The sequence below is a fragment of the Dendropsophus ebraccatus genome, chromosome 2 (genome assembly GCF_027789765.1).
Source record: "Dendropsophus ebraccatus isolate aDenEbr1 chromosome 2, aDenEbr1.pat, whole genome shotgun sequence".
Lineage (NCBI taxonomy): Eukaryota > Metazoa > Chordata > Amphibia > Anura > Hylidae > Dendropsophus > Dendropsophus ebraccatus.
The window spans coordinates 178,714,676-178,786,764 of record NC_091455.1 but is presented as its reverse complement, the minus strand read 5'-3'; the positions used below and the strand labels follow the sequence as shown (position 1 = coordinate 178,786,764).

General features: G+C 42.1%; 1 protein-coding gene across 1 annotated transcript; it reads left to right on the top strand.

Annotated features, from left to right (window-relative positions):
• The first annotated feature begins 37,127 nt into the window (after nucleotides 1–37,127).
• On the top strand, nucleotides 37,128–63,313 carry MACC1 (MET transcriptional regulator MACC1). The gene is made up of 5 exons (XM_069958808.1): nucleotides 37,128–37,234; nucleotides 51,902–52,011; nucleotides 56,411–58,455; nucleotides 60,400–60,588; nucleotides 62,451–63,313. Exons 2-5 carry the CDS (start codon nucleotides 51,906–51,908, stop codon nucleotides 62,658–62,660), a joined length of 2,550 nt encoding a protein of 849 aa, XP_069814909.1. The 5' UTR covers nucleotides 37,128–37,234; nucleotides 51,902–51,905; the 3' UTR covers nucleotides 62,661–63,313.
• The last annotated feature ends 8,776 nt before the right edge of the window (nucleotides 63,314–72,089 follow it).

Here is a 72,089-nt window from a genome sequence, read left to right as displayed (position 1 = left end):
CCATTACAGGAGGAGATATAATAGGACTACAACTCCCAGCATGGACAGCCTGTTATTATGGGAGATCAGAGGACATTACAGGATGAGATATAGTAGGACTACAACTCCCAGCATGGACAGCCTGTTATTATGGGAGATCAGAGGACATAACAGGAGGAGATATAAGAGAAGGACTAAAACTCACAGCATACAGAGGGAAGGTATTAGTGAGCCCCGCCTACTCATGTCACATGACAATGATCACAGGTCCTTCATCCATATGCAGCCTCTCCCGTTCTCAGCCCCACCCCCTTATGACATCACCACAGGTCCTTCCCCAGTGCAGCAAACACGGCAGGTCCTTCCCCAGCCCCTCCAGCCCTCCCCCGGACTTGGGGTCGGCAGCACCCGCTCCCCCGGGGGTTGGTGATGCGACGGGCGTCTGTCTCACTGCTTGGGCAAGTGTCGGGGGCCCCTTGGGTGGCCGTGGGCCCCGGCACTTGCCCGAGTATGCCAGGTGCTGACGCTGGCCCTGATCCCTCCTAAGGGTTTCTAGCACTGCATGCTAGCAGGTTACACAAACAGTTAACCCATCCCACCTTTATCTGTGCTTAGTACATAACATATAATAATACAGACAGCGACACCTAGTGGGAAAAATACACAGTAAACCTCCAAAAAAGACAAAAGCATATGCACAAATAGGTAGCACATCAAAACAATTCCTTTATTATAGCATAAGTATACAAGAAAATCCAAAGATACAAATAAGCAGGAGTATAGCAGCAAGGGAGACCAACCCCAAATACTACACTACATTAAAAACACTTAAAATGTCATCAGAGGTCCTGCCGGTGTGCCGGAGAGGACTAATCGACCACACTGACCCCGGACTGTAAGAGCAATATAGAGTTCTAGCAAGGCTGCCTAAGCAGAATCCCTGTAAAGTGCAACATCATCTAAATGGTATATACATGAAAGGAAAATAATGAAATAAATCACCAAATGCAGTCCGATAAGGTACAAAAAGTGGGTCAGAGGGAAAAAATATCCCCCTACGCGTTCCGCCGCCCAGCGGCTTCCTCAGGAATGTAAGTAGCAAAGTGGGGGGCATACTATATATACATATAACACATGTGGGTACAATTACAATCCTAATCAGATGTCATACCATGTGCAGGAGAATCCAGCGTTCGGTGGTGGCGGGCGCCATCTTGGGACGGCTGCCCATGCGTAGTAGGGATCGACAAGTGATCACAAGAGATCAAATTGAGAGGGCTACAACAAAATGGTGACTGTAACTGTAGATGAGACAGTCGGTGCCATTTTGGGAAGTAAACGCATGCGCACATGCTGAAATAGATCCCGTAAGGTGCGTAGGATATTCACGCATGCGCCAAAGCTAAAGTCCCACAAGATACACAGTGACATTTCCTTCATCCCCTTTGTATGATACCTGACAGAGATACTTAGTGGATCGCCTGTACTGGGACACTACACTGTTTTTGGAAGAAAGCAGCCATGTTTTTATACTCCTGGATAACCCCTTTATTAACCAAGAATTATCACTCTATACTTTAATATAGTATACTTTATATTATAGTGTTATCTTTCCAGCTCATTTGGGGGTATTTAAGTAATAAAAGAAGTAATAAGGGAAAATGTTAAAAATGGGTGGCACTCTGGGATGTAATATAATACATTTCTTTATACACATTAGGAAAAATGAATCAAGCAATATATGAAAAAGACATCATAAACCCAAACAAATTACAATAATAGGGCTAGATAGAGAAAACCACATCATTCATCTATATAAATAAAGGAATCAATCAATCAATGAGTATTTTCATCAACAATCATCGTATTGGCAGAACACACTAAGGCTGGGTTCACACTACGTATATTTCAGTCAGTATATTTCAGTCAGTATTGCAACCAAAACCAGGAGTGGATTAAAAACACAGAAAGGCTCTGCTCACACAATGTTGAAATTGAGTGGATGGCCGCCATATAACAGTAAATAACGGCCATTATCAATATAACAGCCGTTGTTCTAAAATAACAGCAAATATTTGCCATTAAATGACGGCCATCCACTCATTTTCAACATTGTGTGAACAGAGCCTTTCTGTGTTTTTAATCCACTCCTGGTTTTGGTTGCAATACTGACTGAAATATACGTAGTGTGAACGCAGCCTAAACATGAAAGCATACATATTGAAAACCCTATTAAAAGTAGAAGGAAGTGAATTGCAGAAGAGAAAATGTAGTCAAAGTATCACAGTCCACTATGTATAGACTAGTTATCAGTTTCAAGGATAAGTAAATATATATTTGAATGCTCATTCACAATTGCGATATCAGCAAAGCACCTGGTATGGTATAGATGTTTATCCACAGCCGGTTATAGTAGGGCAAAGACTAGGAAGTCAAATAACAAACCTCACAAGGATAATGATAAGGTGCAGAAACAAAATCTACCTCTTTAGGATACAGCCATTTGCTATAGTCACATGGTAGCCCTCACTGTCATTATTTTAGTGGCAGGATCACCTTAGATCAGGGGGGGGCAGACTTGCATCCCTCCAGTTGTTGCAAACTACAAATCCCATCATACCTTGACAGCCAAAGCTTTATCTGTGTATGCATGATAGGAATTGTTATTTTGTTTTTTGATACCTGTAGCTTAGACGTTCGGTGATTAACCCCCTTTCCGATTGTTTGGGACATCTGAAAAACAGCTTATTCGGAGAAGACGAGGTGAGCGCTACCGCCAGTTTTGTCTCATGCCAACTGTAAAGCATCCTGAAACCATTCATGTGTGGGGTTGCTTCTCAGCCAAGGGAATCGGCTCTCTCACAGTCTTGCCTAAAAACACAGCCATGAATAAAGAATGGTACCAGAATGTCCTCCAAGAGCAACTTCTCCCAACCGTCCAAGAGTCCCTGCCCGCTGCCTTCCTATTGTTCCTGAGTACTGTCTGCCACCTGCGATTACGCCTACAGACCTCTGCCTGCACTATCTCCTGCCTACTGCTCCTGCCACGCTTCGCGTGCCGTCACTAGCAACCAAGCCAGGGGTAGCGACCTGGGGGTCGCCTGCTGCAGCAAGTCCATCCCGCCTTGCGGTGGGCTCTAGTGAAAACCAGCGGCCCCTTAGACTCCGCTCCCTGGTGAGGTTAGTGCCATCGCTAGTGACGGTTCAGTGGATCCACGACTCCAGGCGTTACAGTAGGCTCCAACCATGGATCCCGGCGAGGTGCCTGATATCCGTGACATAGCCAGAGTGGTCGCTCAACAGGCTCAACAGATCCAGCAACAGTCGCAGCAGATCCAGCAACTGACTGCCGCCTTACAGCAGCATACTACAGCTCAGCGCTCACCACCTCCTGCAGCCTCTTTGAGACTTCGACTGGCTCTCCCGAGTAAATATGGAGGCGATCCCAAGTTGTGCAGGGGATTCCTGACTCAATGTACCATGCATATTGAACTCTTAAGTAGTCAGTTTCCCACCGAGCGCTGTAAAGTGGCTTTCATCATCAGCCTATTGGAGGGTAGAGCTCTGGCCTGGGCCATGCCACTGTGGGACCGAGATGATCCTGTTGCTGCCAATCTCCGAACCTTCCTGGCCGAGTTTCACTCCGTCTTTGAGGAACCTGCCCGTGCCTCTTCAGCTGAGACTGCTCTCCTCAACCTCTCTCAAGGGAGCTCCTCTGTTGGTGACTACGCCTTCCAGTTCTGCACCCTGGCAGCTGAATTAGACTGGAATGAGGCCGCTCTAATAGCCACCTTCCAGAAGGGCCTGTCCAGTCGGGTGAAAGACGTGCTCTCCGCCCGCGACCTCCCTACATCTCTGAACAATCTAATCCTACTAGCTACCAGAGTCGACAACCGATTTTCCGAGAGAGAGGAGGTCCGGCAAGAACGGCGACTAAGCCTGCCCCGTCGCCATCACCGCCTGGCACCGGTTTTCCAGAATCCTGTTGCTCCAGTACCCCAGTCGACTCCTGAAGTACCCATGCAAGTAGAACGAGGTCGCCTAACCCCTCATGAGAGAGCTCGCCGACTGGAGCTGAATCTCTGTCTCTATTGCGGTGGCTCTGATCACTTCCGGCAGAGATGTCCCCAACGTCCTTAGTGTCCGGGAAACGCTCACACCTAGGTCAGGTAGGAGAGGCCTCCCTAGGTGTGAATGCCACCTCTCCAAGATTGTCTATGCCAGTTTCCATCCAGACACCCTCAGGACAAACTCACCAGACTACTGCCTTCATCGACTCCGGGTCTGCAGGCAGTTTCATTGCAGCTACCTTGGTCCAAAGATGGCGGCTACCCGTGATCCAGCTAGCCCAATCCCTGTCTATCTCCTCGGTCACGGGCGAGACTCTTGCTGAAGCTGTGCACTACCAGACTGCACCTCTAGTCCTCCAGGTGGGCGCTTTACATCAGGATTAGATCTCCTTCTACATCTTGCGCCATTTCTCTTCCGACATCCTGCTGGGTCTACCTTGGCTGCAACTACATACCCCTAAGCTAGACTGGAGAACCGGGGAGATTCTCAGTTGTGGTCTGGACTGTCCTAACCGGTGTCTGAGGTCTCCTCAGCCCAAGTGCTCTATGACATCACCTGATTCCGCTAAGCCTCTATCCGGCCTACCGGCGGAGTATCAGGACTTGGCTGACGTCTTCTCTGCCAAGGAGGTGGACTCTACCCCCTCACCGGACGTACGATTGTCCTATAGACCTCCTTCCTGGAACTTCTCCTCCGCGTGGTCGGGTGTACCCTCTCTCCGTACCGGAGACTGAATCTATGTCCTCCTACATCCGGGAGAACTTACTGAAGGGTTTCATCCGAAAATCCACTTCCCCTGCTGGCGCAGGATTGTTCTTTGTGCAGAAGAAGGACGGTTCTCTTCGCCCATGCATAGACTACCGGGGCCTAAATAAGGTGACTGTCAAGAACCGATATCCTCTTCTGCTTATCCCCAAACTATTCGACCGTCTCCGTGGAGCCAGGATCTTCTCCAAGTTGGATCTCAGGGGAGCGTACAATTTAATCCGTATTCGTGAAGGAGACGAATGGAAGACCGCTTTTAACACCAGAGATGGGCACTACGAATACCTGGTCATGCCATTCGGCCTATGCAATGCCCCAGCGGTCTTCCAGGAATTCGTCAACGACATATTCCGTGACCTCCTCTATGTCTGCGTCATCGTCTATCTTGACGACATGCTGGTCTTCTCCCCTGACCAGCAGACTCACGTGACACAAGTACGTCAGGTCCTACGAAGACTACGGGACAATCATTTGTACGCCAAGCTGGAGAAGTGCGTTTTCCATCAGCGCAGCCTTCCGTTTCTGGGCTATATTGTCTCCGACCGGGGTCTACAGATGGATCCAGCCAAACTCTCAGCTGTTCTCCAGTGGCCACGTCCTGTGGGATTCAGAGCTATCCAACGCCTCCTAGGATTTGCCAACTACTATCGGCAGTTCATCCCACATTTCTCTACCCTGGTCGCACCCATCGTGGCTCTCACAAAGAAGAAGGCGGATTCCAGGCATTGGCCACCTGAGGCCGAGCAAGCCTTCACTAGCCTAAAGTCTGCCTTTGCCTCTGCTCCTGCTCTAGTCCGCCCGGATGCCACCAAGCCGTTTTTACTTGAAGTCGACGCATGTTCAGTGGGCGCTGGAGCCGTCCTCTCGCAAAAGGACGCATCAGGCAAGACCAGAACCTGTGGGTTCTTCTCAAAGACTTTCTCCCCTGTGGAGAGGAACTATACTATTGGCGACCGAGAACTCTTGGCGATTAAGTTGGCACTGGAGGAGTGGCGTCATCTCCTAGAGGGGGCTAGGCATCCGGTCAATATCTACACGGACCACAAGAATCTTCTATACCTCCAGTCGGCCCAACGTCTCAATCCCCGGGAGGCCAGGTGGTCTCTTTTCTTTTCACGTTTCAATTTCGTTATCCATTTCCGTCCGGCTGAGAAGAACGTGAAAGCCGATGCTCTCTCCCGAGCATCTGACGTCATAGGACAAGAGGACTCTCCTCGCCACATTATACCTCCCGATCGCCTAGTGCCAGTCGCCACATCTACTTTACAAAGATTGCCTCCCGGAAAGACCTATGTGCGCCCTGCTCTTCATAGACGGATTTTAAAGTGGGGTCATTCCTCTATGGTGGCCTGGCATCCGGGAGTTCAAAAGACCGGGCAACTGATCTCTCGCCACTATTGGTGGCCCAGCCTACTCCAAGATGTCAAGGACTTTGTGGCATCCTGTACCATCTGTGCCAGGAACAAGTCCTCTCGTCTAAGACCTGCCGGCCTACTTCTGCCCTTGCCAGTCCCAGACCGTCCCTGGTGCCATATAGGCATGGACTTTGTCACAGACTTGTCTCCATCTGCGGGTTACACTGTCATTTGGGTTGTTACTGACCGCTTCTCCAAAATGTCCCACTTCGTGGCTCTTTCTGGACTACCATCCGCTCCTCGCCTGGCCCAGTTGTTCTTTCAGCATATCTTCCGCCTACATGGTCTTCCTCTTCATATTGTGTCAGACAGAGGCTCACAATTCGTCTCCAGATTCTGGCGTGTTCTCTGTTCTCAACTCCAAGTGAAGCTGGACTTCTCGCAGCCTACCATCCCCAGTGATTCAATGAGGTGAAGCTGCACCCTGCATCTCAAATGCTCAATTCCAAGTGATATGCTTGGAATAAGTGACATGTGATGTGTAACCCCTTCATGACCGAAATCATCAATGCCTGGATGTCCGGGTCAAATTGAAGCAATGTTGCCTCCTCATCTTCTAAGAGCCATAGCGCTTTTATTTTTCCACCTACAGGGCTGGTTGGGGTGTCATTTTTTGTGGCACGATCTCTAGTGTTTATTAGAATCATATTGGTGTAAGAGAATTTTTTTTATAGTTTTTTATTATTTTTTTCTAATATATAATTAAAAAAAAATTGCAATCCTGGTGTTTTCCCCCCCACTTTTCATTTACGCTGTCCCCCCTGCAGAAACAATATTGTTATAGTTTAATAGATCGGAGAATTACACACACTACAATATGTAATATGATTTTTTTTTTATAATGTTTTTTTTTAAAATATTTTTATTTGTATAATGGCAAAAGGGGTAATAAAAATCTTTATTGGGGCATTTTATTAGGGGGTTTTAAAAAAAAATGTTTTAAAAAAGTTTTATTTTTATTTTTACACATTTAAATCACGCTTATAAAATGCTATGTGTGAACATATTCTAAGGTCTAACATGTCTATGTCTATGTGACATATTTAGATTTAGATACATTTTGACCTTTTAACTTTTTAACTATATATATAATTTGTTCTCTTTCCATCATTTGCCCAAACAGAAAAGTGAGTAGTTATGTAGATTTTCATTCTCACATCCTTTCTTCTGTGGTCTATTGTAACATAAAATGGTACATCCAGAGAAGTGGATGTTTTTTAGCCTATGTGTAGATCTATTGAATTGATACAAACAGGTGTGTGCCGTAGGATCATTTACACCGGGCATACATGGCGGGTTGCTTTTGTATGCACCTGTAGGCATATAGTCTTGGAATAGTATTTGTGGTGGAGATAGATTATCATAATTTAGAGTAGTTTAGTTCATCTTACAACAATTACCCATACTATGCTTTAACGCTAGGTAAAATATATTGTTTATATTGTAGGTGCATACTGTATATATCTTTCTTTTATTTGCAAAATATAATATTATTATTATTATTATTATTATTATTGTTTTCTTCATAATAAAAGAACACGAACATAGTTTATGTTTGTCAAGTCAACAAATAAGAAGAAAAGAGTTTCTAAGTGTAGTTTATATTTGTTCAGCCTTTATTATGTCTGCCGTTCATATGGATAAAGTAAGAAAGATCTTAAAATGTGAAGGAAAAAAACCCAAAACAATGGAATCCCGCATCTAATGTTTCTGGGTATAACAGCTTTTATATTGTGCCCGTGTGTTGCAGAGATGATGAGTCACAGCTGACAATACACAATAGAAAACTCACCTGCAAAGTAGCCCTTGGTTCACCGACGTCATAACTAAATAAAAGAACATTCTGGAAAACAAATGTTCAGCTCCGCAAGCTTGCCAAGAAAATACCCCGACAGAAATAAGTTTTTGTCAGACTGCATGTTCGTATTGTTAGATGTAAGGAAGCAAAGAAACAAATTGGCAAATGATTTTCTCCACTTTAGCACCCATTAGAGCAACTTTAACTTTGAAAAAAAAAAATCTTTTTGTAGTCTAAAGGCTTAGTTTAAGATGTACTAGTCTATTCTTTTTAGAATGGGTAAAATTTAAAGGGAACCTGTTGTTTCAAATTTGCATAAATCATTTGTATTATTGAATATAAAAAAAGACTCTTTAATATATCTTATTAGACAAAAGTGCTTCTTTCTCTTCTCAAAATTCTTTTCCCCCAACCTCTCTAAACTTTCATTTACTCTATTCTATTCTGTGTTTACAAGAAGGACTAGCAGCTTAGTATGAGATTAGATCACTGTACTTGATGCCAATCCAGGTCTATGGAGAGGGGAAAGGAGAGGTGTGTGATGGAGGGGTGGGCTAAAGGAGAAAAGCTAGAAGCTGCTGAAAAACTCAGAGACACTTTAAAGAGACTACAGTGAGTATTATATCTTACCCCAGTACTTGATGCACCCTATTACACACAGATAGCGGACACATTTTTTGCCAAAGCTAAAGCCAGGTTCAGACTATAAATAGAGACTAAAGGAAGGACTAAGAATTCTCCACTTCTCAAACCCATTCCTGGCTTTGACTGCAACAATCTGTCAGAAATCTGTGTGTGTAATAGGCCCATTAAACTGTTCATTACTGCTCTATAGTATCCTCCATGCTGCTGTTGTTGCTGAGTCACTGTATAGAGACATATAAGAGTGATTCTCTCTTATGTGCATGTGCAGTATATAGTTACATAGTTAATACAGTTGAAATAAGACACATGTCCATCAAGTTCAACCAAGGAGGGGATGGATACAAGGAAGGGGAGGGATCAGGGCCGGCGTCAGCACCCGGCTGACTAGGGCAAGTGCCGGGGCCCACAGGTCCTCTAGGGGCCCACTCTCGTCTGTTACTACATTTTTTTCCTGTTAGTAAAAAAAAAAAAAGTGTAGTAACAGAGGGGACTGGGCCCCTAAAGGCCGCATGTGACAGTTAGGGGCCCGTCGATACATACTGGGGGCCCCGGGCTCACGTCTCCCTGCATAAGTCTTCTCTACAGCCGAGTAGGTAGAAAAGGACCTTTGAGCAAGAAGGACCTGTGATGATGTCATGGGTCATTTGATCGGACACCTGATCTGATAAAGGGCAGACGGTAGGCTCTGTAAACTAATAGTCTACTGTATGTGCTGGAGTTTCTTGTTTTTTTGTTTTGTGTATAGAGGTCCTGCTGTAATATATATATATATATATATATATTACAGCAGGACCTCCTATCTATCTATCTATCTATCTATCTATCTATCTATCTAAGAAATTCAGAATGAATGCAGCACTCGTGTAGCGATGAATGTGGTGCCAGGCGGTATATACCAGTGACCACCCGGTATAAGTTATATAAATCAGAAGAATACCGCAGCACTCATGGGATAGAATTCAACACAACGTGTTTATTTCCCCAAACCGCGACGTTTCGCTCTCCACACTGAGAGCTTTTTCAAGCAGTGCTTGAAAAAGCTCTCAGTGTGGAGAGCGAAACGTCGCGGTTTGGGGAAATAAACACGTTGTGTTGAATTCTATCCCATGAGTGCTGCGGTATTCTTCTGATTTATCTATCTATCTATCTATCTATCTATCTATCTATCTATCTATCTATCTCCTACCTATCATCTATCTATCATCTATCTATCTATCTATCTATCTCCTATCTATTATCTATCTATCTATCTATCTATCTATCTATCTCCTATCTATCGATCCACAGAGCAGGAGCTGTATACAGGAGTGGTGCTGCTGGATCGCCGGGCGATCGTGCGGCCAGGGGCTGCGGGCGATCGTGCGGCCGGGGGCTGCGGGCGATCATGCGGTGGGGGCTGCGGGCGATCGTGCGGCCGGGGGCTGCGGGCAATGGTGCGGCCGGGGGCTGCGGGCGATCGGGGCTGCAGGGGGGCGGGCAGGATATATATTATCTGATCCCGGCTCCTGCTTGCTTCGGTGGCTCCCAGCCCGTTCCGCCCGGCCAATCAGTGCGCTGCCCCGCCGCAGCGCACTGATTGGCCGGGCGGGCCGTGAAGACACCGGGAGCCCCGAAGCAAGCAGGAACGGGGACCCGGTAATGTATAATGTCCGGCGGACGGGGGGTTAATGGGGCGGGCTGCAGACAAAATCGCAGCAGGGATATACATCCCTGCTGCGAGTTTCTCTGCTATTGAAAGTATAGGGCCAGGATCTGCAGCGAGTCTCGCTGCAAAAACGCAGCAAGGAGACTCGCTGCAGATCCGGCAAGTGGGTTTGAACCCTAAAGAAGGCTTGTCGCCTCCAGAGACTGAACCTTTTTTTCTCCAGGCGGAGGCAGTTCCCCCTTGTCCTTTGAGGGGGTTTACCTGGAACATCTTTTCCCCATATTTCTTGTAGGGGCCATTTATATAGTTAAATAAATTAATCATATCTCCCCTTAAACATCTCTACTCCAGAATAAACAAATGTAATTCTTTTAATCTCTCCTCATAACTAAGATGCTCCATTCCCCTTATTAGTTTAGTTGCCCGTCTTTGTACCTTTCCAGCTCTATGACATCCTTTTAACTATATGAAAACATCATAGCAGCAGGCCTAAACCTACTAAATCATTGATAACTGAGAATTAGAGATGGAGCCTGCAGTCTCACTTGCTGTCTATGAAAATAATAGAAACAGTTGTTTTGTGTTTAATGAAAATAACAGTTTTTAATAAATATACATATATATTAACATACTGTACAACCTAATTATAATGCATTTTTGGATTTCGCTTTATCAGATTATGACGGCACAAAATAAGAATAAGGGGATATGGTTTATCATTAGAGATAAGCGAACCTTGCCCATGCAGGGTGTTCTTCTGAATAACCCGAGTGTGCTCGAGGGTTCACTCATCTGTATAAATTACACTAAATTATGCAATCTCAATACAACATAATATACAGTTTTTTAAGATTTTTTTTTTTTTTTTTTTTTTATAAATGAGGTTCTTAGCAAACGGTGTGATCAAATAGAATGTACCAACTCACCATGTTAAGGTGCCCTCAGAGAGTTGGACCTACATAATATACTGTGCAAGAAACACACATACATGATGACATAAAACATATTTATGTATTTTCTGATATTTGGCTCATTATAATCCATAAATGAATTTAAAGGACAACTCCAGTGCTTTAAAAAAATATACAAAACCTCCCCAATGTATATTTAATACCTCTGGAGCCTGTTGATGGTGTTTGCAACTGAAAATCCCGCCATCCCGGGACCCTGCCGCGTGCCGTTCCGCCTTTTAATTTATCCCCTACTTCCTGGTTTGGCTGCGTAGCGTGCGCAGCCAGGTTTCCATGATCCCTTTCGCTCCTGAGCCGCTCCTCTGCTACATATGCCGCCCCTCCGTTCATCATACCTCCCCTTCTACCCGCCGACACTAAACTCCCCTACTTTAGTATGCACGCCCCTGCTAAAAGCTGCAGCGCTATTCAGGCAGGCGCAATAAGCAAGATCCCTCTTTCTTCTATGAGAATGAAAAGACTACTGGTGCTTATGCGCACTGGAAGTCTTTTCATAGGCTGACAGGGATCAAATGGTCTCTAGCGTTCTCAGCCAATCCGGACTGAGAATGCTATGTCATCCGGCGACGTATACTGGTGGGCTGAACAGCACGAAAGACGGACATCCCTCCATCTCCAGCCCATCTCCAGTGACGACATTGTAACAAAATGGCTGACTGAGAAGATATAGGGGACGACAGTAAAGCTATATGTAAGTATATTGCACATTTCTGGGTGGGTGGGGGGGGTCGGGACTGAAAACTAAGAGGCTGAAAAACAATAAATAAAGCACACTACAATGTTATATAACTTTGTACTGTACTTCAATTAGCACATAAAAGTTTAGCACCGGAGTTGTCCTTTAAGTTCTCATCCTGCTATCTAACACAAATGACATAACATCCCTACATGCCAAAAGAATTCCTGCAGAGATGCATGATTCCCCTACATCATACCCAGCTGTCATCTCACTAGAGATGCTGAACTTCCTGCAAAGATACTTGAACCCGCTATGTCATGGGCAGTACTCATTTAAATCAGTAAAATTGCTATTAAACATATACATAAATATCTATTGATTGCTTATATCAATCAAAATAATGAATAATACGTTATTAAATGAAAATAAAAATAAGTAACAGACTTCCTAATTGAATGGTTTCCAAAAACGGTATACATGATGCCACAGTAGTACCGATCATGATACTTAGGCATAGATAAATGTAATTGTAAAAGATTGTATTAACCATGGAGGAACCTACAGACTCCATTTTAAATCAATAGGGTCTATCAGGTACTGTTTATATTAGTTGTATGATAGATCCAGTACTGTTGTGGTTTTTGCTATAAATAGAAACCCTGTAATTCGAGATGAGCAAACTTACCAAAAGTTCGGGCTCGCATTGCTGCCTGAAGAAGGTGGATGCAGCACGAAGACTGCTTGAAAAACATGGATACAGGTTCACGAGAAATCGAACTTTCGGCGATTTCACTTATCTCTACCTACAATGTGAATAGATCCTGACTTGAGAAATCACTGTGCACCAACAAAAGACTACTATATTCGGTCAGTAACCTGAACTACTACTACACTTTAGGGCCAGTATCCAGATGGCATTACAGTACCCAGTGTAAACCATTTATTCTCAGTTGTGAAATATTTGATTTGTAGTAGAAAATGCAAAACTAAGCAATTTTTCAGTGTTTTTCATTAGCGAAATTGCTTAGTTTAGCATTTAAGCCTCTTCTGTTACTGCAGTGTTGACAGTGGTTGGCTAGGACCACCATTCTTAGCTATGAGATCAGTGGCAGGGCAGTGACAGGACTCAGTGGCGGATTAAATGTACCCTGGGCCCCGGGCTGTCCACCCAACCTGGGCCCCCCCAGTCATCCCGCCCACATTATACTCCGCTACTGCCCCCCCCCCCTCCCTGCTGGCCCCAATAAACATAATGTTTGGTCCCTTGCTGCTCCCAGTAAGCATTGTCCACCCCACCTCCACTGCCCCCAATAAACATACTGCTACCTGGTTTCAGGAGAGGAGGTAGCTGATCTTATAGGGGAGGTCGCAGGGTCACAGTAGCACAGAGGATGTCAGAAGTGGAGATTGCTGATCTTATAGGGGAGGTCACAGCAGCACAGAGGATGTCAGGAGTGGAGGGTGCTAATCCTATAGGAGAGGTCCCAGCAGCACAGAGGATGTCAGGAGTGGAGGGTGATGATCTTATAGGGGAGGTCACAGCAGCACAGAGGATGTCAGGAGAGGGGAGTGCCGATCTATAGGAGAGGTCACAGCAGCACAGAGGATGTCAGGAGAGGAGGGTGCTGATCTTATAGGGGAGGTCGCAGGGTCCCAGCAGTACAGAGGATGTCAGGAAAGGAGGGTGCTGATCTTATAGGGGAGGTCCCAGCGTCCCAGCAGCACAGAGGATGTCAGGAGAGGAGGGTGCTGATCTTATAGGGGAGGTCACAGCAGCACAGAGGATGTCAGGAGTGGAGGGTGCTGATCTTATAGGGGAGGTCACAGCAGCACAGAGGATGTCAGGAGAGGGGAGTGCTGATCTATAGGAGAGGTCACAGCAGCACAGAGGATGTCAGGAGAGGAGTGGGCTGATCTTATAGGGGAGGTCGCAGTGTCCCAGCAGCACAGAGGATGTCAGGAGAGGAGGGCGCTGATCTTATAGGGGAGGTCACAGCAGCACAGAGGATGTCAGAAAAAGGAGGGTGCTAATCCTATAGGAGATGGTCCCCCTCTCCCCCCCTCTTATAGATGGTCCCCCTCTCCCCCCTCTTATAGATGGTCCCCCTGTTTCCCCCCCTCTTATAGATGGTCCCCCTCTTTTCCCCCTTATACCCTTATAGATGGTCCCCCTCTTTCCCCCCCCTTATAGATGGTCCCCCTCTCCCCCCCCTTATAGATGGTCCCCCTCTTTCCCCCCTCCCTCTTATAGATGGTAGCCCTCTTTCCCCCCCTTATAGATGGTCCCCCTCTTCCCCCCCTCTTATAGATGGTCCTCCTTTCCCCCCCTCTTATAGATGGTCCCCCTCTTTCCTCCCCCTCTTATAGATGGTCCCCCTCTTCCCCCCCCCTCTTATAGATGGTCCCCCTCTTTCCCCCCCTTATAGATGGTCCCCCTCTTCCCCCCCTCTTATAGATGGTCCCCCTCTTTCCCTCCTTATAGATGGTCCCCCTCTTCCCCCCCTTATAGATGGTCCCCCTCTTTCCCCCCCTTATAGATGGTCCCCCTCTTTTCCCCCTTATACCCTTATAGATGGTCCCCCTCTTCCCCCCCTTATAGATGGTCCCCCCTCTTCCCCCCTCTTATAGATGGTCCCCCTCTTTCCCCCCTCCCTCTTATAGATGGTACCCCTTTTTCCCCCCTTATAGATAGTCCCCCTCTTCCCCCCCTCTTATAGATAGTCCCCCTCTTTCCCCCCTCTTATAGATGGTCCCCCTCTTCCCCCCCTCTTACAGATGGTCCCCCTCTCCCCCCCCTCTTATAGATGGTCCCCCTCTTTCCCCCCCTTATAGATGGTCCCCCTCTTCCCCCCCTCTTATAGATGGTCCCCCTCTTTCCCCCCCTCTTATAGACAGTCCCCCTCTTTCCCCCCCTCTTATAGATGGTCCCCCTCTTTCCCCCCTTATAGATGGCCCCCCTCTTTCCCCCCTCTTATAGATGGTCCCCCTCTTCCCCCCCCCTCTTATAGATGGTCCCCCTCTTCCCCCCTCTTATAGATGGTCCCCCCTCTTCCCCCCCCCTTATAGATGGTCCCCCCTCTTCCCCCCACCTCTTATAGATGGTCCCCCTCTTCCCCCCCTCTTATAGATGGTCCCCCTCTTCCCCCCCTCTTATAGATGGTCCCCCCTCTTCCCCCCCCCCCCCCTCCATGCAGGCAGATTAAAAAAAAAAAAAAAAAAACACCTTACAACCCGTTCCCCTGTCGATCCTCTCCTGTCCTGCAGGCTCCCTCTGTCCCCCAGATGTTGCGCAGCTGGCGGAGGTGTCCCTTCCTATCCCCCGGCAGCGCACGCATCACAGAGCTCCCCGTGCGCCGGAAGTCACAGCCACAGGCGCACGGGGAGCTCTCTGATACGCGCGATGCCGGGGGACAGTAACAGCCGGGGGACAGTAAGAGCAGGACTCTTGTGACCGCAAGCAAAACAATGCTTGCGGTTACAAGAGCATGCAGTGGCGAGGGGGGGCTGGGCTGCAGCGGCATTATAATGTGGGTGGCGTGGCATGGACCCCCCCGAGCCTCGGGCCCTGGGCGGCCGCCCAAACCGCCCACATTATAATCCGCCATTGACAGGACTTAAGTGGTCGGGAGATGATAAGTATGAATTTTTTTTTTCTATGTCTCCCTCTGACATCCTACATGTCTCCAGGGCTTGGATTGTCCCTGGAGACATGTAGACATGTGTAATGTCAGATGGAGACAAAGAGATGCCAAGTTGATTAAGCTGCATCCTGTCCTTGCTCCCCCTGCAACTCTCCCAACCCTGCTGATTCAGCTTGGCACTGCTGCATCCTGTCCTTGCTCCCCCTGCAACTCTCCCCACCCTGCTGAACCAAAGATAAGTGAGTGGGGATGGAGCAGTGCAAAGATGAATTCTAAGTAGATTAAGAATAATCATTCAATGACAGAGCAATTTTCTTTTTTCTTTTATTCTTTTTTTTTTTTTTTTCAGTGATCCATATATCCACATATATTTGCCAATATTTTGCCACATTTACATGTGGTTTTACCTATGTACTCACATGTCCACACATGTAGTTTTGAGATGGAGCAGTATCTTTTTCTGGTTCAATACATTTTTATTGAAAGTTTTTTAAAATTTTTCAAAAAACATTTTTTTTTTTCATTATAAACTCAAGTATCTTGCAATGTGTGTCAAAACATACACTCATTAGTAATGTACGTATCATTTTTACAGAAATATTGGGTACACAATATAACATAAATATAACAAGTAGAACTCGTCCCTTAGGGACGTCAACACACAACCAAAAGAACTAAACTGTCTTCCAGTGGTCGGCATAAAAATATTAAACATATCTAATGTTCTCTTTATTACAGGTTTTAACATTGTTTGCATTCCCTAATTTCGGTCAATGAGAGTTATCATACTCAGGTGGACGTTAGATATGTTATAAGGTCAATTAAAGTGTGGTGATTAGGGATGGTCCAAACCTGCCGAGGTTCGGGTTCGTATGAACCCGAATGCTTGGCATCAGATTCCTGCTGTCTGCCCGCTCCACGGAGCGGGCAGATACAGCGGGAGGAACGTCCCGTGGCTCCGTCATATATTCTGGCTTTTCTATTAGGTGTTAAGTACCATCTGGTTATGGTCTTATACGTAGACTCAACATGGGATGAGCAATTAAACATTCTATGAATGGTTTTAAAGGCATGTGACCAATCATTGTCAGAGAACTGCAATCCTAGATCCGCTTCCCATCTAAACAGACACTTAGTTTTAGTAAATGAATAATTGTCATTCATGTTTCTGTATAGATAGCTGAGACTCTTTTTTTGAGAGTCCATGTACAGTAGGTGAAGATATATTTGTCCGCTTTAATGCTAGAGGGTGTGAGCTTACATAGGTATTCAGTTGTGTTGTTGATATTAACCCTTTCTGTTTCCATTCCCTTAGGTCTTGGCATGGAATACCAGCCTCTATTACAGAAATCGGGAGAGACTTCATAGAAAGGTGAGTATCTGGCTGGGAGGTTTGATGATATGTTTCCCATGCTTGGTATGAAGCCAAGATTAAAGGGTCGGAGCATGTAATGTGCATGTTGGACCAGAAAGTGTAATAAAGACCACATTTCAAATCTTTCGTGTTTTGTTGGCTTTGTTCAATATTTACCCATGGGACATGTTGTTCGCTTTTCCACCATTTTTTTAAGGTAGCTACCATAGAGGCGATGTAGTAGCTCTTCAGATCAGGAAGACCTAGTCCACCTGCTCTGCGGTTTTTAAAGAGAGTTTTAGTTGCAATTCTTGGCCTAGAGTTAGACCATACATATCTGGACATCAGTAAATGTACTTTGGTGAAGAAGGTTTTTGGTAGTTCTATGGGTACGGTTTTGTACTTGTATAGGAATTTTGGGAGGGTGAACATCCATAAAATGGGATGGCCTCTGCATTGCAGATTCTATACTATCAAGTTTAACTTTTGTCTTTGCCCCATCTGTCCAGGTCATGTATATCTAGTCTCATCCGAAGAACAATAAAGCTATCCCTCCAGGTCTCCATTCACTATTATAATGAAACTACCCTATAGATAACCTCTTCTCCTTGTAGCAGAAGTAAACTGAGATTAGTTTTTTTTCTTTTAGTACATACAGAGAGGAAGTGAGATGGAGAAATTATGAAATAGGAGAGAATAAAAAAATATAAAAAAAAACCATAAAAAAAATACACATCGCTTGTGTACCTTTGAAATTTAATAAGAGAAGAGGGTCAGATGCATGGTGCACATGGTTTATGCCTTGTTACTTCTATAACACCAATAAATTCTACAATGCTGTGCAGGTTTGTGTCCTTCAGTATAGTTTCTTTATCTCGGCTCCACACTCTCTAGAGTCATTAAAGGTGACCTGCTTTTGGAGTATAGGCGGAAAAACAAAATACTCATGGAGACCATATAAACTTTACACAGATGTTGGCGTTGGTCATATTTGAACCCAGGGCTACACCATGAGGCTATGTTTACACAATGTATCTTTTTGCAATAGTACGGCCGTTGTTGTAATCAACGAAAGATACGTTGCCTTATATTCAATGGAATCCTGGCCGGAGCGTATACACACTGTATACGCTCCGGCTGGGATCTCTTGCGGCTCTGTAAAAAGCTGACATGTCAGTTTTCTGCAGCTGCTATTCAGTGAATAGAGGCCGGAGAAAACCCTGTCAGTTCACACTATGGAGCGAGCGGCTCTGGCCGCTCGCTCCATAAAGTGCTGTGGGGAGCTCTAATGTGGGCGCGCACTGATGTGCCAGCATCAGAACTCTAAAAGCAAAGAATGGAGGACAAGGCACTACTTAAGTCTGTAAAGTGGGGTGCTCAACCCAATATGACATGAGAAATTAATGCAAATCAACAAACAAAGAAAAAGCCATGTCACACATGCGAGGGTGGCACTCCCCCAGGAAAAAATAGAATAAGCTGCATGTAAGAGTGAAAAAGTATGACAAATTTTATTAGTACACAAAAACCATAAAGTGCAGGACATACAGAATAAAAGCAATTAAAACCACAACATACAGAGGCCCATGTTAAATAGACATGGAGCCAGGACAAGCCGACATGTATAAATATTATACATATATATATATATATATATATTGTGGTTTTAATTGCTTTTATTCTGTATGTCCTGCACTTTATGGTTTTTGTGTACTAATAAAATTTGTCATACTTTTTCACTCTTACATGCAGCTTATTCTATTTTTTCCTGGGGGAGCATCAGAACTCTGCGGCTGCAGAGTACCGGCTGGAATGATCTTTTCAGAGACCGGCCGGTCTCTTACTGTGTGTGAACATAGCCCTAAAGTGACACTGCCACCCCCTTTGTGCATTCTGACATCTCTACACAGGTGTAAAGGGTAAATTTAGCGTTTTTCATACCTTATTTCATATCATACGTCATGGTGCTTGTTCAAGTAAAAAGTGATCTTTTATCAACTGCAGATTGTATTAAGTGGGCGTGGCCTCGTGGCATTAGCGCCATTTAGCCCCGCCCACAATGGCACCGCCGTAAAGGGGGTGGGGTCTAGACTTTTCGGCCAGCCTGTTGCAATGGCTGGCGAGGGGGCGGGACAAACTGTGGTGTTGTGGGCGGGGCTAAGTGGCACTGATGCCGCGAGGCCCCGCCCACTTAACTCAATCTGCAGTTGATAAAAGATGACTTTTTACTTGAACAAGCACCATGACGTATGATATAAAATAAGTTATGAAAAACGCTAAATTTACCCTTTACACCTGTGTAGAGATGTCAGAATGCACAAAGGAGGTGACAGTGTCACTTTAAGCTTATTTTAGCCCTAAAGATGTGTGATCACAGCTCCAAAAAGCATTAATCAAACCTTTAAAGCCTCAATAGGCTAAAGGAGGTAGTGGGTCTATCCAAGTTAAAAAAAAAAAAAAGCTGCTTTCTTCCCCAGAAACAGCAACACTCTCAGTTTGTGCATGGTATTGCAACTCAGTTTCATTGAAGTAAATAAAGCGGAAATGAAATACCACACACAATCTGATGACAAGAGTAGCACTGTTTTTGGAATATAGCAACTATATATATATATATATATATATATATATATATATATAAAAAAAAATTTTTAAATCTGGATAACCCCCTTTAAGGAGAGTGCCAAGAGGCATGTTTAGACTTATGGGGGGAGATTTATCAAACATGGTGTAAAGTGAAACTGGCTCAGTTGCCCCTAGCAACCAATCAGATTTCACTTTTTATTTCTCACAGACTCTGGAAAATCAAAGGTGGAATCTGATTGGTTGCTAGGGGCAACTAACACAGTTTCACTTTACACCATGTTTGATAAATCCCCCCACCCCAATGGGACGTATAGATAGAATGGTATATCTTCCTTTTGAGAGAAATTGGATATGCTTCGATATTGATTCCTGGTCATGGTTTAAGGCACCAAAAGGTTTTTTCTGGGAAAATCATTGATTGACACTCCTGTTGATCAGCTGTTCAGCGCTATACAGTAAAAAGGGCTGGAAGCAGGTGTCTCAGTTCACTGTATAGCTACTAGGCCTTGTAACTGCAGTCCAACTGCTGAGCTGAAGAACTGAGCCAAGGTCAATGGCTCTTCCCACCCTGGTGTTACCAGGCTGCTGTCGTTTGGTTTTTAACCCGGCTGGCTATAAAAATAGGGGGGGACCCTATGCGTTTTTTTTAAAATTATTTATTTATTTAAAAAAAAAACCCGCATAGGGTCCCCCCTATTTTTATAACCAGCCGTGTTAAAAACCAAGCGACAGCAGCCTGGTAACACCAGGGTGGGAAGAGCCATTGTTTTAGGCCCTCCCCAGCCTAAATCTTACCAGCCTGCTGCCGCCCGGTCCAGGAGCGCCAATTTTGACGCTCCGGGACCACTGGCACCCGGCTCTTCCCAGTACCCCTGGTGGCATTGGGTATTGGGGTAATAAGGGGGGGTTAGTGTTAGCCATTTTATACCGGCTAACACTAGGCCCCAACTTAGTAATGGATTCCTTCTTTTAGACGGCTTCCACTACTAAGTCTATGAAGTAAAAAAATAAAGACAACACACAAGTGAAATTTTTTTTTATTCAAATAAAAACACCCCCACACCCCTCATTGACCATTTTATAAAAAAATAAACATCAAACAACCACTGGTCATCTACGTAGTCCACTGAATCCGACGTAATCCACAGGATACCGATATCTGAAAAACAAAAAAAAAACAAAAAACACACAAACAGGAGCACAACACCCATCATTGTGAGCGGTGTTGTGCTCCTTACAGTATGCAGCATCTTTACAGATCGCTGCTTACAGTCTGGCCCCCAAGGGGTTAAGGGAGGATGTATTGCATCCCCCTTAACCCCTTGGGGGCCAGACTGATGTCAGACTGCACCCATACCAGCAAGGAAGGGGTTAAGTGACCCCCCCTTCCTTACTGGGATGGGTGCAGTGCTGGGGAGGGGGTGGGGAGAGCTCTATACTCACCCCGATGTGTCCTCTTTGCTGGTCCGCAGCACAATGAAGTCACTGTACTGCGGACCGGCTCTTTATATGTGCGCTCAGACGATCAGCCAATCAGCTGAGCGCACATATAATTCTAAATGTTTCTTCTAATAATGCTATTGTGATAACATAATTAGAAGAAACATTTGATGTTTTAATTAAAGTAAAGTGATGATTAGTACAGAATGCTCTATTGCCGGCAATATGAATTAACGGCTTAATGGAGCTTCCTGTACTAATTAATATTTAATTAATAAAACACATTTTCGTTGTAATAAAATCAGTTTCATTGTTTAATAATTTAATTTAAACAAATCCATCATTGTGCAATTAAATATACTGTCAAAAAATAAATATATATATATAAATATACATTTATTTATATATATATTTATTTTAACAGTATATTTAATTGCAAAATGATGGATTCGTTTAAATTTAATTATTGAACAATGAAAGGGGCTTTATTACAAAGAAAATGTGTTTTATTAATTAAATATATTAACCATGAGAGACATCGGTATTACTGCAGAGGATCGCAAACCCCGGTAATAGCAATTCATGTAAACTGTGTTCCCTGCTTTCCCAGATGCATCCAGAGGTGTTTGCATCACTTTCTTAAGATTTTATTTGTTATTTTTAGTTAAACCAGATTTCCTAGTAAATGACCGTATGTTTTCCGCCGCATGTCTATATTTTCCAACGGCCGTAGTTTCAGCCGCACATTTCCAGCCGCATAAAAAATACATCCGCACACATACATAGTGTGAACATAGCCTATAGGAGTTAATTATTGACTTGCAACCTACAATGCACCAAAGAGCAAGTTCTCTGTGTTCTGGAAGAGAACTCCTTTGCATATCCCTATATGATTAGGCAATTACCTTTCAGCTGAAATACTGATAACATGCATATGAAAACTTGCTACTGTGAAGAATTAGCAAAGACAAAAAAAGAAAAGCTGAATGTATAAACAGATCAGTTAAAGGAGTGCCCCAGCAGAAAAAAAAATCTTTCAAATCAACTGGTGGCTGAAAGTGCCAGATATTTGTAATCTACGTCTATTTAAAAATCTCACATTTTCCAGTACTTATCAGCTGCTGTATGTCCTGCAGGATATTGTGTATTCTTTCCAGTCTGGGGAGCAGGAGAGGTTTTCTATGGAGATTTGCTCCTGCTCTGGACAGTTCCTGTCATGGACAGAGGTGGCAGCAGAGAGCAGTGTGTCAGACTGGAGAGAATGCACCACTTCCTGCAGGGTATACAGAAGCTGATAACTAATGGAAGACTGGACATTTTTTTTATATAAGTAGATTACAAATCTCTGCCACTTTCTGATACCAGTTGATTTGAAAGAAAATTTCTTTTGTTGGTGTACCCCTTGAAGCTTAGGGGATTCCTTGTAGCTTCCAAGCTACTAACTCACCACCAGTGCCTAAGAGTAATCTACAAATATAGCATGTTGCGTTCCAGAGGAGGAGCTATAGCAATACTAACAGGGATTAAAGGTTTAGCTGCCACACCATAAGACATCAGTATGATAAACGGCATGTGGTAAGTGGGGACCCTATCCCAAGTTTTGCATGGTGAAGGTTGTGTCTCCCTACTGCTGATCTCAATATTGATATGTTGTTGCACCAGACCTTTTTTTTTTTTGTCATTTTCCCCATTGATATATCCCGCAGCCAGCCTCTCCCCAGCCGCCAGTAGTTGCTTACAGAAGCAATAGATCTGATTAACTGCCCAGCAAGCTAACATTTACTAGACCTTTTGTTTATTGCCCTTTTAAAGATTTAATAACTCTCTGTTAGAGAACCACCAATACATACTTACATTCTATTTTAGGCAATATTCAATCATTCTCAGAGACTAATAACATCTTCTGCACAAATTTAAATAAGAAATACGATTCTGTGCACAAGGTTATTACCATATTATTAGGACTGTTCGATCGTTTGTTAAAAACATATTAATAGAGGATTGTTTTTCATTTGGTTATAACAGATAGACGTTGTAATACAGGCGTATTTCATTTTTATGATAGTCAGGAGGCATCTCCCCTCCTACCTCCGTGAGCACAGAACAAATAAACCCAGCAGGAAATCCCATCGAATCACAAGTGGAATAGAACAAGCTGAAAGGCGGTATTCCTTAAAGTGCGGCACATAGCCAGCAGGTCTGGGGAGAGCGGAGGCTGTAGAGCTCTTCTGTAGCAGAGGTGCTTTCCTATCGTCAGGGAATGAGCATAGGAATTAACCCAAATAGCTCAGACATACTGTAATCTTTACATTTTATTCGCGTTCACGTTCCAATGTCCTGAAGGGATTCACGTCTTTCATGGGTAATGTTAGTTTACATGGTAAAAACGTTTCGGGAGTTGTAGTATTTCATATGACCTTGACCTAGGGAGAAATTTTTATTGTTATTGTCTAGAACAGCCTTATAGAATAATAGTTTTCTCTGAAGGAATAGTATGCTACCATGATTGTGCAGTTGAGAACAGTGGGGAGCAGTTCGGGGCAGAAGGGGCCAGTTCCAAAACATATCTTTTTAAAGACTAATGGACCTAATAAGAAACTCCTTCAAGGTACTCTATATGATGTCACATGACCACATCCTACAATAACAGGGACAGGTATTGTATCTATAATGCCGGCAGAAGAAATAGAAGACCTGAACTAATTTCCGTCTGCGCGGTCTGAATGTGGCTCTTGCAGTGGATTCGGAGTAGCTTAGCTAGAGACTCTACTCAGACAGACAGGGGGTAAGTATTTAATATAGTAGAATGGAAAGTAAATTCAGCACTCACCAACAACGTATAGAAATTCGGTTAATTTTAACTTGCAGTCCCGGAATGACCATCTTTGGTGCAAACCTTTCTTTGCACCCGAAACAGTCTTTCCAGGACTCACACTGGTCCCTGCATGTCTCCCTCCCTGCAAGCAGAACTAAACTAAATTTCTCTATGATGTTGGTGAGTGCCAGATTTACTTTTCATAAAGCAATTACATAAAGGGGAATAATTAAAAACTGAGAAACAAAACTGTCTAGTTTTGCTGAGAGCAACCAATCACAGCTCAGATTTCATTTCTTAACCTAAACTCTGATTGGTTGCTATGGGCAAAACCAGTTTAGGGTTTCACAGTTTTTTTTTCCCCATAGAGTGTAACCACTGGATCATCCAGGAAGAATCACACAAAGAGTAATACCAATGTACAATAACGGTACAACAGTGCTTCAGGTCATATAAACAAATAATATAATGAAAAATTAGGCATGAACTAAGAGTGAGGTGAGTTTTGTTTGAGTGAATTGCATAGCTCCATCGCTTTTTCTTGCTTAAAAATGTGTAAAAGTCTGGTCTTTTTTGTTTGGAAATTTTTCATATTCTTAGAAGATAAAACACTGAAAAAAGTCTTGCACTAACAAAAACTGCAAGGAAAAACATGGAAAGCAAAAAAAAACAAAAAAAAACAAAAACAAATTTTGGAGTTACTTTTTTTTTCCAGGCAAAAAAAAAACACCACAAAAAAGAGTGCCTGAAGGAGGTCCAAAGGTTAAAATATGCTTTTTATACACTGTTGTTGCTGTTTACCTGGGAATAAGTTGTACACTAGTGGAAAATAAGGGCACAAGGTTAATACCAACACGTCTCCTCCTGTCCTGGTATAAACGTCTTTAAAAACCTGATACATTTTCGAATAGAAAAAATATATCAGATTTTAAAGAACAAGTCAATATGGGCTTTAGAGGGTTAACCGTTCCTTCCCTATGTCTCGTCTCCTTGCTGAATAAAACCTTCTCAAGGGTAAAGGGAAGGTGACCTCTTGTCTGCCCCTGTTATTGTATTTCAAAATACTTACAATATCTATAAAATGGCTGGCACAGCAGTGTTCTCAGTAAATTGAGTGGGTAAGTAATTTGTTTTGTAAAGTCCAAGCCGTGCACACCACTTCAGTAGCAGTTCCTTTACTGGAGTGTATTAGAGGCGATTATTCTAATCGCCTTTAAACTTACATGTTAAACGGACAGCAAAAATGCAGTGTGAGCCTAGCCTAAGGTATCCATTTTACCCATTATCTCAGTGGAATAGTTTTGGCAGCCGATAAATGAATTTCAGCTAAACAAATTTTATGAATTAGACATTCAGAGAAATTTCTGTAACAAATAAAAGTAAACCCTTATATATGTTAACATGTTTTTGAGTAATTTTTGCGGTTCAGTAAACAGGCGAATGCATATGGGGTGTATTTGTTTATAGCCCCAAAAACACATGGTATGTCCCATACTAATACTATAATATTTACATTATTATGCGTTACTCCAGCTATTTTATTGCCCTTTTTTGAGTCTGTAAAAAATCTATGCAGAAGGTTTTTTTTGTTTGTTTGTTAATTTGCACCACATTGAGTAATAGTTAAAACCTCTAGAGGAGGATACCTTTGTAATCTTGTTCCATAAACAACAGTGTGCCACCATACATGCTCTGTGCATGCTCAGGGTGTGGTTTTGCAGTTTTAACTTCCCCTTTAGCATCTTTCAATTGTTGGGCATTCTCATAACCAATACAACTGAAAACTATGGTGGACGTTGTGGGTGAGCAGTCATGGTGGACTATGTGGGTGAGCAGTCATAATGGAATTTGTGGGTGAGCAGTCATGGTGGACTATGTGGGTGAGCAGTCATAGTGGACTATGTGGGTGAGCAGTCATGGTGAACTATGTGGGTGAGCAGTCATGGTGGACTATGTGGGTGAGCAGTCATGGTGGACTATGTGGGTGAGCAGTCATGGTGGACTATGTGGGTGAGCAGTCATGGTGGACTATGTGGGTGAGCAGTCATGGTGGACTATGTGGGTGAGCAGTCATAGTGGACTATGTGGGTGAGCAGTCATGGTGGACTATGTGGGTGAGCAGTCATGGTGGACTATGTTGGCGAGGAGTCCTTTTAACTGCAAGCATGTCCTGTCACTATTCTGGGTGTGTACATTCTAACTAAAGAGAACCTACCTACTGTATACTAGGGAAACTACCTACTTGGGGCATATAAATTGGGGAAACTACCAACTGGGGTACCTGTATACTGGGATAACTAACTACCAAGACACCTATACACTAGAGAAACTACATATTGGGGTACATCTATAATGCAGAAACTACCTACTGGGGAAGCTGCAGTATGTAGTGGTGACACCTAATGAGCTAAACTGCAAACTGGGGAAATCTATGTACCTTGAGGAAACCTACCTACCCCTTACCCACTTTACCTACCAACCTCGCTGCACTGGACACCAGAGGAGCATTGGGGCACTATAGATTTTAAGATGGTAAGCAGGGTGATTGAAAAGTGGAAAGCCTAAGATTCTTGTCTGGAAGGTTCTGCGGAGATGAGTTGTAGTTGGAAAACATTGTCCTGGAGGCCTGGACTCGATGGACTGGTGACCCACTCAGAGGGGACACTGCATGTAGGTCACTGGATATAACTGCACTGTAATCAATTATATGGTCTTCTGAGACTCTGTAGAGCTGCTGTCTACCACTGTATGGGTACTGTATGTGGGGATATTGGTCTATGTATAGACTTTTTTTTTTATAGTAACTGTATGGGCATAATATACTCAGCAATCTGTCTTCATATTGTGTATGGGATTGACGGTTTTGCTGTGTGTTGTTTTTTAAAACCTAAAACACAGTATTTTGAATACCTTTCCTGCTGTATTCACATTGAAAAACATGAACAACTTGAGATATCTGGACATATGAGATAAAGGATGGTGCTAAGAATCCTATGCCTCAAGGTGTTACCTTACTCCTTCCTGATTACTGGAACATGATAACTAAGTGCTTCATTTTTGTTGGCAGAGATAATTTCTCAAGGTGCTCGTGCAACTGATTCATCATTATTTCTGCTGATGCCGACTGCTATTAATATACATTTTCCTGTTGGTTCTATTAGCCTTGAAGCAAACATGATAAAAATAAGACGTAGCAGGAGATCATTTTAGAAATTAATGTTTCTGAAACCCAATGAAATTTCAGATATAAACTTTTTTTTTTCTTCTGAGCAAACTTTTACTAGATAGAATAACTCATTATTTCCAGGCTCATAGACCATAAAACACACCTAATTTTCAGTGTAATGCCACTTGGAGACAAACAGAGCCTGTATTTTTTTTATGTAACAAACCCTTTCTGGAATATTTCATTTAATACAAAGACCCTATTGTTAAAGCAGGTGTTGGAGTGGCCAACATGCAGCCAGATGGAATCAGTTTTGTTAACATTTACTGCCCCCTATGGAAACAAGATTTTTACATTTTTAATCAGAAATGTTGCTTTTGGATGAATATTTGGTGTACATTTCAATATTTATTCTTTCCATTTGCACTTGTTGATCATAGGGGCCAAAGGAGGTAAACATGGATTACTAATTCTTCCTGATGGACCAGGTTTCAAATAGTTAGGGTTGAACACAACAACTGTGCCCTGAACATCATTTTAATATGTCAAAATCATTAGGTCCAAAATCCCCAAATCCATTGCAATAACAGTACAACACAACACCATAAAGAATTCCAGTAAGTGTAACAACAACATAGATGTATGTAACTGATGGTCGAGGCACGAGGAGGTGGATCCCCTGGATCACCCAGGAGTGCTGACATACCCTCTCCAAGAAGTGGAGTCTAAGGAGTCCCTGGTTTTTAACAGAGCCTGCCATGCTGCAGGAAGTTTCTAGGTCACTACCCTCAGAGAAGGTCCCCGGTGATCAACAACTTCCCCGGTGAAGAAGTACTGGAGCCTGGGACTAGATGAACCACAACTGTCGACAAACTTCAATTTTCTATGAGATGACGTTGACCAGACTGAACCAGAGCAGAGAATCAGGGATGGAACAAGCTTTAAATGGGAAAAATGCCGCAAGGAAGCGAGGGGAATGTCAGAAAGTCAGGAAGCACAGACATGGTTGCTGACTGGAACAACACCAACAGCTGAGCACAGAGGTCTAAAGGTGATTGCTATGAATTCTTTCACCTGTCTAGGTGATCAGCACCTAGAACTAGAACTTGTGTGCTGCAGGTCAATAGGCCACTAGAGGGAGCCCAATCCCACAGGAAGCCTGCTCAGCACAGGTGAGAAGATGCCAGAGGACAAGTACACTAACAAAGAGCAGGAGAGCGAACAGATGCCTCAAGTGCAGTGCGACCCGCAGCAGGCACAGGATATCGGACACGACCGTATGCTGTTACAGTACCCCTCCCGTAAAGTCCCTCCTTTTCTTGGAACGGAGTTGGTGAAAACATTACATAGTTACATAGCTAGTATGGTTGAAAAAAGATACATGGCCATGAAGTTCAACCAATAAGGGGATGGATACAGGGAAGGGGGATATACAAGAAGGGATGGATGCATTAATGTTATTTTGTTCTGAGGACTTGTCTGGGTCTGTTTTAAAGCCCTCCACTGTTTTTGCTGTAATCAGGTCCTGGGGTAGACTGTTTCACAGATTCACTGTTCTCGTGGTAGACTTGTTGCCTCCAGAGACTGAACCTCTTTTAGCCAGGCGGAGGCAGAGCACCCCTGTCTTTTGAGGGGGTTTTACCTGAAACATTTTCATTCCATATTTCTTGTACAGGCCATTTATATATTTAAATTAGTTAATCATATCTCCCCTTATATGTCTCTTCTTAAGACTAAACAAATTTAATTCTTTTAATTTATCCTCATAGTTAAGATGCTCCATTCCCCTTATTAGTTTAGTTGCCCGCCTTTGTACCTTTCCCAGCTCTAGAACATCCTTTCTATGAATTGGGTTCCAAAACTGAGCAGAATACTCCACATCAGGCTTTTGGTGGAAACTCTTAATATGTCACCAGAGAGGAGAAATGTGGAAAAAATGGGTGGTAGTAATTAGCAAAACGAATGAAACATTGCATGGCTTAAAGACCGACAGGCTATTTAGGACTGCCGACTGCTTGTCTGGGCCTCTCTGTAGACCTTGGGCTGAGATGATGTAACCCAGGAATGACAGGACTAATCGCTTAAAGAGGCGTTTCTCCAGCTTGACATAAAGATGGTTCTCACGTAGATGAGCAAATGCATGCCAGTGGTTACGATGAGAGTTGAGATTGTGAGGGAGAAAAATAAGATGTCATCCAGATAAACGAAGATGCACTTGTACAACATGTCCCAAAATATATCTTTGATGAACTCCTTGAAATCCACTCGGGCATTACGAAGCCCAAAGGGCATCACCAGATATTCTGAGTGTCTGTCCTGGTTCTTGAAGGCAGTTTTTCATTCATCCCCCTCACGAATACGGACGAGGTTATAAGCACCCCGAAGAAACCGTTTAGAGAATATCTTGGTGCCACGGATCTGATAGAAGGGCTCAGAGATGAGAATAGGGGTTCTAGATTGTAATCTTAGTACCAGGCATTAAGTCTGCTTTTTTTTTTTTTAAACTTCCGCAAAGTCCTGACAGGCAGAGCTGGAGGCACATGACTGATTAACTGGAGAGTAGAGGATCCAAGCAGAAGATAGGATCCATGGCATTGCTGTCCACCGCATGTCATCTCTCTGGTATTCCAGTTGAGAGTAGGTCCATGTTTCCTCAGCAAAGGCAGAGCCAGAAGTATGGTGTCTGTCTAAGTGTGGAGCCAGGGAGTAGTACAAGAAAAGAAATGTTCTCTTGATGTAAGACTCCCACCTGCATGCCTAGAGACTGTGTGCAGTGCCAGATGATGCAGGAGAGAACTTTACCATTCACAGAAGAGATGGAGAGGGACTTTGCCAGGGGGGTACCAGGCAAATTGTATTGGGCAACAAGGGAAGGATAGATAAAGCAGCCATCAGAGCCCGAGGCTGCTGCTTACACATTCCACCTCCATAGAGAATAAATGAACGTTCAGTCACATTGAATGTTCACATGTATTGTGAGGTTAGTAGAGTTAGTTTTTTCACCTGTTGTAAAGTATATGGTTACCTTAATATGTAACAAATTTGTGCCTCCCACCTCAATAAATTTTGTAGCATCAGTGGACATACTGTATGTGTGTCACAAATAGAAATGTATGAGCTTTCTGGGATTTTCCCTAAAATTTATGCTAATTCTACTAAGTCTGGCACATTTTTTTAAAAAAGTGGCATGGGCATGCAAAGGGGGAAAAGTTTGTACAAAATTTGCATCTTTTGAACACAAGAAAACTGGAAAAACTTTTTTTTTTAATAACATAACATAGGTATTACCTTTCATTGTGAGTCAATGCTCTGATGAAAATGAGATGATTGCTTCCCCTCCATCAGCTTAAAAGAACATAACTGAGAAAGTGACCATTGTAAGTACTTGGTGGCCCTTGTCAAAACTGGAATATTTCAAATTTTTTACATAGACAGTGACATGATAAATGATATGTACACTCTGACAAGGGCAACCTTCAAAGTTCTTTGTTTCCAAAAGACCTTTTGACATATAGCCAGGGTTGACTCCTTTGCAGTGCAACTCAAGCAGTGGCTGTAAAACAGCAGAGACTACTGACACTAAATGTAATTTCTAGGCACATGCATACCAGGTCTCCTGCAACTTTCAACATTTGCATTGAAATGTGAACCCTTTAAGAATATCTGGCATGCTGGGGTATAAAGCCTGCAGTGTAATGGTATGGTCACATCATGTTGGATTTAAAGGGTTATTCCATTTTTTTTTTATTTTATGCTTACTTAACACACATTACAAAGTTATATGACTTTGTAATGTATGTTAATAAGCTAACTATCCCGGTTACCCCTCTCCCTCCCCCCTTTTCCTTTAATGAAATTCCATCCACTGTGCTGCTATTGTAGAGTTATTTGCTGGCAAACTCTGTATACTAACACCAGTTTTACCAATAATTCCAGTATACAAGGGACAAATATCCACCACATCATGACCATAGATACCATTTCTACACAGCCTTAGAAATGATCCAGTGACTCATAGGGGACATCTCTGTTCAGAGTCGTTCAGTTTACATATTTTCCATTGGGCCCAAGCCATAACTTTTCTCTGCAGAATCTTCCTAGCTCCATTACATATAGTAGTTGGGTCCCCTCAGTTACTCCATATTGTAGCTAGGTCCTCTTGGTGCTCCTATATAGTATTAAGGCTTCCTTGGTGTCTCCATATATAGTAGTTAGAACTTTCTGTGCCCCAAAATAGTATTAGACCCATCTTTGTCATCATATAGCAATTAGGTCCCTCTGTGCACCCATGTAGTCGTTAAGCCCATCTGTTCCCCATACATTAGTAAGGCCTCCCTGTGCAAGTAGGCTGCCCCGGTTGTTAGCCCCCCAAGTAGGTAGTATGCTCCATGTACACATACTACCTACTGAGAGGGTTACTACCAGGAGGACTTCCTTCAGGGGTTATCCCCCATGTAGATGTGCCCCTGTAGGTAATTCCCCTCCACGTATTCACCACCTTGCCTTGGTACTGTTCAATTAAAACCAAAAAAGCACCCATACTCACATGGCTCCTGCCTACTCTATCAGCAATTTCCATACTCTTCTCTTCCTCCCCATCCTGAAACACTGAAGATTAGGGGAGGAAAACAGCCTCCTATGACTGCAGGTTTGAGTGATTGTTTGGTCTAGAAATCAATGGTGTTTCACTCAGATAACGTAATACATTTATAAAGGCCAGACCCAGCAATTTGTAGTCGAACTGCCACTCCTACCCTAGGATGCTGACAACGGCCCTGTATATAGCAATAATGTAATATTATATATATATATATATATATATATATATATATATATATATTACAGCTCACCTGCTCTTTAGAGACATGATTTAGTATGATGTCTAAATGTTTATTTTTTCCTAAATGTCTCCGTCCCAGCAGTTTCTGCACTATCTATATATAAATATCTATAAATATTTTACTTCTTCTATTTTAAATTGTATAATTATTTCCTGAATGAGATACTTAGAATTCGCCTTAGAGGAGTTTTTCCAATGTAAGCACTTATAGAAACATACAGCTAATCATCTGCAAGCCTATACAGTGGGCAAACAATAATTCACATTGACACAAACAATTAATGATTGACAATAATCTGCAAAAGAACATAATGAATTGCAGTTTTTTAATATTTATTTTCATTGGGGACCTGTATATCTGATACCAGTAATTTAGAACTGCTAACTCTGCAGAAACACGCTAGTTGTTCTGCACATAATTACATGGGGAAAGACTGACAGTCAATGCTGGTTATCATTGCTTGTCACAGCTGGATTCTACAATGGTTCTCACTTTTCACTCGTTTTATTTTTTGATTCTACAATTTGACAGTGGTTGACTATCGCTTGTTCATGAATTCAGAAATAAATTAATTTAGGATTTAAATTAACATTGTATAAGCTGGTGTCTATAAAGATCTCAATATTTATTCAATATATACTCTCTATATAAATATAAATACAGCAACCATTATGAAAATATATTTAATAACAAACTACCCTTCTTTCCTGTAGTTGAACGTAGATCCCATAACCTCTATACATTTTGTTCAGGAGAATCAGAGGTTATTCTATATGTCAATAGACAAGGAGCAAATATTATATCTGTTAGTGAGCTAAAAGCAGTATATAAAGGCCAATCTTATCTATATTACCTGTATACAAGAGGCAAACACTGGCACACCATTACTATATATTACCACCACATTGTGACCAAATGATAAAAGCCACACCAGCCACGCCATGCTTTACTGAATAAAAAGCACTATAAGTACTCCCCCATAAACTGACTATATTGTATACCAGCATTACACTGGTTCTCTGTAGACCGTTTACAGTGCAGGTAAATCCAGAGTCTCACAGGTGACATCTTCTCTGATGTTTTTTTTTGCCATCTTCTCCATTTGGCCTACACCATGACTTCAGAACCAGAATCAAAGTCCAATTCAAGCCAGGGGTCAAAACCAAGAGGTGAATGCAGTACAAAATCAGAACCAAAGGGGATACCATATAACAAGCCAAGCAGTCAGGAGCGAGGTACAAAATCAGGATACAAGACGAGTTCAGGAAACACTAGCAGTGGTCTGGTACAAAGGATACAGGAACACCGGATGTAGGTTGTAGTAGTAAGGAAAACCAACACTATCACCGGCAGCTAGGGAGCATCAGCTGCTCCTTTAAATCTTCCGCCCTTGATTTGCATGGAGCGTGGGGCAGCTCGTGATTGGCTCGGGGCTCCTGCACAGCTGCGCTCCTGCTCCTGGCTGCTGATAGGCTGCTTTTCTGCACCATCCGGGCTCCTGCCTGTACCAGCCGGCCGGGCAGGTGAGGGACTATCGGCCTGCCTCCATTGCTGCAGTGCCATGAAAGTATGTGACAGCTTCTCAGTCTGATTTAACTTTTTTTTTCTACAGATTGAACATTTATTGACATCCACTAGGTTTCAATTTCAGCCGCATCTCGTGACGAAGTAATGCATGAGCACTCTGCAAACCATACTTGGGGCATGCACGGTTCTCTGTACCTCAGTGTATGGTCTGCGTTTGTGTGCCTTTGATAGTTCAGACAAGCCCTAGAGGAAGCCAGGATCACAGGTAATGTCTTCACTGGAAGACATCACCTTTAAGTTACTGAATATGGCTGTATTTAAACACTTATATAGTCTGCAGAGCCTATGTAGAGCTAATATCTACCGCTATATGGTAAGAATATTGTTTTGTGTCCAGTGACCAATAATATTACTATGCGGTAGTAATATGTGGTCACGATGCAGTAGTAGTATTTGTCCCTCGTATACTGGTAGTATTAGTAATATTGGTCTTAGTATACTGGATTTGATTAGTAACAGTTTGGGGGTAATGGTATGACGTCATATTTGTCACCTGTATAGTGGTGTTACTGGTAACACTGGTCTTGGTATACTAGATTTAATCAGTAACAGTATATTGGCAATATGTATATGTGATAATATTTACTCCTTGTATGGTGATGTTATTTGTTAACTGTCTGACTATTATGTAAAGGTAAACAGTAATATGCAAAAAAGAGAAAAATGGTGGCACTCAGCAGCTCCTATGTAAAAAACACAAGCTTTTTAGCTTCACTGTTCCTGTTAGGGCCGCGGCAACGTCCTGTGCTCTGGACCGCCTCTGCACCTGATCTTCCTGCCCCTCGTTCTCACGTGCCCCGACCCGGTACGTCCCTAATTGGTCATGTGCTCCTAACACCTCCCTATAAATCCCAGCCTGTCCTGACCATACAGTAGTGTTGGAGTCTCTACATGCTTCCTAGTGTGTTCTCCCAGCTCTCCTGTGATTCCTGCACGTGATTCCTGCCCATGATTCCTGCACGTGATTCCTGCTCATGATTCCTGCCACCTGTGGTTCCAGCCGCCCGTGAGTCCTGCTGTGTTCTTGCCTAGCGTACATATCTCCAGCTGCACCTCATCCGCCGCTGCTAGCAAGCCAAGCCAAGGGTAGAGACCTGGGGGTCATCTCCCGCAGCAAGTCCATCCTGCCTTGCCATAAGCATTGGTGTGGATCAGCGGCCCCTTTGGACTCTGCTTTCTGGTGCGGCTTATGCCATTGCTAGCGGTGGTATGGAGGATCCACAACCCCAGTCTAACTGTTACTGGACAGAAGGACTTTTTTTCTGTTAGTGTAGCACCTTCAGTGCTTCTTCAGCCTGCTACACCATTTTTCTGATCTCTAAGGATTGTGCACACTTTGTTGGTGGTCCTGGTGTCTCTTTATCTACATATATAGTATTATTTCATGCATAAAAATTGTTTTATATCTATAGGGGAAAGGGGCAGGTCCAAAATTTGCCCTGGACTTTGACCCACAGGACTCTAGTCACACCAATGCATATGTTATATTGGTTGTTTTAAGCTATTTATACTGTTCTTGTTTGATTGATGTTTTGTACAGTGCTTAAATTTTGTAAGTGTTCGAATAAAAATAATTTACAGCTGGGCTGAATAATTTTAATTGCTACTGTAAATTAAAAATAGTGCAATGCTCACTGTAACATGTGACGACTTCCCTAAAAGTATTTCTATACAGTATAATATATAATTTGTCTGGCTAAAACTTTTTTGTTGGAGATATGTCACGTTCCTAATAAAGGCATGCAAAAATTAAGCCACACCCACAAACCACCACAAGGAAAACACACGTACACTTCTGCTCTAACAAACCATATGCACTTCATTGTTCTTTACTTCCTGCCTTATAACCCATGTAATTTCAATATCAGGTTAGCAGCTGGTAAAATGAAGACCAGATCACAGTACACAGCCAGGGTAACACAAGTAGTTTTGTACACAAGTATTTTTTTTTTTTTTTTTTTAGCTGAAAACAGAGACTAGTTATGAAAAGGAAAATACTTTTCTTTTTCTTCTTTCTTCTTCTTCTCTGCTTCAATACTCCTGATAATCCTAGAACTCTGCACAAAGCTCCACACATGTTCCTACATAATTGCAGCAGCCCAGGGGTTATCAGAGCAGTGAAGCAGAGATCTCCTTGTCCTCTGTTTATTAACCCCTTTTTACGTTGCAGCGTGTAAGTGAACACTGGGTCACTTACACACTGCACTACATAAGGGGTTAAGCAGAAGGACACAGCTCTTGTCTTCCCTGTGCATCCCTGGGCCCCCCTCCCTCACGGGCCCCATAGCAGCTTCCTGGCCTGCCTGTATGGTAGCTACGCCACTGCTCAGGATTACTTAGTATTATATTATATTATATTAAAGGTACCAGGGTAGAATACTCTGTATTCACCAAAATGGCAGTCTTCTGGTCAAGAATATGATGCATATTACTCTATACACCAATTTGTACCAGACCTTACTCACTGTCACTGCTTTCTATTGTTTGTGCTTGGTAAAGTAGTGCTAAAAAGCTAAGCACCATCCCAATGGAAGTACTTTTATTGATAAATCTTCATCATTGTAAGAACATAGGCATTGCATAGCCACAATTATCCAAGTCCAGTAAAATTGCAGAGAAACAAGCAAGAGTTGCTCTGTTGCTCTTATGTGCATATAAGTAGATTTTTACACATTGGGGGAAAATTATAAAGGGCTTTGCGCCTATTTTTCGCTGAATTGGATTTTTCACAAATTTTTGGTCTAAGTTCTATTTATGAACCAGTATTCGACAGGCGAATATTTTTTAGATGCAACTTTTTTTTAATCTGCCTGTTTTGAGTATTCACCCGAAAGTTTGTATAATCCGGGATTAGCGCCCAATTTATCATTTGTGACTTATTAAAAAGTCGCACAAACAGGGGCAGGCTTACGTCTGGTCAGTACCAGGTGAATATAACTGCGCAATTTTTTCATATTTGCAACTTTTTGTGCAACTTTTTTGCGACTTTTTACTTAGATACATTCACTTTGGCAATGCTACATGTTACTAAATCAGTCACAAGATATTGGAACAAAATACACACCAATCCCCATTAGAATAGTTGCACACATTAGACTCCTTAGTAAATGTCCCACATTGTGTTATCGTGTTTAGGTTATAATTTTGTGATTTCCTGACATTACATGTAAAATGGACAATGTTCTATTGATATCCACTGTTCTAGACTTCCCTTTTCTGACTCATAGGGGCTGTATTATTACGTGCATGTGAAACCGGAGTAGAAACAGATCTGCATGTGAACACAAGCGTCACACTAATATTCTGCTACTTGCACAGTATCGACTGATCAGGGCATTGTCTTTCTAGCGTATAAAAACAAAAGTGATATTTTACATAAGAAAAGAATGTGAAATGAATCAGCCTGTCCATCCTGCCATAAGCTGTGATGTAGGTTATTACGAAATGTGATAGCTACACCTCCTGCCATATAAACGTGACACTTTACAAATATAAGATTTCACTTTTTTTTTCCTGGTACCTCCTTTGACCGAAACTCCCTCTTTGGTTTCAGGTATGAAGACAGGTTGACAGGAGTGAATTCTGGGTAGTGAGTTCTCCTCCTTGTCACAGAGAATAGATTTGAACAAAGAAAAAACTTCAAGTCCCAGCAGCCTTTGCGCTTTGGTATGTCAGCCTGCAGGGATAGGGTAAGGTGTGTCGGAGTTTGCCTAGTCTTGCTCAACAAGGTAATCATTACTCTGAAGTTAGCTGCTTGACTAGGTAAACAAACAGGAGTAATTGAGCATGAGACGAACACCATGAATCTCTTCATCTGAGCTGTACCTCTATGCAAGGTAAGATTGCTTCCTTATGCTTCTATATTCTCAGAAAAAATATACAGTTTATGGACAATTCTTCACTTATGTTCTATAGAGCTTAATGTATACATTCATAATGTATATTAGTCTGAGCTAAGAGTAAAGGGCGACTATGTAGAGGAGACTAGAGAGGCAGATGTACAGGTCTGTCGCTTACATCTAGGACTACTACAATAGTTCCGATTCTCTCATTCAATACTTTTGGATTTGGTCCTAGTAAATATTAAAGTGTGATATAGAATGTTGATGTGACTTTATAGTCAGTTGTACAATGTACAATAAATTATATTCTTACTGTCATAAAAAAAATGTTTTAAATGTTATAGAGATGTATCAAAAGTTTTGATCAGTTGGGGTCTAGGCACTGAGACCCTTGACAATTGCTAGAACGAGTGGGGAAAGGTGCGCAACTAAGTGCTTTTCTCCCCATTTCTCTCTTCTCAGCAGAAGATGTGTCCCGCAGACTTTATACAGCGTGGAGAGAGGTGTGGAGAGAAGTGCTTGATTGAGTACTGGATACTCCTCATTGATTCTTCTAGCAATTGGTGGGGGGACCCGTGCTAAAACCCTGATTAATTCAATCGACTGACATGTTTCTATGATGTGAATTTTTTTTTAAATGGCAGGGTTATTAACAATTTTAACAATAATATTTTAACAATGTATTTCAATTGTAAAAAAATGGTGCCCATACGGACTAATAGAAAGTCTGTCAAACCCACCAACTTCAGTAGGACCATCCATCTGGCTAATGTGTATTGGGACCACCCAGTTCTTTCACTCAAACTAGGGGGAGAAAACAATTGGACATTTTGTATTTCAACTTCCCGACCCTATTGTTCTCAGAGGAAAGGTGCTGCCAGGGAAATCTGGCAACAACTTACCCCATTGAGAACACATGAAATGTTGGCCAAGTAGGATGGAGGTCAAGTGCGTGGAGGGAGAGGGAGTGATAACTGGCAGCTATTAAAGGTGTATGGCCACCTTATGAGAAAACTTTGCAACCTTTTACCAAAGATGTTCACCACTCATCTACATAGCCATGTTGAAAGGTTTAGTTGAAGGGACAATAAAACTGGTTAACTGCACAAAGCTCAAATTTCCCCAATTAACCGGCAGTCATAAATGGACAGATAAAGGAACCTGTTGATTTCCCTCAGTGCTTTGAAATATGGAGACATTGCATATGGTGTATAACAAGCTATGGTCACTGACCAGGCCATGACTGCTTCATCCCTTCTTTGCTCCCAGCACAGTACCAGTCCAGCTTTCATATGCATGGAGTCAAGTGAGACTGACTAAAAAATTTTGACATATAACCCAGTTGGCCCGGGCTCTGACATGGAAATGAGTTCCAAAATTTGCTTTATTTCACATCCATTGCTTATTTAGATTTTAAAAGTTATAATGGCAGTGCCCATTTAAGTTGGCCACAATCAAAAGGTCTTCATTAGAGACAATTTTGATGGGGTCACTCGTAAATCTCATGACTATATGTCTGTGTTCAGGCATTATTGACATATCTGACTTTTTGGTTAAAATAAATGTAGGTGGATAATCCTCTAGGATATATTTATAGTTGACAACTTGCTACATAATATGGAGAAGCATGGTGGCTCAGTGGTTAGCACTGTTGTCTTGCAGCACTAGGGGTTTGAGTTTGATTTGACCATAGACGACATCTGCACTATTCATAGAGAATTCCAGGCAGGGGTTTTTTTTTTCAAAATTGCCGGGGAGGGGTGGGAGAAAACAGCATGCACTTACCTCCCCGGCTTCAGGGCCAAAAGCATCTTTTAGACATGCTCTGTGACTTGTGCAGAGGTTTTTCCTTAGAGAGGGGAAGGCTAAGCTGTGAGCTTCAGCTACTGTGTATGGTGTGTTATCTATACACTGATCTCATCTTTTACTTTAACCATGTCTTTGATTATAGTAAATAAAGAGGTGATATGGGGACATACAATTGCTAGGAAGTGACCTGTACTGAACACAAGTGTGAAAATTTTAGGATTATTTTTCTATATAGACAGTAAAAGGGAAAATTAGAAAAAAACATCACCAAAAGTTCTTAAAAAAATATTTGTAATATGAAAACTTGATTTAAACAATAGGTAATTTTCTGATGACGCATTTGTTCTCACTGGTATTATACACTAGTGGGTAATATTACTCAGTGATTGACAGCCTCATCTGTATGCATGCTCATACATGGAAAGCTATCAATCACTGAGAGTAAGAGGATTCAAATCAATAAAATATAAATTGGATATACAGTACCAGCTATATATCAATCTGTTTAGCTACTCCTCTCTAAAACATGCTGTCCAGAGATAATCAAAGTTTGCTTTTTAGGGGAATGTATTATCAGAAAATGACCTATTGTTTAAATTTTTAGTTTTTATGTTAAACATTGTATGTTTTCATTTTACTATGTATAATATAAAATAATCCAGAAATATTGCAGTTTTTATTCTGACCACCAAACAGAATAATAAGCTGACACCTTTTATTCTGTACAAAAAAAAATTTCAGCTGTATTCTTGTTCTCATCACAGGCACAAGAGTACAATGCAATGTGCCACCATTATATAGAGAACACCTAGCTGATGTTTAATGCTCCTGCCATGGAGTGATCTCTTCACAGAATATACCTATAAACCTCTTCTGTTTACGTGAATAGGGTCCGCTCCAGACTATTGTTTCTGTGTTTATAGGGCTTACTGTAAAGCATATCTGTTAGGAGCCGGCACGTGACACTCTCTGCATTGCAGGAGTACACAGCCGGCTCTGTGGATGCATCAACGGCATCCCTGCTGACCGACCCGGCCGGTAGTTAGGGGCATTCCAGCGGCGTCCTTAGATTCACACGCGGACGGTGAAATCGGCCTGTGCATAGAATGGAGTCTATGGCACGGGTAGAGATGCATGCCTGTGTGAGCGGGGGCGAGCAGCGGAATCCACGGTGCGTTATCCGCCCAGATTCCGTAGCGTACACATACCCTGAAAAATAAACTTACGTATGTAAAACATTCTTTTTAAAGAGTACCTGTCATAAAAAGAAAAAGCAAACAAGAAAACAGTTTAGATACTGTATGTCAAAGAGAACTATCATGAGAACGAGCTGAGAGACGTATATGTTAAGCATGTTCTCTCATGTCTCCATGTCATGTCACCTGGACAGACTCTGTCTATGGGTCCGTCCAGGTCTTATGGACACAGAGTGGGGAGAGGAGCACTTGGCCACACATGGCTCTCCCTGCTCGCTCTACTGATCGCACATGGTCTGAACACACAAACCCTGACTGATGAAAACATATTCCTACATTTTTTTTTTGTTACAGGTACAATTTAAGGCTAGTTTCACACCATGTAAAAACATACATACACGTTTTTACATAGTGCGAACATAGCCTAAGACTCTAACACTGATACAGCAGGACACAATTCCATGAGAGCTTCCTTGTTTTTTCCACCAGGGTAGAAATGGTGCCGCAAAGAGTCAGTCTACTACCACACTGCATCAAAACTGTGTGTATTTACAGTATATGTTGTTTTTCTACAATGAAGTGTCACTGTCATTAATTTTTATTTTTATTTTTGCAGAAATCAATAGTACAGGTGATTTTAAGAAACTTTGTAACTGGGTTTATTAGCCAAAAATTTTTATCATGAAAAAGCAGTTTGAAGCTTCCCCCCCCCCCCCCCCGTCTTTATTGTTGCCTATGGAAGAGAGAAGATGAGGCTCCAAAACAGGACAACAAAGAGCTAATTTAAAGCTACATCACCAGGCTCTCTCCTCTGATGTCAACACTGACCTCTCTGACCTCGGAATAGAGCTTTCAGCGGGCTCCCTGTGGTGTAATCCTTTGTTCTCTGCTCTCTGCTGCCGACTAATCTCACTCGTCTCTACTCCCCCCTCCCCTCTCCATAGCACAGACAGGGTCCGACTGATTGACATTTCCTGATTGTCAGCAGTAGATGACAGAAAGGAGAGAAGGGGGGGACCTGGGGAAAGTATTTTAAATGCAGATAATGGCATATTTGCCTAATAAACCCAATTACAAAGTTTCTTAAAAGTGCCTGGACTATTGATTTCTGCAAAAAAAAAGTTAATGACAGTGACACTCTAAGTTTTCAAGTATAATCGTGGGAAAAACTTTGTGTATTCATGTGCTGCGGTGCAATACTGGTGTGGAGCCACATAAAGTACCCGTAACTATATTTATACACGTGCTCCACTCTTTTATAGGACAAGGGTTAAAGGGCAGGTTTTATTTAGTTACTTGAGGTTGAGTCTTCGAGCACATTGATGTCCTTTTGTGTCACTCCTTACTTGAGGTCATTGTGTTTGTTTTTTTTTACCTATATCTGATGCAGAGACCACACCTGTGTGTACAAGTCTTTGACTCATGAAAATATGTCCCCCAGCAGGAAATGGCGGAATATTTTAATCCTCGAAAAATGTTCACATAGACGTCTAGTTTATATTCCAACTTGCACATTTTTACTGCATTTAGAGGTTTCTCAACCGAACGAAGCAAATTATATTTAGAATATGAATGGCTGCTAATAGGAACACTGCTGACTTTTTTCTTTTGCTCCCGCAGCAGTATGGAGAGATACAATGCTGACTGTAAAACGTAGGCTCGTGTGTGGTGTATTTATAGCCATTCCTTAATATTAATCTTTTCGGTGAATTGTTCCCTATGCAGGAGGCTAATAGTGGAGGAAAATCTGAAAGAAATCCAATTCTTGGTGATTGTTCTGCCAGGCTCCATCTACAGTCTGTAGGCACTGTTTATGGCGCATGTAGTCTGCCAGTGAGGGGGTAGGGAGAAAAACATTGCTTCTTATAGGGACCATTGCTTTAACCTAAATGGATATTGATTATGTTTGGCCACAGCTTATACATGGCAGAATGAACCAATGATGGTAGAAAATGCCCATAAATCAGTTGTCGTACTGGAGGTTGCAGACAAATGGGCTAATAATGATTATTCTATCCACACATCTGCCTGGGCAACTCAGGAACACAAACATATGTCAGGGTATTGAGCTTTATCATTGTCTTAGTCAGGTTTTTAATAATTCACTTTGCCGTGACTATGAAAGGGACATATTGCTGAGCTTGCATGTTGTGATGAACAGACTTATCCTTGGGATTGCAGCGGTGCATACAAGTGTGAACCGTTCTGTATATTATATCATGTTAATAGTGAGAGTATTAGGCCTAATCTACAGAGAGCAAAATGGAAACCCCTCCTTTCATAAATTAGAATATCAATTTTTGTTATACCATCCTCAAATATGATTCTCTGTTTGAATATCTATTGATGTTCTTCCTCCGGGATACAAGTGCTGAGTATTTATTGAGGAATAAAAGGAGAAGTCTGGCCAACATTTTTATTAAAGTATTGTATTGCCCCCAAAAGTTATACAAATCACCAATATACACTTATTACGGGAAATGCTTATAAAGTGCTTTTTTCCCTGCACTTACTACTACATCAAGGCTTCACTTCCTGGATAACATGGTGATGTCACGACCCGACTCCCAGAGCTGTGCGGGCTGTGACTGCTGGAGAGGATAATGGCAGGGGGATGCTCAGTGTCCCTCCAGTGCCCTGTGTCCCTCAGTGTCTCCCTGCCATCATCCTCTCCAGCAGCCACAGCCCGCACAGCTCTGGGAGTCGGGTCGTGACATCACCATTTTATCCAGGAAGTGAAGCCTTGATGCAGTAAGTGCAGGGAAAAAAGCACTTTATAAACATTTTCCATAATAAGTGTGTACTGGTAATTTGTATAACATTTGGGGGGCAATACAATACTTTAATAAAAATTTTACTTTAAGAAATCTATTTTACCTGATATCTGTGTTATTTGACAGAAAATCTTCAGTCTACAGGTTCTTTTGCATTGTGCCATTTTTCACATTTGATTTGGTATGTTTCCCGCCTTTGCTTTTGGATTGTTTCCTGTGCCAACCTTTCTCTGTCTTTTGTGTTGCATCACCTCTTATAGACCTACAGTATGCTTCAGCTTATCATCATTCTTGGTACCTAAGGGTCTTTTCACACGTCATTATATTTTTTACTCCCCAAATTTGAGTCGGCTATTTTTCATTAGCCATCTGTATTGAATCCATAGTGCATCCGTATTTTTTGCTGATCGGCAAAAATAAAAAAGTGTGGTTAATTTAGGGCAAGGACTGCAGGGACATCGCTGTTGATGTCTATGCAGCCCTTGTTAAATGATTATCTTGCCATGTAATAGGATTAGTAAACGAGCGCCGATCTAGCACTAATTTACGTTATTGATTTGGCCATCTAATAATCTTGTTCCTTTCTAATGACCCGACAGCTATTGGCCTCTACAGTCATGTAACACTGGGCACAACAACATCAGAAAGCAGAAGGCACTATCCCTTTAAATACAAACCATTTATCCTGGTTTGCATACATCAGTTTAAGGCTTTTTAAAATTCCATAGCACAGAATATGGACGCCATGGCAGTGTCATCTGTAAGATCAGGCTTAGTAGTACTTAGTATCCAAAAGCCCTTAAATCCATTAAGGTCTATATGTGAGCTTTCCGGTTGTACTTGTTTGAAAGCATTATACTATTTTTTATTTATTTTTTTTACTGAAAATGTATTTTACACCACTTTGTGGGTAAAAAAAATGTCTGTTGAAAGTTAAAAAAAAAAATATTTATGTAATCGGCAATTCATATATTTTATCTACCCTGTTGGATATACCACAGAAGGATCTAACCTACGGATACTGTATGTTCCTATTGCGCATAGGGCACTGAAGATGAAGGTAGGTTTTCTTACCTTCATCCTCAGTTCCTGTGATATTGGGAGTTTACCCCTTTGCTAATTAGGCGTTTTGGTGCACTGGGGGCAGGACCACCAACCCCAGTGCTCTGATCCACCCCAGCTGGCCCACTCTACTGATATACTTTAGAACGGGGTTAAGGCAGATCACTGGTGGCAGTAGTCACCCCCCCAGTACACAAAAAAGAATTATAAGCATAGGAACTAAACTCCTAATATCACAGAAACAGCAACCCGTGCCCTATAGGGATATATCAGTAGGATAGATACTTCTAACCTGCTGATAGTTGCCCTTTCAGTACACTTGCAGAATGACTATTCCATTAGTATATACCTATATGTATTCACAAAAATTATAATGCAGAAGAGTGAATTGTAATGCCATTGTGAAGGTGAAATCTCATGACGTTGACTGCAATCCTTATAAGTGTATATTGTGAAGCTGCAGGTGTTTTTCTTTAGAGTTTATGTATGTTATTTCTAGAGACAATATAAGTGCGCACTACACTGCTGCATATACCCTGCACCTGCTATTATACAAGAACGTATGTTAGCTCAAACTACATTAAAACTAAAGTCAACTACTTCTTTATGGAAGCTTGCCCTTATCTTCTATTTAATTGTACTGAGAAATGTGACGTATGACTTCCATATGGTGTTGTTCTGTGGACATGGGAGGTGCACGCTTTGTTTGTTATACTATTAAAATAGAAAACTTAAAGCGACTCTGTACCCACAATCTGACCCCCCCCAAACCACTTGTACCTTCGGATAGCTGCTTTTAATCCAAGATCTGTCCTGCGATCCGTTTGGCAGATGATACAGTGATTGTGCTAAAAACAACTTTTAGACTTACAGCCCCATGCCCTACGGGCGTGGCTTACAATATCTGTGCCCTAACTTTGAACCACCCCTCCTCCCAACCCTCCTCATCATTAGGAATGCCACTGGAACATTTTCTCCATGCTGAACATTTGCACAGGTGTCTTAACGATCCAGCCCATGTGCCGGGCTGACACAGCTGACGAATAGGAGGCAATCTGCCTGGAGCATTCCTAATGATAAGGAGGGCGGGGAGGAGGGACAGAGAGGTTGTGCCAGCCTAATGCACACAACACAACCTAGGCCACACCCGTGGGACACGGGGCTGCCAGTTTTAAAGTTGTTTTTTAGGACAATAACTGCATCACCTGCCGAATGGACTGCAGGACAGATCTTAGATTAAAAGCAGTTATCCGAAGGTACAAGCGGTTTGGGGGGGGGGGGGGGGGGGTCAGATTGTGGGTACAGAGTCACTTTAAACAGGAACAGTTAGCTGTGTTTTGTAAATCTGGAAACATTTTCTGTTGTTTAATGAAAAGTACAGGAAATACCATTGACATAAAGGACACATGCCACAAACAAATACATATCACTCAGATAGAGGACTTGCAGCATAGACACAGTACTCCCATATAGGATATGTGCTCGATATGTGGCACTCCCGAGACAAGAGTGGCAGCCCGCTGACTGACTGAGACAGGCCGAGCGGGCTTGATAGGCCCTATTACACAAAGCGATTATCGACAACATTTGGGTGATTTCTGGCCACTAGGGCAATAATCGCTTTGTGTAATAAAAGGCAGTGATCAGCCGATATGCACGATGGTGATCGTTGTCTTTAAATGTCTTTCAACATGTTGAAAGACTAACGACTAGGATAGCAAAGTTCTGCTGCCCTTGTTCCGTGTAACAGGAGCGGTGGCAGTAGACCTCCACTGTCTCCTATGGGCTCCCCGGACGATCTAAAGATTGTCTGGGGAACCCCTCCCGTAGCTCCCCACGGCCCTCCCGGACTCACCTGCTTGCTGTCAGTGCGTGTAATATCACTGGCAGCAAGCGGGGAATAAGGAGCTCGCTTGCTCTCGCTGATCGGCCTGTGTAATAGGGGCTTAACTTCCTTCATGGGAGTGATAGCCCTCTCAATGGCAGTGCCGCTTTCCAGTTTCAGTCAGTGATTGCCTGAGTGGGCTGGAGGCGGCTGCGGGGAACACTGGAGACCGCTGAAGGAGGACAAGGGGGGAGCGCGGACAGGTAAGTAGAAATTAGTAAACTTGCTGAGCCACACTAAAACAGCTAAATGCTAATAGTTTTTGTGAGGTTTAGGGATAAACCTAAACTTTGCTTCAAAGTTTGGCGAGCCTATCAAACCGAACACCCCTTTAATATGCCATGTGAATGGATCCCTATAGATGAGTCGTGTGCTGGGAGCTTTCTTGCCTAACATAGTCCATAAACAGAAATGACACGGTTTAGACTCATTGAAGACAGGGACCGACATGACTAATGGACATCTCTTAATAGAATTGTGCAATATGTTGGTGCTATAGAAACAACAAGAAATAATGCACTGCCAAAATCAATTCTCTACGTTTGCGTTTTGGTAATCTTTTAAGAGCATCTGGTTGTTCATCTTTCCAACTGTGGTCTATGGAGCAGGAAACCAGGTAAGTTGCTTTGCTCATCTCTAGCCATGACGCACTGATAGATTCCCCCCCATTTAAAACATCAATATCCATATTCTCAAAGTACCAGTAGCTGCTCTGTAGGGTTGCGGTTGCTTTGTAACTAAAGGCGCATGTTACGCCAATAAGCATCATGGCCTCTATTGATTACATCACTAAATAATACAATATAAATAATAAATGTGTTAAATTGTGTATGAAGAAGTGAAATGAGCGAGAACTAAGGAGTAAAAACATAGCTGGGCGCTGGATGCACTAATTATAGATACGAAAGCTGACGTGGGCCCCATGTGCAGTTTCTGTAGGAAATACAGGATCCCTATGTATATATTTATATCCCTAAACATCATATTAGAACAGAGACGTTAGAAATCTGACCGTGTAAATTCCGTTCACAGCACATTTACAAGGAGTCCTAAACTGTATGTATCTCTGAGGACTCAATAAACTTCTAAGTAATATTCATGAATTATGCAGCTAAGATGGAAAGAGTCATTCTACTTCACTAAATGCTTTGATGAACGTCACTCGCCTCGGGCCGAACTGACATTCAAACAAAATGTTTGTCTCTAAGAAATCCGTGCTGCATAATGCATAGCAGTGTACCAGGCGCTGTACTCATCAAGGCCTTACTTTCCCTACAGTACATCCCTCACCTTGAGTATTAGGTTAATGGCTTACATAGTATTACATGCAGTCATTCCACAAAAACAATGGAGGGTGTGTACCCTGATATCACTTGTAACCATGCAAAATACAGTACAAGGTATAAATGTAATCTTTATAGCAGTGGCAGGACAAGCTCTTGTTGTGCCTATTGGGAGGATTTTACAGTTCAGCATAAACAATAATTTTATAGCACACCATACACACCACTCTTCACCTTTAATCCCTAATATTTTGTATACTATACTCTGCATTTCTCTGCAATACTTTGCAAATTTGCATTTAATTCTTAAAGGGACAGTCCAATATCTAGAATTCCCTTTGCCAAGTAAAGTGCATATAGACCCCCATCCCTAGTGTAAAGCCCCTATTACACAGGGCGATCTCCGGGAGGAAGCGAGCACCAACCTGTCAGGTCAGCACTTGCTTGCTGCTCGTTAGATGCGCCAACAGTGAGCGAGTAAGTTTGTGTGTGTGTGGTCTCCATGGATGATCTCTAGATTGGCTGGGGAGCCAAAGGAGATTGTGGCGGTCTGTTGCAGCTGCTCCAATTGCATGTAGAGATGGCAGTAGATTTTTGCCTTGTTCCTTATTTGTCTTTCAACATGTTGAAAGACATTAAAAGACAATGATTAGCCTTTTATGAACCAAAGCGATTATCAGCCGTGTTGGCTGATAATTGGCCAAACATGGCCAATAATCGCTTTGTGTAATAGGGCCTTAAAGGGGTTGTCCAGTGTGCGGGCACTTTTTTGGGGGGACCGGGGAGGAGGTGGCTGAAATAAAAGACGTTCACTCACCTCCCCGGTTCCAGCGGCGGCTCACTCATCGCGGTGCTCCGGTCCCTGGTTCCCGGCCGCTTCCGGGTGTCGGACGCCGCCCGAGACGCTACGTCTCAGGGCCGCTCAGCCACTCAGTGAAGGAGGAGGGATCTGAGCGGACTTCACACGGATCCCGCCTCCTTCACTGAGTGGCTGAGCGGCCCTGAGACGTAGCGTCTCGGGCGGCGTCAGACACCCAGAAGCGGCCGGGAGCCGGGGACCGGAGCGCCGCGATGAGTGAGACGCCGCTGAGGTCCCCCCAAAAAAGTGCCCCCACACTGGACAACCCCTTTAAGATACAGCTTCTAGAGCTGAGCGAACCTTAAGCATGCTCGGGTTTGTCCGAACACGAGTGTGTGGCATTTGATTACCGATAGCTGCAGAAGTTGGATAAAGCCTTAGGGAGTGCTGGAAAACATGGATACAGCCTATGACTATATCCATATTTTCCAAGCATTTTTAGGTCTGCATCCAACTTCTTCAGCCACAACTAATCAAATGGTGCACGTTTATGTTCGGACAAACCCGAGCATGCTTGAGGTTCGCTCTTCTCTACTAGCTGCAATGTTGCAATAAGGTAAGGTCAACCCCTGTGCTAAAATTGTCTTTTCCTGTTCTTGTTCTTTTAGTAAAAATATATTATTAGTAGAGATGCCAGAATCTTCTAGGAACCTGACTTTCAGATTCATATCTGCTCCGATTTGTTATAGCTAGTAAACACAACTAATTAAATACAATAAATTCTTTGATGACCAAATTTACCATGTAATATATCCTATTGTTATCCTTCACAATCATCTCATTCTTTGGGGATTTTTTTTTAATAAAACACATGGTTTGGGCCAGACGAAATACAATCAGTGCAATGTTTTATCATGTATCTTACATAAGGGCCCTAGATTTTAACCTTTTATCCTATGAAGGGGCTTTTATTTTTAGATCCCAAAGCAATACAGTAGCTCTTGTAGTCCTACGGTATTGACACAACCACAAAAGCAGGTTTCTACGCCTTTCTGCTAGACTGCACTGAGTCCATTGAAACAAGAGCTACCATTGTGGTGAATGTCTGAAGAGGCTTTAACCAGATATCTGTTGCTTCATACATTCCATTATTTCTCATTACAATGATTGAGGGCCGTATTAGTGGATAATGTATGAACCTGATGGAGAATTACACTAAATGTTGTCAAACAGCAGCTGATGGTAACTGCTTTGTACCTGATGTATTTGTCCCCTTATGGAGAAAAATGGAGCTGGTGAGGACAGGTGACATGAGTATAAGAAAGATGTGTACATGAGAATTCTAAAACTGGAGTTTCGTGATTTTCTGCATCCTGTCTTGTAACATGACAGCTGCAGGGTGTGTACTTGTGATTCTGTAAGCCTGCACTTAACAGTGACTCCACGTTACAGCTCGCCACTTGTGTTTGGTGTCTATATAGTGCAAACTAATAATTACCAGCCTGGAAGTTGATGGTGGATTTGTATTGTTATCTTCCTCAAAGATAAATTACTGGACTAATCTGGTTTTAAGCAATCCACAGACACACCATAGCTGTAATACCACATGCACTTGGCACAACCTTGTGCATGTGCAGTTATTGGGGGCAAACAAAGTCCCAGAGGCTCAGTCCTCTGTGTATTGTTTGTAGTGGCTTTATATACCTCTGTATTATGGATCCAAGGAATACTAATTCTCCTCAAAGTGTACCTGTCATTATAAAAAAAAAACAAAAAAACAAAAAACCTTTGGCATCTCATAAAGCCACAATGCAAAACAATGGCCAGCCCTTCAACACCTTAGTTCAGACTATGCTGTTTGCACACCGTTGTGGCTAAAATACAGACAAAAACAGCAACCTGCAAGTGCCACAGCAACCTGCAAGTGCCAGGACTTACCATGCATACTCCTCTTAGTGTACACACAATAAAAACCTGTTCTAAAGATTTAAAAAAAATGAGGTTCTTCTTAGCAAACTATTTGACCAGCATGCACCATTTCACCACGCCAAGGTGCCCTCAGAGAGATAGTCCTACCCGAGCAATGGCTCACATTAAGCCTACAAACAGGGCATGAAGGATCCAACTAATCTTTGTTTAAAACACTCACTGGACATGGGTGGAGTGCCAGCCAAACCGAGGTAGCCACACACCCCACATATAACACAAAAAGTAAAAAAAAAATGGCCAGCACTCCAACACCTTAGTTCACACGATGCAGTTTGCACGCTGCTGTGGCTAAAATACAGACAAAAACTGTAGGAACAACCACAGACCTCCCAACCTTCCGGACGGCCAAAGACTTTCCTTGACATGTCATAGAGACATGTCAAAAGTTTTGATCATTCTGGGTCTGAGAGTTTAGACCCGTACCGATAGCAAGAACACACAGACCCGGACTAATCAAAACTTTTGACATGTTTCTGTGACATGACAAAAGTTTTTTTATGTTGACAGGAACACTTTAAGTGGAGCCTGTCGTAAAGATGTGTAGAGACTTTCAGGCCATTCCTGCTCCACTGGGAACTCTGATTAGGGAAATTCTCTTTTCTGTTGTATAACATATGACTTTTAGCTATACAGATGTACAATAGAGCCCACTGAATTCTGTAATTGCCCTGTTAGGGTATGTTCACTTGAGCAAAAGTGATGCCTGGGTAAAGTACTGCTCCACAGATTTCTGTGAGTCATTGGAGGAGGGACAGCTTCTGGAGTGAAATATTTGCTCATCTTTAGTCACTTTGTTTTTGCATAGCACCCACCTCCCAGTGAAGTCAATGGAAGCAGAGTTTTCTAAAAGGACACTGTGTGGTTTTCTACATGGAAATTAGGTGGTTACCATGTCAAAAGCCATACAGGTTTTACCCATGTGAACATACCCTTATGGTTCTAGAAATAATACAGGATGTTGTGTGCGTGAGCTCTGAGCTGAACTATCGATCACCTGTCAACCGTCAGCCACGATTGTCCCATAAAAAGAATCAATAGCATTGTTGTGTAAGGTATTGCAATAATGTGTAAATAAAATAGAATGCTGTTTCCTGAGCCAAAGCCAGATCTATCAGGAACGAGAAATATAATTTCTTAATATTCCCCATTCATTTTAAATCTATTTCTGGCTTTGGCTCAGGAACTGAACGAAAAGTGCTGCAAAAACTTAAAAAAAAAAAAGTGTTTAAAAAAAGAAGAAAAAAAAAAAAGAATTCTGTGTATGACACCAGACTAAATCTAATTCCCTAAAACCTTTTTTCACTGTAAAAAAACCCCTGTAATAATGTTGTGTAGAGAGGTGAATCACATTATAGCTTTCCTTTCTTATAATGCACTTGAAAGATGAAAGCTGTGCTGTAATTTCTTTACTTTTCCAAAAACTTTTAGGATATCTTCCCACCTTATAAAAATAAGGGCAAATAATGGCCGTTGTTGCAAAGTGTAACACCTGAAATACATGTATTTAAGACACTGAACCAGTCAAGTAATCAATGTATGGAGTTAAACATGTGCAATGTTATAGTTCTACGAATCCGTTGGACATTTTTTGAAAATGAAAAATAAAAATAAATAAAATTTCAAAAATCCCCAAAAATATGTTTAATATAAAAACTTGATTTATTCAATAGGTCATTTTCTGATGACAGATTCCCTTTAAATATCAACTTCATTTCCTAGGAAGTAAAAGCGGCTGAGCAAACAAACATCTGAGCTTATTGAAGAAAGGCATATTACTGAACCCAAGGAGTATTAAAAATGTTATAGTTGGCCACAGACATGCTCAAGTGAAAACATTTATGAAATTCTGTATCTTATTTGGCAGGACAATGTCAAGACGACAACAATCTTCACGCTCCGCTGGAATTTCAAGAAGCAAATCAGAAGGAACGCTAATTGATTTGGATGGGCAAAGTGCACCTACAGGCAATCCAGGTAACATGAAGACCTCGATCTTACCTTGTTTTGCTGTATATATGTTGGCTTATAAATCCAGTATTCTTATTTGAGAAGCCTTGATTGTAACTAATCACATACAGGTGATATGGACGCATTGCATCATGGTTGCTTAACATTGATTTTGAAACATTCTCGTAGAGAAATTATTAACTTTTGAAACTTTCTACAATGTTTGCTGTCTAACATAAGAACCATCTACCATCAATCATTTACTTAACATAAGAGGTTCCTGTTTCCCAGCCAGTCTGTATAAAGACTGAACTAAATATTGGAATAAAGATACAATGAATGGAAAAGTGCCTGCAGAAATACATTAGCTTATTATTAGCTAAGGGCCTTATTCCACTGGAGCGATAATCGGCTGAAACTGCCCCATTTGGCCCGATTCGGCCGATTTTCGCTCGGTGGAATAGAGAGAACGATCAGCCGATGATCGTGTCATCGGCTGATTATTCATTTAGGTTCAGACCTAAAATCGTTCACCACCAGCGCATCGTTATGGTTGAATAGCGGTGCGCGGCGCCGACCGACGATTTCAGCAGAACCATACATTACCTGTCCGGGCGCAGGTTTTCTTCTTCCTCCCGTTCCCGCACCGCAGCTTCGAAGCGGGGCTGTCTGAACTTACAGACCGCTCAGCCAATCACTGTCCGGAAAAGCCGCGGCCAGTGATTGGCTGAGCGGTCTGTCAGTTCAGACAGCCCCGCTCCGAAGCCGATGCTGCAGCGCGGGACCGGGAGAAGAAGACCTGCGCCCGGACAGGTAATGTATGAAACAAGGGCTGCAAGGACATCTCCTGGAATAGTGTGAAGAAATGGACATGCCGGTATGTGATTATGCGGGAATGGGTTAAAGGGGTTACCCAGAGAAATAAAACCTGGCTAGTATTACAGCTCAGCTCCATTTAAGTATGAGGCTAGGCTGTAATATCACAAACAACTTGTAGACAGATGTGGCACTGTTTTTTTTTTTGTTTTTTTTTTAAGAAAAAAGCAGCCACGTTTTTACTTATTTAGGACAATCCCTTTAAAGGGGCTATCCAGGATGAGAAAAATATGGCTGCTTTTTCCAGAAACAGAACCACTCTTGTCTCTAGTTTGGGTGGAGTTTAGCAACTCAGTTCCACTCATGTGAATGAGCCCAATTGCAATACCCCTCCCAAACAAGAGTCATGCTCTTTCTGGAAGAAACTGGCCATGTTTTTCTAATTACGCAGTAAAGGAAGAGCCAGAATTTTATACAGTCACATCAATCAGCACATTCTGTATTGTCAGCTAATAATGCAGAAAGGGTGTTGAGCTCGCACTCCTGCTCAAAGAGCAAAATGTTTTACATTAGACTTTATCCAAGTCGCATAATAAAGTCTAATTTCTGTAAGTTAGTTGTTTAGACTGCCAAATTTTAGGAAGCCTTTTAAAATTGAATTTACTAATTACATCTGCCTTGATTGAAAATCTGATATGCTGAACACGAATAACATCGAGAACTTGTGTTAAACGTCTAGAAATCAAATTAGAATTTTCATTCTATAGAATTTCAAACTGCTAATGGAATTTAAAACTTAAAGGGGCCTTGTGGTTTTATGTTTTATAAATATTACTCATTGGATAATAAATAGGTATATACGTTTCTGTAGTAGGTTATACATTTCAGATTACTGTCCGCTGAATAGATATCACCCTCAATGGCCACATACACATGCATGTATTCTCAATGACAGCTACTGTCAGATGACTCTAGTGGTTGGAAATCTCCCCCCAGAATCATATAAAATAGATGGTCAACCACTTCTGCCAAATTTGGCAGGTTTTGACTGACTTTATTTTTAAATAAAATGTCTGTTACTGTTATATTAACGGCCGTTGTTATGAAAAGCCACTATTTGTCAATAAATGACGGTCATCCAAAAAAATGGCCAAGATTGGCCACAGTCAATATAGTCAGTATAGTCAATTTTTTTTTAAAAAAATAACCCCCCCCCCCCAATCCTTTGTGTAACAGTAGACCCGATAAATGATAAAAAGTATATATATACCAATCCCTGATGCCCCAGTGATCCTATTGTAGCTCCTGTTTAACTCCTTCTGTTCCCCTGCCACTGGGCTGTGCACCTGGAGGAGCATTTTCCTGCCCAGCCAATTACTGTCAGTGGCAGCGTTCACCTCAGCCAGAGATCAGCAGGTCCAACTCTGAGTGCTCATCTCGGAAGCAGACAGAAGAGACTGGGGCGGGGGCCAGAAGCAGAACAAGAGCTGCAAGTGGGACCAAGAAGAGACTGGGGTAGATAACGGCAGTGTTACCGTAATTTATTTTTTTCTTTATGTTATGTGACACTACATACAGTTTTGGCCCACACTGGAATACCAGTTTACATTTTTTTCCAAATGTAAGTAAGGATCAGGAAGTAATAAATTTCATATTCTTGTTTGAGAAATGTTTTTAAAGGGAATCAATCAGTAAAAAAAATGCCTTTAATGCTAGGGAATGGTGCTGATGCATCACCCAGCACACTTCCCAAACATGTGCATATAACCTGCGTCCCTGCCCGGCATAATCCATAAACGTACCTTCATAAACTCTGCATTCTATGTAAATGAGCCCTAACTAGTCATCTGGGTGTTGTCCTTTTCGCAAATAGTCACCGCCCCCTGGGTGTGTGCATGCATAGGACGCTCTGTACTGCGCTAATGCGCCATAATGACAATGTCACCGAGGGCAGCCTGCCTCTCGATGTCATGGTAATAGCTCTTTGAATCATGCCCAGAGGGGTGTGATTACACCGCTGACACTCCCAGAGGAGTGACAACACCCAGATGACTAGTTGGGGTTTAGAAAAGTAATTTTATGGATAACACGGGGCAGGGACACAGGGTATATGTACATATTTTGGAAGTGTGCTGGGTGATGCATCAGAACATTTCCCTAGCTTTAGAGGATTTTTTTTTACTAATTGGTTCCTTTTAAACTTAAAGTGCAACTATAAAATATTTTAACCATTCAGTTTTAGTTAGCTTAGGTCATGATAAGAATTTTTCCAATATACATTAATAACCTAAAATGAACAGTTTTTTAAATACATAAGGCTGATTAAGCCCTTATAGCCCTCTCTGGCTCTGACTTATTTCTGCATTCCTGCTGGACACGCCCCCTCCCTGCAGATCCATCCTGAGTGTATGGACTCTGACAGAAGGATCAGATAACAGCCCTGACACAGAGAGAAACATAAACAAAACCTCCTCCCCCTCCTAGCAGCACGTTCTCCCCCCTCCCCTCACAGAGGTGACTAAGCAGAGCTGAGGGTGTTGTGTGTGAGGAGTAGCGCAGGGGAAGAGCTGGAGCTGACATTATCCTACAGTGTAATGAGAGCAGATGACTGTATCTAATCCCACTGTGTGTGATACCATCTGCTGGGGCTCTGTATCTAATCTTACATTGTGATACTGTATGTTGGGGCTGTATCTAATCCTGCTATGTGTGATACATCTGCTAAGGTGCTGGTCAGTGAATGGAGGGAGGCAGCCAGGGAGATGAGGGATAGGCCACGCCCACATTCTCTCAGCCAGAAGAAAAATTCATTTATTCCTCTGAGCCAAACAACTGGTGATATCTCAGCGAGCGTACATGCTATAAACGCAGTTAAGGGCTCCTTTTAAAGGGTAACACGTGAGCTTTATATTTGATGAATTTCATTTTTGGCTACTGAAATTATAGTTACGCTTTAAATACTTTGGTATCAATTTTTCCATGACAAACATTTATCACTGGAACCCAATATGTGCCCAGAAAAGGGATTGTCTAGTCCCCATTGCAGAGAATGTCACAACTTAATACATAATTAAACACTTATGGAGATATTGGGGATATATCAGGGCATACTAGCGTAACCTTTTGCATACCTTTCATCGAAATACAGTAAGTGTTTGTCATAGGAAACCCCTTTTAATGCTTTAGAGCACACTAGAAAAACTTCTACAGATAGAACAATGAGGCATTGATTATAACATTGCCTGTACACAAGACTTCATCCTGCTTGTCCTTAATTACGGCAATGCCTCAGGGATTTTAAGTGGATCAGATACTCTCTCAGCCACTGGCGCTAGTGTGTATGAGGCTTTATAGTGTTTGTTAGGTAGAATTAAACATAGATCATCTGCTACAGCCTCTTAGGCACCAGACTTGCATGACAAATTTATCTAACAATGTGATACAACTTTATGAGAGCCATAAACCTGTAATCTTTGATTATTTGCAAAGGGATTTAAGATTTTGTTCTCTTATACATTGAGGATCTTGAATTACACTAGTAAACAATGTGTTAATAGTAAAAAAAAAATGGTGGAACATTTAATTCAACTCTTCCCTTTTTATTTCACAGAAAATTTGGGAAACAAATTGGATCTTCTCATTAACTGGTCAGACGTGTTCCAAGATCATTCTCAGAATTTTACAAAGCAAACAAACCCATTTTGGAATGGACTCTCTGAATCCAACCCTTTTCTGGATGATGTGGTTCAAGCTAACACATCAACAAATGATAGAGTGTCTATTTTAAAAGAGGACCCTTTCTTGCTCTTTAGGAATTCGGAAACAAGAAATTCATTTTCAAGTTCCGGAGATGAACTAGATATAGATCGTGTCTTGGAAAAAACACCAGCCATAAAGTCTGGAAGGTCTAAGAGTGTTTCTTATCTGGATGATTTAGGTAGCTCAGAGTCTAATGGTCATGGGATTGATGGGCAAATTCTGGCTCCAGATCTAGAGTGGCTTCAGAATGACAGAGAGGCTTACAAAATGGCTTGGTTGAGCCATAGACAGTTAACCCGGTCATGTCTTGACTTAGATGTCGTGAGCCAGAGTCCTGGATGGGGGCAGACACAAGCTTCAGACAGTCATATATTTTGCAGAATAGATCATAATGGAGGCTCTGTACAGCTTCCAGATTCAGATATAACTGTCCACGTTCCTGAAGGTCATGTTAGACCCGGTGAATTTCAGGACATCTCCTTAAAAGCTTTTCTTGATCCACCAGCCTTTCTGAACAACAACCTGTCAACTACTGTTAGTCCTCTTCTAGAAATAACATTAAGTAACATCAATACAGTAGAGGACATTTTACTGGAAATGAAAATTTCAGCTGAGGTTAAGAACGATCCATACAGTCAAGTCATGACCGATATAGCAACCTTTTATAGCTACAGCAAAGAAGGTCCATTTGAAAAAATCCCAGATGGCTACATTTACAATAACATGTTACAAATCAAGTTACCGATCCTTAGTCGTATCACGTACATTGTGAGTGCCGCACAAGCCAAGTCCGTTCAGAACCAATCCAGCAGTGTTTATGACTACATTCAGAAATCTATAACTGTAGCAGTGTATGGACCCAAGCATATACATCCAGCATTCTCTACTGTTCTAGCTGTTATGGGTCATAACTATACTCCAGAAAAACTCACAGTGGATGACATAAAAAGGCGTAGAAAAAATCTGCCACCACTTGTATTTCAACTTTGGGGGAAGCATCAGTTTGTGTTTTACCAAATGCAAGACGTACTGATTCACTTTGATACAAATGACTCTGTTTATTCTGTAAAAACAGCAGATAACAGTAATGAAATCAAACTACAGCAGCTAAAGGCGGGAAAGATCATTCGGGCTCAGTTCCCATTCTCATTAAAAGGTGGAAAAGAGGTCAGCTCATTTGTTTTTACCATTCAGGTCAAAGACAGTCAAGGCTCATCACTGATTTCGGAATTTTCGGTCAGTACCCCGAACCCTGCCCCGAAAATACATAGCACTCCAAAAAATCACACATCTAAACTAGAGAAACGCAAACAAATTTTATCTACGCCTGTCATGCCATTGAGGAACACTATGAAATATCCAAAGTTCCAGGATAAAACGCTGAAGTTGCTCAACTTTGCCGTAACTTTAAAAACTGTCCTGAGGCAACAGAAGATTGACTACTTCTTGGAATATTTTAAAGGGGACACAATTGCGCTTCTTGGGGAGGATAAAATTAAGGCCATTGGACAGACCAAGGTTAAAGAGTGGTATGTGGGTGTTTTAAGAGGGAAGGTTGGCCTTGTACACTGCAAAAACGTAAAGATTATTTCCAAAGATCAAGTTATTGATTTTTCAGATGTGCACTTTACAACCAAGATGCTTTTGGAGCAGATCGCACTGCCATTTAAAAAACTGACTTACATATATTCATCTGTGCTATCAAATGTCTCCGACAAAGTCTATGACTGGAGAGCCTTAGCTGACGCCCTTGGATATTCACACTTGTCCCTTGACGATCTCAGTCACACGCTTCCCGAGAAAGAATCCGACAGAGTGTCATGTGTTGTGAAGAGGCTGAAGGAGGACTGTCATGCTGACTCCATAAAGAGGAAATTTCACTATGAGCTTATTATGGTAGGTGTTTTATTCTTAAATGGAATGTATTGCCTAGATTTTCTTATACTGATTAGTCAAATACTAGAATGTGCTAATTTTTTATGTTTTTATTTTGTGACTGTACTTTTTTTTCTTAATTTCGTCTTTTTTTTTTACATAATTATGGGGGCTACCATCTTGCCTGAGCTGTTTTAACAGCACTTAGGGACAAGCTTTACGGCAAGCCTCATGGGCATAGATGACAATAGACAGACTCTGTCCCCTTGAGATGAATGTTAAACATTACTAGAATACTCTGTGACCTTTGAGGAGGTCATTCCACAGGAAGCTGCTTTTGTCTTCTCTATCCACTGGTGTCACCAGATACCGTAATGCTGTACAGATCACTTTACAGTAGCCTCCTCTTATCACCAGACAGGTAGCCTCCTCTTATCACCAGAAAGGAACTCTCAGCTTAAGCCCCTATTACACAGGGCAATCAGAGGGATCAAGCGACAACATGTTGAAAGACGTTAAAAGACAACAATCAGCCGACAACGTGCATGTCGAAAGATTGTTGCATTTTATTACACAAAGGGGGAGATTTATCAAAGGGTGTAAAATTTTGACTGGTGCAAACTGCCCACAGCAACCAATCACAGCTCAGCTTTCCTTTCACCAGAGCTGGAAGCTGAGCTGTGATTGGTTGCAGTGGGCAGTATGCACCAGTCTAAATTTTACACCCTTTGATAAATCTCCCCCAAAGTGATTATTGGCTGTAATGGCCTAGTGATGAGACTGAACACTGCAAGATGTCAGGTTTATTTTATAATATAGATATTAAAATTAAAAATTAGGAAAACATCACCAAAAATTCTTAAAACATATTTTTAACATAAAACCTTGGGGGAGATTAATATAAGGGAATAAAATATACACTGTAAACTGCTTATAGCAACCAATCACAGCTCAGCTTTTAGTTTTGGTAAAATAAAAGAGGAGCTGACATTGGTTGCTGTGGGCAGTTTACACCAGTGTATATTTTACACTCTTTGATCTGGGCCTTGGTTGTTATCTCTTATGGTCCTTTTACACGGAGTGATTGTCGTTCAGTTAACAATCACATTTGAGCGATTATCTGCTTGTGTAAATAAAGGTATGGATCAACCGATCAAGCTATCGTTAATCGTGGTCTTTCAACATTTTTCGTGGATTCACCCTCATGGGGGATGGCATTAAGCGATCTTTAAAAAGTTTTTTCCAAACAATTTATCTCCTTGTCTAAATGCTGATCAGCCAACCAAATTGTTGTTTGAAAATTGTTAAAGGATCGATTAATTTATTGCTCTGTGTAAAAGGACCATAACACATTGTGTTAGATACAAGTATGAAAGTGCATACTGCATTATAACAAATGGTAAGCTGCAAGCTGTTCCTATTTTGTCATGAGTAGAGATGAGTGAACTTGACTGAAGTTCATATCCACACAAATCCGAACGACCAGCAAATAAATCCTGCTGTGATATTCAAATGCCAATGGTTCGTATCAGTGTTAAACCCAACTTTCGGCAAGCTCGCTAATCTCTCATCAGGAGTAACTTCTAATCAATAGTAGGGATGGTCCGAACCCGCCGAGGTTTGGGTTCGGCTGAACCCGAACACTCGGCATCGGATTACTGCTGTCTGCCCGCTCCGTGCAGCGGGAGGACCGCCTGGAAAACTGGGATACAGCCTATGGCTATGGCTGTATCCCATTTTTCCAGGCGGTCCTCCCGCTGGATCCGCCCGCTGCGCGGAGCGGGCAGACAGCGGTGATCATTGCGGATGGTTCGGGTTTGTACGAACTCCGTACGAACTCGGTTCCCTAATCAATAGATAATAATAATCATCCATGGTATATACAATAAATACATATACTGTATATGGTTTATATGTTGCATTTTAGCAAAAACAAAAATTTTCCTTTTTATAAACCTTGCTTAGGGTCTATTGAAGATTGACTGTCAAAGTGTAGTAGCTCGTCTTACACAAGACACGGTTATCCTAACTTCTGCCGTACAGCTCGGTATACGCTGGAGAGAGCTTGCTGAGAAACTAGCCAGACTTACAAAGCAACAGATTGAGGCCTATGAGATTCCTCACCAGGGAAAGAGCGGAGAAGTCAACCTGCAGGTATCTAACAAATCCGTCTTTCTGTTCTAGGTTTAAAAAATAACCGACAAACTCAGTAAAAGTTTTTCTATGATTCTATAGAAGGAGTATATGTACATATATATCAGGATTATGCTGACCGACTCTCTTTAACTCAAAAATATGCTACCCTGTTTAGCAAAATACTATTTTTCTCTGGTGTCGAGTATATAATAATAAAAATAATAATAATATAAATTTTTCTGATGTGTTGGGTTAAAGTGAATTTGCCAACATTTACAATCTGAACAGCTAACTGGCTTGGCATATACATGGCAGGCCTGCGGGCCTTCAGAAAGGCTATTGACTACCAAGAATACCGATCAGCAGCAAGTGATTTTGTTGCTGGACTGCCAATAGGTAAGTGACAGCTCCCACCGGTTACATGCTGCTGTCAGATAACGGGTAAATGGCATGTCCAGAGAGCAAGAAAGATTCTACCTTTTCTTCTATCCTGCGCTCTACTTTGTCTGTTTGCCCGCCCGTGCTAATACTTCTGCAGATGAGAGGGGGCATGGAAGCATGTTTTGGGCAGTGATCACTTAGCTGCACAATGTTGTTTCAGGCGGCTATTGGACATTGCATGCAAGCAGGGTTTAAAGGAAGTGGAGTGCACCTTACCTGCTCTCCGGATATCCCTTTCAAAAAAATCCAGTCAAAATGAAAACTCTGCTGAAGGCAGGGGTGCAGAAACATAATAAAGAATGTATATTTACCCAGCAATGCAGTGTCACCAGCTCCAACTGAGCTCCAGTTTCTCCCGGATTCCTAGTACATCAAGACCTGGAAGAAAGTACCTGCTCAACCAATCAGTGACTGCAGCAGTGTCCCGGGCAGATATTCCTGAGCTGTGGCAGGAGCAGGAGGAGCAGTGCAGGGGTCTGGGAGCAGTGATGCAGTACTAAGGGGCATGGGAATTGGTAAATATACACTATTATGTTCCTGCACCCCCCCTGCCTCCAGCAGATTTTTTATCTTAACCGGACCCTCCTTTAACCTCTTCCTGTCACTGCACTGTTAATTAACATCGCTGCAGCCTATGCCTGATGCTGCAGCGACGTTAATTAACTATCCAGGAGGAGCTGCACCTGTGTCATCCGCTAGCAGTGATAGCCAGGGACCCGCCGCAACTCTCAGCCCCGAAGCCGCGCTCCGGTGCTGCGAGTTAACCCTATAGTCAGCACGACCGCAGCATCTATTGGGCTCCAGACAGAGAATTCTCCCTCTACAGGGGGAGCATTCTCTCTCCAGGTCCATCTTCTCCGGTTTCCATGGCTACCATTTGGGCTCTGCGATCACTTCGCAGAGCCCCAATGGTAGCCATGGAAACCGGAAGCCTCAGGCTTCCGGTTTCCTGGCTATGGAAGCCTTGAGCTCTGCCCCCTCCCCTCTCTTCCCTGCCGCTGTTACAAGATAGTAACAGCAGCAGGGGACAAAGGAGAGGGGGCAGATCCCAAAAGCTAATGTCCAAACACGACCTGGGCATTGAGCCATCAATGATCCCAGGTCGTTAAAGCGTTAAACTACCCAGAGCAGAATATTCTCTGCACATATAGTTACAGCGGGAGCCTTGCTGTCATACTGACAGATGATCTCTCCCGATGTTGGCACTTATGCCAACCCTGATTAAAAAAAGACCTTTTGCATGGAATAGGGCCCCTGGGTGGGTTGTGTATGGCCCTTATATTCCTTATTGCCCCTTTATCTGGCTAGGATAAAGGGGCCACTTCCAAGAGAGTCATACCTACACAGACAACTCCTAGAAGGCCAGGGTACCCACTTAGACAGATCCTAGAGCACAGACAGGTCTTTCTGAGCTAATGAATCCTTGAACTCTCTTGCAGATGATGTGGAAACCTGCTTTTGACTTCCTATATACATGGGCCGCACATTATGGAGACAGTTACAGGGATGTACTGCAGGACTTACATTGTGCACTGGACAGAATGAAGTATCCGGTGACCAGGCAATGGAGAGAGCTATCTGGGGCTCTCATCTTTGTCAATTGCCTGGAAGTCTTTCGGGCCACTTCATTTTCCAAGCCTGAAGACTAAATGTAAAGTTTATTCAATTCTTATGTATCTACAGTGACAACAAGCCAGCATTTTAATATCATTTTGAACCGTTGTTGTGGCGGTCAGACCCTGATACCTTTATAAAGACCTTACTAAGTACATTCCGGAGAACTTGTGGTGCTTTTATAATATCAGTATCATTAGGTCTGTTCCTGTAGATTGGTGCCATAGCAACTCAAGCAGTGTTCTAAAATTACTGGATGACTGGTACACCAAGCCATGTATTGCCAGTGTATAGAAAGTGCTCTGACACATCGTACACAAGCTATTGACATATTTTTGTCTCTCATTTACTTACCCTACAAGCGTATTTGTACAGTAACAGGGTATACTTTAATTTTTATATTTTCTATATGTTGTTATACCTGTGAATATAAATGGAAAGCGCCCACCTCTAATATATCTAGCTCTTTCCAATGCTGTGATAATATTCTTTAAATTATATTGTTTGTATTGAATATTTATTCTGCAATTTATCATGTATAAATTATTACGTAAGTATATAGGTGACACCATCTATATAAAACTGCTGAGGCATATTACTTTTGTATTTTATACAACCATATGACTAACAGTAAGGCCCTTTCTTGTGTTAATAAAGCTTTATATGCATGTGTCATATACATATATTAGATGATTGTATAGATTTATTCAGCTAGTATTGAACTCAATAGGAGCATGGCCACAGGCCCATTGCAGTTTACCTTTATGGAGGGCTACTGCTGGTGTGGTTTAAAGGGGGCCTGGGTAAGGATTAGAAATTTTTCTTAGAATTTTTATACTAACGTTTTGAGAATATTGTTTCCAGAATGATCGTTCTTGGATGAAATATCTTTCATCTGACTATAACCTGTAAATACATCAAACATGGCTGACTTCTTTCCAAACGTCTTTCTAGACAATTCATTGGTTAGCTGAAACAACTATTTGTTCTCAGATTTCACAGGATGAATGATTGTTTTGGTTGAAATTTTTTCCATTTTTGTATCAACTTTAATCTGATATGTATGGGCACTAGAGATGAGCAAACCTCGAGCATGCTGGAGTCCAACCGAACCCGATCGTTCGGCATTTGATTAGCGGTGGCTGCTGAAGTTGGACAAAGCCCTAAGGTTGTCTGGAAAACATGGATACAGCCAATGACTATATCCATGTTTACCACATAGCCTTAGGGCTTTATCCAACTTCAGCAGCCACCGCTAATCAAATGCCGAACATTCGGGTTCGGATGGACTCCAGCATGCTCGAGGTTCGCTCATCTCTAATGGGCACCTTTTGACTATGCTCCTTTTTGAGTGCTTTTGTGGCATTTTTTTTTAATTTGGTTTTAAAAAGTACTAAACAAAGCTTTATCGTCCTGTAATAACCTATATGTTCGACATTGAGGAATACTATAAAACAAAAATTGTACTGTGCAGACTGTATAGGGCATCAGCAGTATAACCATTTAGCTACTGTAAATGTTAAGCCAAGAATATTTCAGTTCAATGCTGTGGTTTGTATTCTGTGATTTTGTACAATTTGACCAAATGTTAGTTACTTGTTCATATTTACCAGTAGATTTGCGCTGCAGGTGCTGCCTATGTGTATGTAGATGAATGAATGGTGTGTATACATTATTGGTGATCAATAGACAATGGACATTTTTTTATCTAATATTAAAAATTTAAGATATTAAATTCTTTGAAAAATACAGCCTATAATTTCTGTCTATCTATCTATCTATCTATCTATCTATCTATCTATCTGAACTGATTTTTGGATCCCCCCCATGACCCCTCTCTATGAGCAAAAATAGAGACCCAGCTTCTCTATATATTACATGTTCAGCCATTCTCACTATAGCAGTGTTTGCCAGGTAGGTTTCACTACAATATATTTTAAAATTTTTCTGTTAACAAATCATTCATACTCATTCATAACCTATTTTTAAGCACAGCATCACTGGCAGATACATTGTTATTAAAGTTTTAGTTCTTTTGTAGATTGCAGCAGGTTTTCTTTTATTTAGGAATAGACCTGAACAGTGATACCTTGCTTCTTATAGCTGCTTAAAACTCAAATAATTTGGTTCTCAACCAATATATTCAAGGGAATATAAGCCCAACACGTAAAGCACCATAATGGGCACAACTCCCCTCGTCTCCACGATCTCCAATAGCCAATTCTTATATCATCACAGAGTCTGAACAGTCACTTATGTGGTGCACCATCTCCAAGAAAGCATACACCGCAATGCAAGAAATCCACTCAGGAAAGAACAATGGAGGACACTCTTTTATTTCATAGGTACCTACCTTCCTGTGAGCATGTTTTTGGCGTCCTCATTTGCATTGTGATGCTTGCCTTTTGCCACAAGAAATGAAATAAGAGAGTCACTAAAGGATTGGTGAGTGCCCTCTGTGGTTCCTTCCTGAGTGAATTATTAGAAAAAAAAACACTGTCTCTGTCCAAGGACCCCTGGAGCTCCGGTCCCAGCCAATCTGAGCTCAGCAAGCTGTGAGTCATCTGACAACGTAGCAGAGGGGGCTGGCCTAAGTAATGGATGGCGCCAGCAGAAGATCCCATAGTTGACAGGAATCAGGTAAATATGACTTTATTACCCTTAGTTAAGGGGGAGAGACATAGAAAAGTGGTGCAGAGTTGGGATTAAAGCACATTACAAAGTTATTACAAAGCTTTTATATTACAGCAAAAAATGTTTGCAGCAGAGTTGTCCTTTAAGCAGTGTCTATGAGACATACATGTTAAGGTATACATTCATACTCAGTATGAGACCGACCGTTCTGTGACCTGGCCGGGTCACGGAACGTCCGGTCTCAGAAAAGATCATCCCGGCCAGTACTGCACGCCCGCATCAGAACTTCCCCCAGCACATAATAGAGCAAGCATCTGAAGCTGCTTGCTGTATTGTGTGAACTGACAGGGTTTTCTGTGGCCGCTATTCACTGAATAGCAGCCGCAGAAAACTGATATGTCAGTTTTCTACGGCGCCACTAGGGATCCCGGCCGGAGTGTACACTATGTATATACACTCCGGCCGGGATTCCCCTTAGAAGGCAGCACTACGTAAGTTCTGTGGGAATACAACGGCCGTGATTCCCACGGAATTTACATTGTGTGAACATAGCCAGTTCCTAACAACTACATCCGGTATTTACTTATGATGTATACACCTTATGGTGCGTTTACATGGACAGATTTATCTGACAGATTTTTGAAGCCAAAACCAGGAACAGACTATAGACAGGGAACTGGTCATAAAGAAAACACTGAGATTTCTCCTCTTTTCTAATCCATTCCTGGCTTTGGCTTCATAAATCTGTCTGTGTAAACACACCATAAGTCTCATCTATCATACATAGGGACTAGAGATGAGCGAACCTCGAGCATGCTCGAGTCGACCCGAACCCGAACGTTCAGTATTTGATTAGCGGTGGCTGCTGAAGTTGGATAAAGCCCTAAGGCTATGTGGAAAACATGGATATAGTCATTGGCTGTATCCATGTTTTCCAGACGACCTTAGAGCTTTATCCAACTTCAGCAGCCCCCGCTAATCAAACACCGAACGTTCGCGTTCGGATCGACTCGAACCCGAACCCAGTTCGCTCATCTCTAATAGGGACCCAAGATAAAACAAACAAACAAAAAAAGTATTCTACTTAGTAAACTTTTTTTCTGGGATCCATCTCAATAGAATAGCATGGATGTCTGTGCAGCAGTCCCCGCCACATGTGTCTCAGGTGAAGGCTAGAGATGATTGAACATCGGGATTTTGTAGGTTCGATCGAACTCGAAGTTCAATAATCTCTAGTGGAGGCTAAAATGACAAACTTTTGGCCTTTGTCTATATATATATAGCTATATGAGAGTCTATTGATCTGTTTAATGCATGGGCCAGGGCCTGTCCCGCCTTTTGTGTTAAACCGTATTGGCTGTATACTGCACAGCTAAACACATAAATAAAACAGCCTTTGACTAATTCACAGAGAATTGTTATTAGGAAAAGAACGGACGTTGATTGCAATAAAATCAGCATCCATTCTTTCCAGCAGCGGCGGTACATTGAATTCAATGCAATGCCGCCGCTGTGTTCTGAGATCATTATTTTAAAGTCCGTTCTTTAGAACGGGCATTAAAGTAATGAACATGCCTATTATTTCCATATGCTGTTTGCCGAACAGCGTCTGGAAACAACAGCTGTTCACACAATGTAAAATACGGAAAGTGGCCGTACCTTGCACTGTAGTCAATGGTTAATTGAATTTTGGGCATGACCAACTAAATAAAATGACAGAGTATATAAGAAAGGTGCCTAACTTTTCATTATGAAGCGATTAAACTTTATTTGCATACAACTAGAAACTTTTAGTGATGTGAGCAGAATGTGAGCGGCTTATAGGAGGTGTCCTATTAGCTGTACAAACTGAATTCACTTGTTGATGCGATGTTAAAGCGATGTCTCTACAAGCTGCTTAAGAAATGATATTTGGAAAGTAAATAACGGCAAAGTTTATGTTGGAATCGATACTGCTTTGTCTGTCTGGGAGAAATATTATAATTTTCATATACAACAGGGAGGAGCCATTAAATAACAAAAGAATGATCATTGGTGTTCCCGAAGCTGGATCAGGGTATGTTATAACATGAAATCTACATTCACATTGTGTACTTTATTCAGCTCTTACAAGCAGCTGTGGATGCATGTTGGTATAGCATGGTAGAAGCATGTCACGCAACATAACTATAATAACTCTGCCTTTCACTCCAAAAATCCTGTGTTCTGAGTGATATTATGTCAGTGAACCCTAAAACCTGATTACTAGAGATGAGCGAACCTGGAGCATGCTCGAGTCGATCCGAACCCGAACTTTCGGCATTTGATTAGCGGTGGCTGCTGAAGTTGGATAAAGCCCTAAGGCTATGTGGAAAACATGGATTTAGTCATTGGCTGTATCCATGTTTTCCAGACAACCTTAGAGCTTTATCCAAGTTCAGCAGCCCCAGCTACTCAAATACCGAACGTTCGGGTTCGGATCGACTCGAACCCGAACCCGGTTCGCTCATCTCTACTGATTACCCATCAATCATTGTGGCACGGTCATTGTGGGAACATGTCCTAAGAAAATCCTGTTAATTGTTAATTCTGTATTCTGTCATTTAGCTAAATTTTTGATGCACTTTTCTTTCCCTGCATTTATTACACTATTTGAGCCACATACTTTAATGTCAGGTGTGAATATCTCTAGGTGGTAATATAACTGCTGTAATATCCTTCTCCAGCCATGATGCAATGAGAAAGCTTAGTGTAATAGAATCTACTGTAGAGTTGTATTACACTTATTCTTCTTCTTTGGATAAGGTCATATACTAAAGGTCAGCATCAATATACAGTAACTGAGACAATTATGTGGCCAAACATTATTTAGTATTTATTAATATTTTATCTTTGCTTGAGCATTGAAGAGACCCCACTGATGCATGAAGACTTACAAACATTGCTTCAAGGGATAACTCAGTTTATAGGCTGCCCATTGAAGACCCGGGGGACTCTGCAACTCATTAACATGCCATAATTTCATCTTTGGGGAACTGAAGGGCTTACAAAGAGAGTAGGGCTGCAGCATCGAAGGGGTTAAATGGGTAGTATGGCCAGGACCCCCTTTTTCCGAATTACCTTCCTGGCTCCAGCTCTGCTGTCCGCATTCTACTGCTCCATTCTCCAGTGTGCGTCTGTTTCCTGGCATTGGGGTATGACGTGACAGGCCTGCTCAGCCATTCAGCTGCTGTGGTGGTGTTCCGCCTCGGAATATCTGAGTGGGTCGCAAGTTTCGTCTCAATACTAGGAAGCAGCTGCACATCGGGGACCGGAGCTAAGGAATGCAGGTGGCTGGGGGTGGTGGGTGGGTGTTGTCGGGTCAGGGGTAAGTAGATATTTTAACCCACACCTCCATGGGCATTCTAAAAAAAAAAGTGTCCTGGATGCTCAAACCCTTTAAAGGAATCTATTTATTAGAACAAGAGCACAATTGTTACTTGTTGCACCTTGTCGCACATGCTTAAAAACATGATATGAGACCGCTAACATTGGGTCTGAAATCAAATATTCAATTGTTGTTTTATAAAGAGAATTCATGTCCATATTCCTGATTAGGATATATACCCGTAAGGGGTTTTCAATGTGAGATGGCTTAGCCTCGTGTCTTAGATCTTGTGTACCTCCACACATCACAATTCTGTACTGGGAATGGTCCAGGATTAGGAAAATCTGCCATGCTACTCTGTTCCCCAATGAAAACATAAAACACGCAAACCAAACCTGGACTGATTCAGACCATGTTTGGCTCATTCATCCCTGCAAGAACATGGTGGTGTACATTGATGGTTTTCTGAAAATATCCTTATCTTTTTTTTTGTCTTATTGGATTTCCTAAATGTCCAATCTCTAAAATGAGCAGCGCCCATCTGTCATGGTAGGATATATGTACTAACTATATTATTTGCTGTATGTTATAACCTTTTATCTCTTCAGCAGATTAATGCTATGTGATTGATCCCAGATTATAAAAGTGATCGATCTCAGATTTTAGACATTAGATCGTTCCGTTGCCCTATTCATGGTCCTTTTATTGTTGACAAATGTAGAGATAACATTCCACCTGTTATATCACTACTATATTCTTTCATATATTAGATACACATATACATTGCATAAGAAAGGGATAACTTTTATAGGTTACTATTTATATAGTATTATTTAAAGGCACTTTATAGCTTCTTGTTTAGTTTCATAAGACGGCTTCCATCCCTCATAAACTAACAAACCGGATGAGATCAGGAAGCACAGCTTGGTTAATATATAGTATAAATGCTGAAGATGGAAGGGTGTTAGAGACGCACCCATTCGGGTGAGGCCGACCTGTGATAGCATGTCCCTGACAACCAGATCTATATCCTTTGATCTGTTTTATGTGAATGTGAAGGGAACCAAAATACCTGCATTACAAATGTTTATATTGGGAATAAATGTTAAATTATAGTGTGTTGTGAGCTGACATTTGTAAAGGATAATCTGTAAACGTTGTCTTTGATCTTAATGATCAAATGAGGAGAAATTGGAAAATAAATATATAGAATTGTCATTATAAAGGCCTAAAAATTAGACAGTGGAAATTATTGATATAATGAAGGCAAATAAAGCATATGCATCAAAGTGTATCACAGATGCCTATATGAAGGTTCAAATACAGGTTAAGGCTAAGTTCACGCTATGTATAAACATCGTCCATTGTTTGCCGTATCAAACAAAGGTCGATGTTTGACATATTCCTGTGGCCGATGTTACCATATTGGCCGCAGGAACATCATTTTATTTTGTAAGGATTGCGGGCATATTTGGGTGTGCCTGCAATCCAATTATCCGTTGAAGTACATGCAATGTACGGCCGTCAGCACCGGGCTTACCTGGGCAAGTGCTGGGGCCCACAGCACCTCTAGAGGGCCCAGAGAGGGAAAGGGGAACGGTGTTCTAACGTTCAGCCTGCTCACTGAAGTGCAGGGTGAGCGCTGAACATCAAAAGACAGAGAAGGAACAGGACAGGACCTGTCAGTGTCCTGCACAGAGAGAGAGAGAGAGAGAGGTGAAGGACTTTATCACATGACCTGCAGGTCCTCAACCATACAGTGTGGGGATCGGCCGGGCAGAGAGGAAGAGGGAGAAGAAGTGTAATTGCTGTGTGTTTCAGTCAGTCAGTGTGTGAGTAAGTAAGTGTGTGTCAGTCAGTGTCTGTGTCAGCAATGTGTGTTTGTGTATGTTAGTGGTATCTCAGGTGATTGTGCATAGTGGATGGATGATGGGTGTTTGCATGCTAGATGGATAATGGGTGTATAACGGATGGATGGATTCTACTGAGAATCTGTCGCCCAAGGGCCCGCAAAAATCTGGAGCTGGCCCTGAGAACGCCATTCATTGTGTGGACACAGCTGGTTGTTCCGGCATTAGCAGCCGCCAATAATTAACATGTCAATGTGCGGCCGTAGGGGAATAACGGCCGTTGTTCAATACAGTGTGTGAACATAGAGTTCAATGCAGTACATTATTATAAGGCAAGAACGGTCATTGTTTTAATCACCAACAACGGCCGTTCTTGTCTGAAAAAGATACACTGTGTGAACATAGCCCAAAAGAAGACATTTTGGTCCATAGTCTTAAATTTCAAGTATTAATGTATTTTATAAAAACCTTTGACATGCTATGCTGATATGTTAAATGTTTTAATAGGTTGGATTCTTAGATATAGCTGTGAGAAGTACACTGTGAGTGTGCTTCACTCCCTAGCTTTGTCATCACTCCCACTTAAAAGACTTAAAGGGATAGTTCACAAAAAATTATTTCAAATCAACTGTAATTTACTTCTATTTAAACATCTTATGTGTTCCAGTACTTATCAGCTGCTATATTTTCTGCAGGAAATAGTATTCTTTTCAGTATTTCGAGCAGGAGAGGTTTCTTATGGGGATTTGCTACTGCTCTGGACAGTTCCTTTCATGGACAGAGGTGGCAGCAGAGAGCACTGTGTCAGACTGCAGATATTACATCACTTCCTGCAGAACATACAGCAACTGATAAGTACTGGAAGACTTGAGATTTAATTTTAATAGAAGTAAAAAACAAATCTCTGGCACCAGTTGATTTAAAAGATTTTTTTTCTTTTTGGTGAACTTATTCTTTTAAGGCCTTTTTACACAGGACAATTATTGGCAAGGAGCATTGCTAGAAATGTAAAAGTGTAAGTGTTCAGCTGAGGCATAAGAAAATGCTCACTCATCAACTGATTGCATCTTTTGTGCCGTAAAATCTATTATATTGCTATTGGGATACGTGTGGCCAATAGCAATACATCTAAATGGTCGCACAAACGATTCAGTTATCATTCCTGCAGCCATGGCCTTCTAAAGGTACTGCAAATGTGCACCAATCTTGCTGATCAGCGCTCGCTTGCTTCCTCGCGTGGCCCCATTTCGAGTCATGTATAAGGACCTTACATTGGAGCCATTTCCCACTTTAAGTCGGAGTGAGCATCGAGCTGGGAAGTAAAACACACACCGCACTTCACCCACCTATATCTATCGATCAGTGGGAATCTTCACAGTAAGGCTATGTTCACACTACGTATGAGTCCGGCCGTAGTTCGTACGCAGCCGTACATGTGCGGCTGAAAGTACAGCCGTGGGAAAAATAGACATGCAGCCGGATTGCGAACATGCGGGCGAACCGCGAACATACGCCCGTAGTACAGTTATGCTTCCCAGCTTGTTTCGAAGCGATCTGAGGCAGGTCATTTACTTGGAAATCTTCGCCCAGCCCAATAAAACACACAGAACCTTTTGGATCTAAAAATCACGTTC

Bases quoted from the DNA above. Each gene is read 5' to 3' on its own strand.
- MACC1 (XM_069958808.1), top strand. From the start codon at position 51,906: ATGTCAAGACGACAACAATCTTCACGCTCCGCTGGAATTTCAAGAAGC. The intron at 52,012-56,410 runs GTAACATGAAGA...TTTATTTCACAG, and splicing joins TGCACCTACAGGCAATCCAG to AAAATTTGGGAAACAAATTG. The intron at 58,456-60,399 runs GTAGGTGTTTTA...AACCTTGCTTAG, and splicing joins TTCACTATGAGCTTATTATG to GGTCTATTGAAGATTGACTG.